General features: G+C 45.8%; 5 protein-coding genes across 9 annotated transcripts; 2 read left to right on the plus strand and 3 right to left on the minus strand.

Moving 5' to 3' along the window:
- Positions 1-10612: 10612 nt before the first annotated feature.
- LOC123084778 (50S ribosomal protein L18) lies at positions 10613-11964 on the plus strand. The gene is made up of 4 exons (XM_044506291.1): positions 10613-11038; positions 11150-11256; positions 11353-11505; positions 11625-11964. Exons 1-4 carry the CDS (start codon positions 10921-10923, stop codon positions 11778-11780), a joined length of 534 nt encoding a protein of 177 aa, XP_044362226.1. The 5' UTR covers positions 10613-10920; the 3' UTR covers positions 11781-11964.
- LOC123084777 (pentatricopeptide repeat-containing protein At5g15300) lies at positions 11950-15458 on the minus strand. 5 transcript variants are annotated; one of them, XM_044506290.1, is made up of 3 exons: positions 13547-15458; positions 12433-12547; positions 11950-12343 (listed from the first exon to the last, which is right to left on the minus strand). In XM_044506290.1, the coding sequence occupies exon 1, from the start codon at positions 15261-15263 to the stop codon at positions 13716-13718; it is 1548 nt and encodes a 515-aa protein (XP_044362225.1). In that variant the 5' UTR covers positions 15264-15458; the 3' UTR covers positions 11950-12343; positions 12433-12547; positions 13547-13715. The 5 variants fall into 5 exon arrangements, with proteins under 5 accessions (XP_044362225.1, XP_044362224.1, XP_044362223.1 ...); XM_044506289.1 differs by having other exon boundaries at positions 12428-12547; XM_044506288.1 differs by having other exon boundaries at positions 12433-12565; positions 13547-15456.
- A 31754-nt stretch (positions 15459-47212) lies between these two features.
- Positions 47213-50728, plus strand: LOC123084780 (rhamnogalacturonan I rhamnosyltransferase 1). Its single transcript, XM_044506292.1, has 8 exons — positions 47213-47605; positions 48089-48156; positions 48239-48327; positions 48411-48573; positions 48656-48945; positions 49402-49606; positions 49825-49982; positions 50153-50728. Exons 1-8 carry the CDS (start codon positions 47428-47430, stop codon positions 50415-50417), a joined length of 1416 nt encoding a protein of 471 aa, XP_044362227.1. The 5' UTR covers positions 47213-47427; the 3' UTR covers positions 50418-50728.
- Positions 50729-50767: 39 nt separating this feature from the next.
- LOC123084781 (patatin-like protein 1) lies at positions 50768-52596 on the minus strand. Its single transcript, XM_044506293.1, has 4 exons — positions 52065-52596; positions 51796-51976; positions 51549-51710; positions 50768-51457 (listed from the first exon to the last, which is right to left on the minus strand). Exons 1-4 carry the CDS (start codon positions 52424-52426, stop codon positions 50891-50893), a joined length of 1272 nt encoding a protein of 423 aa, XP_044362228.1. The 5' UTR covers positions 52427-52596; the 3' UTR covers positions 50768-50890.
- A 2805-nt stretch (positions 52597-55401) lies between these two features.
- Positions 55402-56096, minus strand: LOC123083691 (putative ripening-related protein 5). Its single transcript, XM_044505651.1, has one exon. The coding sequence runs from the start codon at positions 56094-56096 to the stop codon at positions 55539-55541; it is 558 nt and encodes a 185-aa protein (XP_044361586.1). The 3' UTR covers positions 55402-55538.
- Between the last annotated feature and the right edge of the window lie 15291 nt (positions 56097-71387).

Genomic DNA, 71387 nt, shown 5'->3' on the forward strand with positions numbered 1-71387 from the left:
TGATTGACATGACCCATTCCATTAGCTTAGCACCCGATCGTTTAGTATGTTGCTATTGCTTTCTTCATGACTTATACATGTTCCTATGACTATGAGATTATGCAACTCCCGTTTGCCGGAGGAACACTTTGTGTGCTACCAAACGTCACAACGTAACTGGGTGATTATAAAGGAGCTCTACAGGTGTCTCCAAAGGTACATGTTGGGTTGGCGTATTTCGAGATTAGGATTTGTCACTCCGATTGTCGGAGAGGTATCTCTGAGCCCTCTCAGTAATGCACATCACTTAAGCCTTGCAAGCATTGCAACTAATGAGTTAGTTGCGGGATGATGTATTACAGAACGAGTAAAGAGACTTGCCGGTAACGAGATTGAACTAGGTATTGGATACCGACGATCGAATCTCGGGCAAGTAACATACCGATGACAAAGGGAACAACGTATGTTGTTATGCGGTCTGACCGATAAAGATCTTCGTAGAATATGTAGGAGCCAATATGAGCATCCAGGTTCCGCTATTGGTTATTGACCGGAGACATGTCTCGGTCATGTCTACATTGTTCTCGAACCCGTAGGGTCCGCACGCTTAAGGTTACGATGACAGTTATATTATGAGTTTATGCATTTTGATGTACCGAAGTTTGTTCGGAGTCCCGGATATGATCACGGACATGACGAGGAGTCTCGAAATGGTCGAGACATAAAGATTGATATATTGGAAGCCTATGTTTGGATATCGGAAGTGTTCCGGGTGAAATCGGGATTTTACCGGAGTACCGGGAGGTTACCGGAACCCCCCGGGAGCTATATGGGCCATAGTGGGCCTTAGTGGAAAAGAGAAGAGGCGGCCCAACATGGGCCGCGCGCCCCTCCCCTCCCTTGGTCCGAATAGGACAAGGAGAGGGGGCTGGCCCCTCTCTCTCCTTTCCCCCCTCCGCGAATCCTATTCCAACTAGGATTGGGGGGGGGGGGGGAATCCTACTCCCAGAGGGAGTAGGACTCTCCTGGCATGCCTCTCCATGGCCGGCCACACCCCCTCCCTTAGTCCTTTATATACGGAGGCAGGGGCACCCTAGAAACACACAAGTTGATCCACGTGATCATATTCTTAGCCGTGTGCGGTGCCCCCTTCCACCATAGTCCTCGATAATATTGTAGCGGTGCTTAGGCGAAGCCCTGCGACGGTAGTACATCAAGATCGTCACCACGCTGTCGTGCTGACGGAACTCTTCCCCGACACTTTGCTGGATCGGAGTCCGGGGATCGTCATCGAGCTGAACGTGTGCTAGAACTCGGAGGTGCCGTAGTTTCGGTGCTTGATCGGTCAGGCCGTGGAGACGTACGACTACATCAACCAAACGCTTCCGTTGTCGATCTACAAGGTACGTAGATCACACTCTCCCCTCGTTGCTATGCATCACCATGATCTTGCGTGTGCGTAGGAAAATTTTGAAATTATTACGTTCCCCAACAGTGGCATCCGAGCCTAGGTTTTATATGTTGATGTTATATGCACGAGTAGAACACAAGTTAGTTGTGGGCGATATAAGTCATACTGCTTACCAGCATGTCATACTTTGGTTCGGCGGTATTGTTGGACGAAGCGGCCCGGACCGACATTACGCGTACGCTTACGCGAGACCGGTTCTCCCGACGTGCTTTGCACATAGGCGGCTTGCGGGTGACAGTTTCTCCAACTTTAGTTGAATCGAGTGTGGCTACGCCCGGTCCTTGCGAAGGTTAAAACAGCACCAACTTGACAAACTATCGTTGTGGTTTTGATGCGTAGGTAAGATTGGTTCTTGCTTAAGCCCGTAGCAGCCACGTAAAACTTGCAACAACAAAGTAGAGGACGTCTAACTTGTTTTTGCAGGGCATGTTGTGATGTGATATGGTCAAGACATGATGCTAAATTTTATTGTATGAGATGATCATGTTTTGTAACCGAGTTATCGGCAACTGGCAGGAGCCATATGGTTGTCGCTTTATTGTATGCAATGCAATCGCGCTGTAATGCTTTACTTTATCACTAAGCGGTAGCGATAGTCATGGAAGCATACGATTGGCGAGACGACAACGATGCTACGATGGAGATCAAGGTGTCACGCCGGTGACGATGGTGATCACGACGGTGCTTCGGAGATGGAGATCACAAGCACAAGATGATGATGGCCATATCATATCACTTATATTGATTGCATGTGATGTTTATCTTTTATGCATCTTATCTTGCTTTGATTGACGGTAGCATTATAAGATGATCTCTCACTAATTATCAAGAAGTGTTCTCCCTGAGTATGCACCGTTGCGAAAGTTCTTCGTGCTGAGACACCACGTGATGATCGGGTGTGATAGGCTCTACGTTCAAATACAACGGGTGCAAAATAGTTGCACACGCAGAATACTCAGGTTATACTTGACGAGCCAAGCATATACAGATATGGCCTCGGAACACGGAGACCGAAAGGTCGAGCGTGAATCATATAGCAGATATGATCAACATAGTGATGTTCACCAATGAAACTACTCCATCTCACGTGATGATCGGACATGGTTTAGTTGATTTGGATCACGTAATCACTTAGAGGATTAGAGGGATGTCTATCTAAGTGGGAGTTCTTAAGTAATATGATTAATTGAACTTAAATTTATCATGAACTTAGTCCTGGTAGTATTTTGCAAATTATGTTGTAGATCAATAGCTCGCGTTGTTGCTTCCCTGTGTTTATTTTGATATGTTCCTAGAGAAAATTGTGTTGAAAGATGTTAGTAGCAATGATGCGGATTGGATCCGTGATCTGAGGTTTATCCTCATTGCTGCACAGAAGAATTATGTCCTTGATGCACCGCTAGGTGACGGACCTATTGCAGGAGCAGATGCAGACGTTATGAACGTTTGGCTAGCTCAATATGATGACTACTTGATAGTTTAGTGCACCATGCTTAATGGCTTAGAATCGGGACTTCAAAGACGTTTTGAACGTCATGGAGCATATGAGATGTTCCAGGAGTTGAAGTTAATATTTCAAGCAAATACCCGAGTTGAGAGATATGAAGTCTCCAACAAGTTCTATAGCTAAAAGATGGAGGAGAATCGCTCAACTAGTGAGCATGTGCTCAGATTGTCTGAGTACTACAATCGCTTGAATCAAGTGGGAGTTAATCTTCCAGATAAGATAGTGATTGACAGAATTCTCTAGTCACCATCACCAAGTTAGTAGAACTTCGTGATGAACTATGATATGCAAGGGATAACGGAAACGATTCCCAAGCTCTTCGTAATGCGGAAATTGACGAAGGTAGAAATCGAGAAAAACATCAAGTGTTGATGGTAGACAAGACCACTAGTTTCAAGAAAAGGGCAGAGGGAAGAAGGGGAACTTCAAGAAGAACAGCAAGCAAGTTGCTGCTCAAGTGAAGAAGCCCAAGTCTGGTCCTAAGCCTGAGACTAAGTGTTTCTACTGCAAAGGGACTGGTCACTGGAAGCGGAACTACCCCAAGTGATTGGCAGATAAGAAGGATGGCAAAGTGAACATAAGTATATTTGATATACATGTTATTGATGTGTACTTTACTAGTGTTTATAGCAACCCCTCAGTATTTGATACTAGTTCAGTTGCTAAGATTAGTAACTCGAAACGGGAGTTGCAGAATAAACAGAGACTAGTTAAGGGTGAAGTGACGATGTGTGTTGGAAGTGGTTCCAAGATTGATATGATCATCATCGCACACTCCCTATACTTTCGGGATTAGTGTTGAACCTGAATAAGTGTTATTTGGTGTTTGCGTTGAGCATGAATATGATTTGATCATGTTTATTGTAATACGGTTATTCATTTAAGTAAGAGAATAAATTGTTGTTCTGTTTACATGAATAAAACCTTATATGGTTACACACCCAATGAAAATAGTTCGTTGGATCTCGATCGTAGTGATACACATAATCATAATATTGAAACCAAAAGATGCAAAGTTAATAATGATAGTGCAACTTATTTGTGGCACTGCCGTTTAGGTCATATTGGTGTAAAGCGCATGAAGAAACTCCATGCTAATGGGTTTTTGGAATCACTTGATTATGAATCAGTTGATGCTTGTGAACCATGCCTCATGGGCAAGATGACTAAAACGCCGTTCTCCGGAACTATGGAGCGAGCAACTGACTTATTGGAAATAATACATACTGATGTATGAGATCCGATGAGTGTTAAGGCTCGCGGCGGGTATCATTATTTTCTGACCTTCACAGATGATTTGAACAAGATATGGGTATATCTACTTAATGAAACACAAGTCTGAAATATTTGAAAAGTTCAAAAAAATTCAGAGTGAAGTGGAGAATCATCGTAACAAGAAAATAAAAGTTTCTACGATATGATCGCAGAGGTAAAATATTTGAGTTACGAGTTTGGCCTTCAGTTAAAACAATGTGAAATAGTTTTACTACTCACGCCACCTGGAACACCACAGCATAATGGTGTGTCTGAACATTATAACCGTACTTTATTAGATATGGTGCGATCTATGATGTCTCTTTTCGATCTACCACTATCATTTTGGGGTTATGCATTAAAGACAGCTGCATTCACGTTTAAAAAGGCACCATCTAAGTCCGTTGAGACGACACAATCTGAACTGTGGTTTGGCAAGAAACCAAAGTTGTCGTTTCTTAAAGTTTGGGATTGTGATGCTTATATGAAAAAGTTTCATCCTGATAAGCTCAAACCCAAATCGGAGAAATATGTCTTCATAGGATACCCAAAGGAGACTGTTGGGTACACCTTCTATCACAAATCCGAAGGCAAGACTTTTGTTGCTAAATTCGGAGTTTTTCTAGAGAAGGAGTTTCTCTCGAAAGAAGTGAGTGGGAGGAAAGTAGAACTTGATGAGGTAACTGTACCTGCTCCCTTATTGGAAAGTAGTTCATCACAGAAATCTGTTCCTATGACTACTACACCAATTAGTGAGGAAGCTAATGATGATGATCATGTAACTTCAGATCAAGTTACTACCGAATCTCGTAGGTAAACCAGAGTGAGATCCGCACCAGAGTGGTACAGTAATCCTGTTCTGGAAGTCATGTTACTAGACCATGACGAACTTGCGAACTATGAGGAAGCGATGATGAGCCCAGATTCCGCGAAATGGTTTGAGGCCATAAAATCTGAGATATGATCCATGTATGAGAACAAAGTATGGACTTTGATGGATTTGCCCGATGATCGGCAAGCCATAGAAAATAAATGGATCTTCAAGAGGAAGACGGACGCTGATAGTAGTGTTACTATCTACAAAGCTAGAATTGTCGCAAAAGGTTTTCGACAAGTTCAAGGTGTTGACTACGATGAGATTTCTCACTCGTATATATGCTTAAGTCTGTCCGAATCATGTTAGCAATTGCCGCATTTTATGAAATCTGGCAAATGGATAAACAAAACTGCATTCCTTAATGGATTTCTTAAAGAAGAGTTGTATATGATGCAACCAGAAGGTTTTGTCAATCCTAAAGGTGTTAACAAAAATGCAAGCTCCAACGATCCATCTATGGACTGGTGCAAGCATCTCGGAGTTGGAATATACGCTTTGATAAGTTGATCAAAGCATATAGTTTTATACAGACTTACGGTGAAGCCTGTATTTACAAGAAAGTGAGTGGGAGCACTACAACATTTCTGATAAGTATATGTGAACAACATATTGTTGATCGGAAATAATGTATAATTTTCTGGAAAGCATAAAGGAATATTTGAAAGGAGTTTTTCAAAGAAAGACCTCGGTAAAACTGCTTACATATTGAGGATCAAGATCTATAGTGATAGATCAAGACGCTTGATAAGTTTTTCAATGAGTACATACCTTGACAAGATTTTGAAGTAGTTCAAAATGGAACAGTCAAAGAAAGAGTTCTTGCCTGTGTTGCAAGGTGTGAAATTGAGTAAGACTCAAAGCCCGACCACGGCAGAAGATAGAAATAGAATGAAAGTCATTCCCTATGCCTCAGCCATAGGTTCTATAAAGTATGCCATGCTGTGTACCAGATCTATTGTATACCCTACACTGTGTTAAGCAAGGGAGTACAATAGTGATCTAAGAGTAGATCACTGGACAGCGGTCAAAATTATCCTTAGTGGAATAAGGAAATATTTCTCAATTATGGAGGTGACAAAAAGGTTCGTCGTAAAAAGGTTACGTCGATGCAAGTTTTGACACAGATCTGGATGACTCTAAGTCTCGATCTAGATACATATTGAAAGTGGGAGCAATAAGCTAGAGTAGCTCCGTGCAGAGCATTGTTGACATAGAAATTCGCAAAATACTTACGGATCTGAATGTGACAGACCCGTTGACTAAAATTATCTCACAAGCAAAACATGATCACACCTTAGTACTCTTTGGGTGTTAATCACATAGCGATGTGAACTAGATTACTGACTCTAGTAAACCCTTTGGGTGTTGATCACATATCGATGTGAACTATGGGTGTTAATCACATGGTGATGTGAACTATTGCTGTTAAATCACATGGCGATGTGAACTAGATTATTGACTCTAGTGCAAGTGGGAGACTGAAGGAAATATGCCCTAGAGGCAATAATAAAGTTATTATTTATTTCCTTATATCATGATAAATGTTTATTATTCATGCTAGAATTGTATTAACCGGAAACATAATACTTGTGTGAATACATAGACAAACAAAGTGTCACTAGTATGCCTCTACTTGACTAGCTCGTTAATCGAAGATGGTTATGTTTCCTAACCATAAACAAAAGAGTTGTTATTTGATTAACGGGATCACATCATTAGGAGAATGATGTGATTGACATGACCCATTCCATTAGCTTAGCACCCGATCGTTTAGTATGTTGCTATTGCTTTCTTCATGACTTATACATGTTCCTATGACTATGAGATTATGCAACTCCCGTTTGCCGGAGGAACACTTTGTGTGCTACCAAACGTCACAACGTAACTGGGTGATTATAAAGGAGCTCTACAGGTGTCTCCAAAGGTACATGTTGGGTTGGCGTATTTCGAGATTAGGATTTGTCACTCCGATTGTCGGAGAGGTATCTCTGGGCCCTCTCGGTAATGCACATCACTTAAGCCTTGCAAGCATTGCAACTAATGAGTTAGTTGCGGGATGATGTATTACAGAACGAGTAAAGAGACTTGCCGGTAACGAGATTGAACTAGGTATTGGAATACCGACGATCGAATCTCGGGCAAGTAACATACCGATGACAAAGGGAACAACGTATATTGTTATGCGGTCTGACCGATAAAGATCTTCGTAGAATATGTAGGAGCCAATATGAGCATCCAGGTTCCGCTATTGGTTATTGACCGGAGACATGTCTCGGTCATGTCTACATTGTTCTCGAACCCGTAGGGTCCGCACGCTTAAGGTTACGATGACAGTTATATTATGAGTTTATGCATTTTGATGTACCGAAGTTTGTTCGGAGTCCCGGATGTGATCACGGACATGACGAGGAGTCTCGAAATGGTCGAGACATAAAGATTGATATATTGAAAGCCTACGTTTGGATATCGGAAGTGTTCCGGGTGAAATCGGGATTTTACCGGAGTACCGGGAGGTTACCGGACCGGAACCCCCCGGGAGCTATATGGGCCATAGTGGGCCTTAGTGGAAAAGAGAAGAGGCAGCCCAACATGGGCCGCGCGCCCCTCCCCTCCCTTGGTCCGAATAGGACAAGGAGAGGGGGCCGTCCCCTCTCTCTCCTTTCCCCCCTCCGCGAATCCTATTCCAACTAGGATTGGGGGGGGGGAATCCTACTCCCAGAGGGAGTAGGACTCTCCTGGCGCGCCTCTCTATGGCCGGCCACACCCCCCTCCCTTAGTCCTTTATATACGGAGGCAGGGGCACCCCAGAAACACACAAGTTGATCCACGTGATCATATTCTTAGCCGTGTGCGGTGCCCCCTTCCACCATAGTCCTCGATAATATTGTAGCGGTGCTTAGGCGAAGCCCTGCGACGGTAGTACATCAAGATCGTCACCACGCCGTCATGCTGACGGAACTCTTCCCCGACACTTTGCTGGATCGAAGTCCGGGGATCGTCATCGAGCTGAACGTGTGCTAGAACTCGGAGGTGCCGTAGTTTCGGTGCTTGATCGGTCGGGCCGTGGAGACGTACGACTACATCAACCAAACGCTTCCGTTGTCGATCTACAAGGTACGTAGATCACACTCTCTCCTCGTTGCTATACATCACCATGATCGTGCGTGTGCGTAGGAAAATTTTGAAATTACTACGTTCCCCAACAGACGTGTGGTAGGGTTGGGAACGGGTCAGTGGAGGCGAGCTATGTTGAATGGCGACGGTCCAGAGAGCGAAGGTGGCAGCAAATGACAATGGCTTGTCGATGTGGGCGATGAAGAAAGGGGGTGCACTAGCTGAAATGTCTCTGAACTCTAAAATTTTGGTGGGCGAAGGGAGCGCTATATTGCCTTTCCTAGACTCCAAATATGAGGGCAGGTGGGTTGGATTTGAAATGCCCTCCAAAAGCAAGGTGGCGGATACCAAATCTGGTAAACCAACTTTTTTACCCAAAAAACACACAGAGGATTATTGTAGCAATCATGTTGATATAGCAACTCTACTAGAGTTGCTTTTACACCGTTATGGTATCATCATGACATACATGGATACTAGTACTTTCAACCTCTTTGGAGATTCTATATAAACTTCCCACATCCTACATAGTGTGCAGGGAGCCACAAAGCTTTGTCCATTATGGTGAAGTGCGATCAGATAAGATAAGAGACAATTACTACTCCGTACCAAATAACACAATTAAGATGCTTATTTGACTATTACTTTTGTAACTATATCATTCATAGTACTATCTTCATGAGAACGGACGTTTGGTGACCCAGCTCACTGGAGCTCAATTTTTTTTGAAAAATTCAAAATTAAAAAAAAATCATTAAAAAAATTCTGAAAAAAATTGTGTAAATAAACAAGGATGTTATGTATACGTGTCTAAATTTTTATGATGAAATACCTTAAAATGACATCTGTAAAGAAAAGGAAAAATTCATGGCCTGGAAGAATGAATAGCATCGTATGTTTAGAAGCCTCAGATTTGTTTTTTTTTTTTTTTGCACAAAGCTTTGTCCGACACGGTGAAGTACGCTCAGATAAGATAAGAGAGAATTCACATGAAAACCTATGTGCTGAATATTCGTCCAAAATCTTGTCAAAGCCAGCAAGCAAGAGACACGGGTACATGTCACCGAGTTCTCTATTCTAGAAAGTTCTCTATCCCTCTCTGCCTTTATCATCTTCACTACTACTACACAATATTTGTGTGGTGAGGTGATGTTCTCTTGTTTACTTTACGCCCTCTTTCTCTAGTGAACCTTCTTTGTGGTTGAAAAGTTGCTGCCATATCTATATCTATCAAACAAATCTAAATACCGAATACCAGAGCGGGCCGGGCCCACGCACGTGTGGGGGCATGGGTGCTCATATCCTAGTGGCACTCGTCCAAAGCAAGCCATCTCTTTATTAAATGTTATCAGCCTGGTGTGTATCATGTTCCGAATTACTCCGTTCTGAATTACTCGTCACAGAGATGGATGTATCTAGATGTATTTTAGTTCTAGATACATCCATTTCTACGACGAGTAATTTGAAACGGAGGGAGTAGCTGCTAGTGTGGACTACATACATAATATATATATTTTCAAACGTTGACGTCGGTCCTTGGGTGCAAGATTTATCTTGTGAGAAGGAAAGGGTGCGTCGCAGGAGTGCTAGCACAAGCACAAAATATTGTCCTCACCGGCGTTTTTCCACCCGCGCGCAACCGCGGTTGACAGGTGGAAGAACGAGAGGACGTGAGAGCTTGCAAGCAACCGGGGCTCCGGGACGCCAGAGAAACTGCATGGCTGTACCGTGGCACGAGGTCACGTCGGATGACCACCCCGTTGGTCGGCCCTTTCTGCATCTTTTCTACGTATACTTTTCTCTCTCTCGTGGGAGGGAAGGGAAAAGAAAAGCGGGAGAGGGACGGGCGGAGAAAGGGACGAAAGGAGCACCGGGCTGCGATGCAAGCATCGTCTGTGGAGGTCAATCCGACCCGACGCAGGTGGGCCGAAAGTGATGCTGCGGACGGGAGGAAAGGACCAGGTGTCGATCGCTCATCGTGGCGGTGTGGGTGAAAATGTTTGTTTTTTTTGTTGATGGGTGAAAGGTTGTTAAATGAAAGTGGGAGCGCGGATGAATCCAAGGGTTCCGAGATAAGACCGGAGGAAACCGGCTAGATTTTTTTGGCTCCGACGAAAGCAAAAGGCTTTGGCGGTTTCCGCTGGTAGGTGGCGTGATTAGCGGCTTCTCTCTCTCGCTTGCTATTTTTTTCTTCTTTTTTTAGGGGTTTCTCTCGCTATTTTTGACGGTCGTTGGTTTTTTTTTTTTTGGAGACAAAGACGGTCGTTGGTTGGGTGCGAAGTGCAGCCGCGGCCTGATGGGCCTTTTCCTCCAAGGCCCTGCCTCCACCACGTGGCCCGCCTAAACTTGGGCCTCGTAAATGTCTGCTTGCTGTATACTCCCCTCAAAACAACGGGCCCCTAAAAAAACGGCATCACCTGACTTCGGCCGCTTTGTCTCAAAAAAAAAGTCACTTTGGCCACTGAACGTGGGATTGGGCGAGACGGGCGTGGCGTGGTGGCCGACGGCGAGACGGCACAAGCGGCAAGCGGGGCACAGGCCGTGCGTCGTCGTGTTCTTGCTGACGGTGACCTCGCAGCCACGGTCGTCGGCGGCAGCGCAGGGCAGTACTCGCGGCGAGGCGGCGACCGGCGGGCTGCAACGCCACCTCGCGCGGAACCTGTTCGACGTATTGCCCCGCCCAACCTACTCTCCTGGACTCTCTCTCTCTCTCGTGCCATGGCGACGGCATTGCTTCACGCCACCCTCGGCCGGCCACCATTGCCGTCTCCCTCCACCTCCAGCTCCCTGCCATTCAGGCGCCACCGCTTCGAGGTCCCTCTCCCACGGCACCCAGGTGAGCCACACCGTCATAACGCCTCCCGGCTTCTCTCCGTGCCTTTCTCCACCGGCTCAGGCCTAGCTGCCGATGTCATGCGCTGCTTCCTCTCTGTCTTTCTGCGCGCAGGCTTGGTGGCACACCGGCGCGGGGCGTGCCCGAGGATCGAGGCCATGGCGAGGCACGGCGCGCGGAAGGAGAACGCCAAGGTCAGGAACCGCCGGCTGCAGAAAAAGGTACGGTACTGGTCACCTCAGGGTTGGGTTGTGTGTTCCAAGTTCCAACCACCACCAGCAAGGCAGCAATCTGAAGGGAATTCTCTCTGGCTGCAGTACAATGGCACTACGACCAAGCCCAGGCTGTCCGTCTTCTGCTCCAACAGGCAGCTCTACGCCATGCTCGTCGACGACCACGGCAAGAAGATCCTCTTCTACGCCAGCACCCTGCAGGAGGAAATCCGCGGCGACCCTCCATGCAGCACCGTGGTAATCCAATCCACCCCCCTTCCTTCATCGTCAGTCCAACTCGCAATGCATTCGCATCTGAAACAAAAACCAGACGGTGCATCTCCTGAACTTGAGCTGTTCTTTTTGTTGGCAAACAGGAGGCCGCTCGGAGGGTCGGGGAGGAGCTCGTCAAGGCGTGTATAGAGCTGGACATCTCCGAGGTCTCGTGCTACGACCGCAACGGGTTCGCCCGAGGGGAGAAGATGATGGCGTTTGAGGACCCGGTCGCGCAGCACGGGTTCCTGCCCAGATAGCAAAGTTCTGAGATCCTTGGGAGGCTTGCACCAGCTGCTCAGCGTAGCAGGCTATTTAGTGAAGAGTAGGAGTGTAGCCTGTGGGAAGTTGTTTGCTCTATGAACTGCTTGATGTATGATCAGGAGTACTCGATATTTCACAGCATGTTATTAAGCCAGACAATCATCATTGACAGCCATAAAATGTTTCTCCATTGTCATTTCAAACAAATAACTCTAAAACAAAAAATCAAGAACACACAAAGGTTTTGCAAGCTATATTGACATACCAATTCTATTACAAGAGGGAAAACAACAAATTCTACATTCCATCAAGACTCCTTATGTTACAGAGGCTCAATTTTTCAGTGGCCTACATTCTTCAGAATAGTTCATCTGGTGGAGCAGATAGCAGTTAAGATAGCATACTATGCTGAAGCTGTTCCTTTTGTTCCCATCTTGTACATGAGCCATAGACTCCTGAATCCTGATGCACGAGCCAATAGAAGTTTGTTCAAGGAATAGTGCAACTTAGTCACTGGCCAATTCTTTGCACCAATTCATTCGATTCAGCATGCTGGATCCTGCACAAGCGCACCTCTCATGAATGACAATATTAAGTGTCAACATGACATATGCAATGTATTAAGCATCAAACGATGAATAACCTTACAGTCAAGGCTCTCGCAACTCAGAAAAATAGTGATGTTCATCGTCAGGTTTGTCCCAGACTCCCAGTTGTGCCACCTAGCAGGCTGTATGCGGTGATCAGTCCATCTTTCTCCTCTCTTCCTCCAAAAACAACCCTCCACAAGGTAGCTAACCACCGTTAATTTTCTGAACCTCAATATGAAAAATCTACATCACTGGTAGTCTAGTACAGAAGGATTTAGGTAACTGTATTATACAATAGGAGTAAACATCCATCAAACATGCAAAATGTTAAGCACACAGAGACCAGAGTGAAGAAATCCCCTTCCCAGAACATGACGAGCTTGTAAAACAAAGATGCGAACAAGGAATTGCCAGTCATACATAGAGAATGGTTAAATGTAATCAACATGATATCTGTGAGGGATACTCAGAACATGTTAAAATAAAAATCTTAGGGCAACTTAGTAGACTTTAACTGTTAATTTATGGGATTCTAGAAAACAGTCAATTTATGGTTCAACAACCACCAAATTAATTCAAAGAAAAGTTATCACTTGCTAATAGTTCAACAGAAAATGATTGTAGTGTACCACATTATTCCTCTAAACAAAGTTTACATTGTTGCTGGCGATCCCTCTAAAACCAGCAGGGCAAGAGTTCAAATTTAAGAACTTTTGGAAATACTATTCACTACTTACTTGCAGTTCGTGAAAGTAACTATTGCTGGACCCCACAAGGTATAATCACTTGAAGTTCATTCGGTGATTTCATCGCTTTCTAGCAGCCACATTTATTAGTGAGCCGCACAAGGTAAGATGATACTGGTCTCCGAAATATGCACTTGTTTCTCACCCATGCCAGAGGCAATCCTAATGACAGTGTGCACCTCGTAGTCAAGACTAAGATGTTGGGGTTGGTTTTAAAGAAGTTCAGGCCTGCAAGGCCCAGTACTGCAAATGCCCCTTTTTTGTGTAAGCATCAAGTATGGGCTGGTACATAAATACATAATAATGTAAGTGAGCTAGGCTATACTTAACATGCATGCATACATACTGAAAATGGCTTCGGTGTGGCCATTGTCTATGTACCATCACCTGACTCAACTCAACTAGTCTTTCAGGTATTTTGATTACCTGAGCCTTAGTTGCCAGCAGCCTTACACCATGGATATCAATCATCACACCTTGGCAAGAAGACCGAGACAAATGTGACCAATCCATAGGCTTGTCTGGTGTGAAGAGAATCTGGCTAGCATGACATGCTTGTGAATTGTGATCTTAAGGATAGCCAGATAATGGTAAACTACAGCTGAGGCAGAAAGGCAGTGCTCCGGCCTGTAGTCTTCTGGACCCCCTTCTCATTCATGGCACGTCTGATCTCTGTGGCCTCAGCTATCCGTCCAGCAGATGTGTACATATCGCTGAGCAAAATGTAGTAACCACCCTCATCTGGGTTTAGGTTCCTTAACTCCTGCACAGCCCTCTCTGCCATGTCAATATCCCCATGAGTCCGACAAGCACCAAGTAGTGCGCCCCAGATCACAGCATTGCTCGGAATTGGCATTCGCTTAATCATTTGGTATGCCTCCTCGAGTTTCCCTGCCCGACCAAGCATGTCCACCACACACCCATAGTGCTCGACTGTGAGTTCCACTTTGCCATAGTCGCCTCGTTGCATCGCATTGAACATGGCTCGCCCCTCCTCAACACGGCCTTTGTATCCGTACGCCATAAGCACCGCGAGAAGCGTCACACCGTCCGGCCTCACAGTGTTCCCTTCTGCCAGCATCTGATGGAACACAGCAATCGTGTTGTCCAGATCGCCATGTAATGCATATGCCGAGATCAGCGTGTTCCAAGATGCCAAGCTCCTCACCATCATCCTGTCAAACAAAGCTCGTGTTTCAGGGAGGCACCCGCACTTTGCGTACATGTCCATAAGTGCATTGCGAAGTGGCACCATCCATCCAAAACCAAGGGAATCAATGTGCCTCCGCACACGCTCCCCGGTTGCAAGATCCCCTAGTGTGGTGCACGCGGACACAATACTCACCATGGTCACCTCGTCTGGCTGCATCGGCATGGCATCAAACAATGCCAAGGCCTCCTGCGGCCGGCAAGCCTTGGCATATGCTGAAATCATCGCAGTCCAAGAAACGACATCCTGGTGAGGCATCTGGTCGAACACAAGGCGGGCGGCGTCCAAATCACTGGCTTTGAGATGCGCGGTGAGTAGCCCTGAGAAGGAGATCACGTCCCGAGCCGGAATTTCTTCAAACACCCTGCACGCGTCGTCGACGGACGCCCGGCACGCGTAGGCGTGAAGCAGCGCATTGTGCACGTGCGCGTGCGCGCCTAGCTCGCCGAGGCAGCCGTGCCTGATCGCCTGGGCATGGAGGTCGGAAGGCAACCGCCGGCCCGAGGGGCAGCGGGAGCAGGACTTGAGGAGGAAGGTGAAGGTGAAGGCGTCGGGCGCGGCGCCCGTGCGGCGCATCGCGGCGAAGAGCCCGATGGCGTCGCCGGGCGAGGCGGAGGCGGCGAGGCCGCGCATGAGGGTGTTGTAGAAGAAGGCGGGGTGGGTGGAGGCCGAGGTGATGAAGGGGAGGTGGGTGGAGAGCATCGCGGCGGCTTGGCGGAGGTCGCCGGCGGGGGAGACGGCGGCGAACCGGAGCAGCTTGGCGAGCGCCGCGACGGCGTCCGCGGCGGGGAGGAGGCGGCGGCGGCGCAGGAGGGCGCCGTGGAGGAGGCGGAGGTCGCGCTTCGTGGAGCACCGGGCGGAGAGCGCCACCAGGTCCCCCGGCGAGGTGGACGTCGGTGGCATCGCGGCGGGCCTCGTCTGGCTGCGCGTCATCCGTCCGTCCGCCGGGAGCCTGCGTGGGTGTGTTCAACTGTTCTGTTCGCTCCATGTGGAAGAATGTGGCTGTACCACAGCCGAAATTCCCCCACCCTCTGTAGCAAAGTTGAGTTAACAAGTGAAGTGCCCTGTACTGGTTGTTTTTCCCCCAAAAAAGAACACTCATGTAGTCATGTCTGTTAACCAAACATAGCAGTACAAACACCCTTAATAAAGAAAATTACTGCTTCCTCTGATCACTTTTGTAAGATATTGTAGATATTCCACACAGCGTCAAAACAGTTTAGAGCAATTTCAATGGGACGACTCATTTCGTCCGCCCACGTACGTTTGGGTCGGCGTGGATAAAAATGGCGGCCCAACGCGCCGACTCAAACGGACGCGCGTCCGTTTTTCGTCCGCGGGCGACCCATTCCAGGCCCAATTTTAAGCTGGATTTGCGTCGGCGCGGACACGAGACGGACGCGCGCGCCTACTCCTCTTTTCGGGCACGCCGGTCGGTGGCAGGCACCATCATTTCCCTTCATTTTCTCCAAAAACGCTCCCGTCCCCGCGCGCCCCCGCCCCCCAACCAGCCATGGAGGACGACATCGACCTCGACCTCGACGCCGCCGCCGGCCTCGCCTCGTCCGGCGTCATCGCCCCCTCCGGGAAAGGCAAGCCTCGTGCCCCGCGCAAGACCGCCGCCGCGACCAAGCCGAAGAAGGCGCTGACGCCCGAACAACGGGCAAGGGAGTCGGCCAAGAGGAATGGCCGGAGGCACCCCGCGGACGCGAGGGATGAGGCCGCCGCGCATGTCGTCGCCGTCGCCGCCGCGCAGCAAGAGTTCACCAATGCCCGCGTCACCGCGGCAACGAGGGAGGCGCTCTACATGCTAGCCAGCACAGCGTCCTCTAAGCCGCCGTCGCCGCGGCCAGCACCGGCTCGTCGGCGTTTCCTAGGATGGTGATGCCCGACTCACCCCGCGCGTCGGCTTGCAACCCGGTCCCCGGCTTCCACGTCTACTCGCAGGCCTCCCGCCTCTCCGGGGAGTGCTCACCCGACGTGAGCGTGGTCGTGCCTTCCACGCCCGCGCCCATCGACCTCAACGCCATCTCGGTGGTCGGTGGCTCGTCGTCCGGTGACACGAGGAAGCGCGGACATGAAATGGGTCGGCGCGTTGGGCGCATTGCCGACCCAAATGCAAAACTGGGCGGACGCCGGGCGGGCGGCCGACCCAAACGGACAAAAAGCGGACAAATGCGTCGTCCGTTTGGGTCGCCCCATTGAAGTTGCTCTTAATGCCAGTTGTCTGAAACATTTTATAAAAAATATGAGACCAATCCAAGGACTAACCCTCGTTGGCATTTTTTTATAGGAGAAACTCCGCGAGCACCACGCGTCCGAGCCATGACTCAAACTCAGGTGGGCTAGCTGCAACCCTAACTGCCTAGCCAACGGGTCAACACCCCGTCCTCCTAAAACGTCTTATAAAAAAGAACGGAGAGAGTAGTACATCAAATTTCCTTGGGACCGACCTTCTTCATTCTCCCGAAACGTGTAACACCGGAGACATCGTCATTGTTGAGCAAACTGAAATTTGGAATGATTGCTGATGTGGAGATCTGCTGGAATTTAATCCATTTTGGGCAGCCCAATAACTATTTCAGAAATTCCTAATAAATCCTAGAGGCCCACTTAGCCCATTTGTGCAAGGCAAGGGATACTACTAAAGTTTAGTCCCACATTACTAGTTTAGTGGGAGTTGGAGCTCCTTATAAGGGAGGTTCTTTCCCCACTTGTACGAGCATGAGAACAAGAGGGATATCCACGCGCGCTCCTCCTTCGCCGCCCACCTCGCCACGCCACGACGCGCCGCGCCGCGGGTTGCAGGAATGAGCCGAGCCGATGTCTAGAGCTGGAAAGTTTTTGCTGTAGTGGATATTGAATACGAACGCTGCACCCTTCGGCTGTTGTCTGTTCATTTCATCTAAGCTCCTGGCGCAGCCTCTCGCCTCCTTCTCTTGCGCCTATAAAAGGGAGGTCGCTCCTCTCAGAGAGACGCACCAGAACTTCTCATTCCTCTCGCCACCGGTTCCAATCTCTGAGCTGCTGCTGTCTTCCTCATCCCGGCTTGCGGCGTGCACCGCAGGTCGGGACAGTAAGCCTCCGAAACCGCACCTCTTTGAGTCCTGCACGGGAGAAGGGTGATAAGGTTTTTGGGGAGCACTCTGCGCGACTACTGACTGACTCCTTCGTCACGGACGCCCCGGACTCCGACGGCTACTTACCCGACGACGACTTCTTCCCCGACGTCGACAACCTCCTCGACGACATGGCTGGCGAGGACACCGACCCCAAGTCCAGTGCTACTGTTGCTGCTGTCCCGTATGTGTTCTTCTTTCTGTTAGATATCCTGCCACAGTTTCTCGTACTAGTACTTGCCCTAAATATGTTAGGTTCTACCTCATATATGCAACTAGTTCTACTGTCTGCTATAGATATGATAAGCTACGGTTCATATATGCAGAAGCTATTTTCCTTCTCTCTGTCAGAACGCATGACTTATTTTATCTCTACTATATTAGTCATGCTTTATCTAGTATTTCTATTAATAAAATCATTCGGTAAATTGCTCATATTTCCAACAATCCAAAAACCTTATTATAGGCAATTTACCCCGAGTGGTTTTGCTGCTTCCATGAGACCTCCTATGTTTGAGGGTATCCACTATAAGAGGTGGCGCGTGAGAGCAGTCTTATGGTTTCAAACCATGAGTTGCTATGACGCCACTCTCGACAAACCTGAAGGAGAGCTTGATGCTCAACAGGCACAAGCTTTTCAGAAAATGGATACTCTGTTTAAGACTGCTCTCTTGAGTGTTCTTGGTGAGAATATAGTTGATGCTTATGCGTCAATTGATAATGGAAAAGATATGTGGGATGCACTCAAGGCCAAGTTTGGGGTCTCGGATGCTGGCACTGAGTTGTACATCATGGAGCAATTCTATGATTACAGGATGACTGAAGAGCGCTCCGTGGTTGAGCAAGCTCATGAGATACAGTCATTTGCTAGAGAACTTGAGCACTTCAGTTGTATGCTACCGGACAAGTTTGTTGCCGGAGGTATCATCACTAAGCTTCCTCCTTCATGGAGGAACTTTGCTACCTTGCTGAAGCATAAGAGGCAGGAGTTTTCCGTCCCGGATCTCATTGGCACTCTTGATGTGGAAGAAAAGGCGAGAGCAAAGGACACACGTGCTCGAGGTATTGAGGGAGGATCTAGTGCCAATGTGGTACAGAAGCAGAACTTCCAGCCCCACAAGTTCAAGAACAAGGGCAAGTTTGATGGAAAAGCAAAGTTTGATGGGAAGAACAAGGCTGTGCAACACACGAACTTCAAGAAGAAGAATGGCAAGAAGAAAGGTGCTTGTCATGTGTGTGGGGATCCTGATCATTGGGCTCCTAGTTGCCCTAATCGCTATGACAAGCGTCATCCTGGGAAAGGCGGCAAGACCGCTAATGTTGTCATTGGAGACACTGACATGAAGGATGCTGGGTATGGTATATTTCCCACTATTCTTTCAGTATGTCATTCTCCTGACTGGTTGATTGACACGGGTGCTAATGTGCATGTATGCGGTGATATTTCCATGTTTTCGTCTTATCAGACCGCAGGGACTTCAACCGTGCTGATGGGCAACGGTTCAAGTGCTTCTGTTCGTGGTGTTGGCACGGTCGATCTGAAGTTTACTTCGGGGAAGATCGTGCGGCTGAAGAACGTGCATTATGTCCCCTCCGTCAATAAAAATCTTGTTAGCGGATCTCTTCTGTGTAGAGATGGCTACAAGCTTGTCTTTGAGTCGAATAAATTTGTAATATCCAAGTATGGAACCTTTGTTGGTAAAGGCTATGAGTCAGGAGGCTTGTTTCGTTTATCCTTATCAGACGTTTGCAATAAAGTTGTTAATCATATTTGCAACAATAGTGAATCCAATGTGTGGCATTCACGTCTTTGTCATGTTAACTTTGGTTGCATGTCGCGACTAGCGAAGTTGAACTTAATCCCTAGTTTCACCACCGTCAAGGGATCTAAGTGTCAAGTGTGTGTGCAAGCTAAGCAACCTCGTAAGTCTCACACGACTGCGGAAATAAGAAATCTTGCACCACTAGAGCTCATACATTCAGATCTATGTGAAATGAATGGTGTGTTGACAAAAGGTGGAAAGAAATATTTCATGACGTTAATTGATGACTCCACTAGATACTGCCGTGTGTATCTTCTGAAATCTAAGGATGAGGCTTTGAACTTTTTCAAGATCTATAAAGCTGAAGTGGAAAACCAACTTGATCGAAAAATCAAGAGGCTTAGGTCCGACCATGGTGGAGAGTATTTTTCCAATGAGTTTGATGCTTTTTATGCGGAACATGGTATAATCCATGAGAGGACTCCTCCCTACTCACCTCAGTCAAATGGGGTGGTCGAAAGAAAGAACCTACTCTAACTGATTTGGTTAACGCCATGTTAGATACATCGGGTCTCTCCAAGGCATGGTGGGGGGAGGCGATATTGACAACATGTCATGTCCTGAACCGAGTCCCCACAAAGAACAAAGAGATAACTCCATTCGAGGAATGGGAGAAGAAAAGGTTAAAACTCTCTTATCTGCGAACATGGGTTGTCTGGCGAAAGTCAATGCTCCAATTTCAAAGAAGCGGAAGCTTGGACCAAAGACTGTGGATTGTGTTTTCCTGGGATATGCTTTTCATAGCATTGGCTATAGATTCTTGGTTGTAAAATCTGAGGTACCTGACATGCATGTCGGTACGATCATGGAGTCGAATGATGCGACTTTCTTTGAAGATATCTTTCCCATGAAGGATATGGCTACCTCATCTAATCAGGAGATGCCTAGTTCATCGAATTAGGAACCAGTTACAATTACCAAACCTGCCATTTCGATAGAACACTGAAAGTCCTGTGAAGGAAAACAATGAAGTTCCTACTAGGAGCAAGAGACAAAGGATTGCAAAGTCCTTTGGTGATGATTTTCTTGTGTATCTCATAGATGACACTCCCAGTTCTATTTCAGAGGCCTATGCATCTGAAGATGCTGACTACTGGAAGGAAGCGGTTCGTAGCGAGATGGATTCCATCTTGGCGAATGAAACCTGGGAGATAACTGATCGTCCTTATGGGTGCAAACCTATAGGATGCAAATGGGTATTCAAGAAGAAGCTTAGGCCTGATGGTACTATTGAAAAGTACAAGGCTCGGCTCGTGGCTAAGGGTTATACCCAAAAGGAAGGTGAAGACTTCTTTGATACTTACTCACCTGTGGCTCGACTGACCACTATTCGAGTTCTACTTTCACTAGCTGCCTCGCATGGTCTTCTCGTTCATCAAATGGATGTTAAGACTGCTTTCCTAAATGGAGAGTTGGACGAGGAAATTTATATGGAACAACCAGATGGGTTTGTACTAGATGGTCAGGAAGGGAAAGTGTGCAAGTTGCTGAAGTCTTTGTACGGACTTAAGCAAGCACCCAAACAGTGGCATGAGAAGTTTGAAAGAACTTTAATAGCTGCATGCTTTGTTGTGAACGAAGCTGACAAATGTGTGTACTATCGCCATGGTGGGGGCGAGGGAGTTATCATGTGCTTGTATGTTGATGACATACTGATTTTCGGAACAAATCTGAATGTTATTAAGGAGGTCAAGGATTTCCTATCTCGTTGTTTTGAGATGAAGGATTTAGGAGTGGCTGATGTCATTCTGAACATCAAGTTGTTGAGAGACGATGATGGTGGGATTACATTGCTTCAATATCACTATGTGGAAAAGATCTTGAGTCGCTTTGGCTATAGTGACTGCAAGCCCTCTCCAACACCATATGATGCGAGTGTGTTACTTCGAAAGAATCGAAGAATTGCTAGAGATCAATTGAAATATTCTCAGATTATTGGCTCGCTTATGTACTTAGCAAGTGCTACAAGACCTGACATCTCTTTTGCTGTTAGCAAACTGAGTCGGTTTGTCTCAAAACCAGGAGATGTGCATTGGAAAGCTCTAGAGAGAGTTTTGCGTTATTTGAAAGGCACTGCAAATTATGGAATTCACTACACCGGGCACCCAAAGGTGCTTGAAGGGTATAGTGACTCAAACTGGATCTCAGATGCTGATGAGATAAAGGCCACGAGCGGTTATGTATTCACTCATGGAGGTGGCGCTGTTTCTTGGAAGTCTTGCAAGCAGACCATCTTAACGAGGTCAACAATGGAAGCAGAACTCACAGCACTAGATACAGCTACGGTCGAAGCAGATTGGCTTCGCCGGCTCTTGAATGACTTGCCGGTTGTTGAGAAACCTGTACCGGGTATTCTTATGAACTGCGACAATCAAACTGTGATCACGAAAGTGAGCAGCTCAAAGGATAACATGAAGTCATCAAGACACGTTCAGAGAAGGTTAAAGTCTGTCAGAAAATGAGAAACTCCGGAGTTATTGCATTGGATTATATCCAAACGTCTAAAAATCTGGCAGATCCTTTTACTAAGGGTCTATCACGTAATGTGATAGATAATGCATCGAGGGAGATGGGTATGAGACCCACAATATGAGTTGTTCACAGTGGTAACCTATTCTTTGTGATCGGAGATCCCGTGAATTAGATGTGGAAGACAAGCTGTTGGTCAACTGGGAGGAGAGTACCCTTACTGTTAAAATACCACTCCATAAAGATGCAATACTCTCCTAATCTGCATGGCAGGTTGATGTATATCTTAATGTGTTCTAAGTGGCTCTTTGAAGCAGAGATGTTGTCCTGCAGAACATCTTTTGAAGAACGCACCTATATGAGTCTAATTGTTAAACCTCGCAATCTATGAGAGTAGGGTTCTCTCTAGTAAACTCATGAAAGGTCTCGGAGTATGACGCATAAGCTCCACCCGCGGGGAAGACCCATGGTAGCCACGTATCGGCCAAGGCTTTATGTGAAGCTAGATTCGCAGAAAACTTGCAGTTCAAGGCCCAGTCCACTGTTCAAGTTGCTTACTAGTGTAGAATAGAGTTCTAGGTGGAAGTTCAACTTAACAGTCTCCACTGCAGTACCAGTATATAAAACAGTGTTTTGGAACCAAAGGCAAATTTCTGTGTGCCTCTGGGATCTGGTGGGGGATTGCTGGAATTTAGTCCATTTTGGGCAGCCCAATAACTATTTCAGAAATTCCTAATAAATCCTAGAGGTCCACTTAGCCCATTTGTGCAAGGCAAGGGATACTACTAAAGTTTAGTCCCACATTGCTAGTTTAGTGGGAGTTGGAGCTCCTTATAAGGAAGGTTCTTTCCCCACTTGTACGAGCATGAGAACAAGAGGGATATCCACGCGCGCTCCTCCTCCGCCGCCCGCCACGTCTCGTCACGACGCACCACACCGCGGGTTGCGGGAATGAGCCGAGCCGATGTCTAAATTTTTGCCACGCACCACGGGTATACGAAAGGTCACTCGGGAGCTGGAAAGTTTTTGCTGTAGTGGATATTGAATACGAACGCTGCACCCTTCGGCTGCTGTCTGTTCGTTTCATCTCCCACATTCCCTTCAACTCCCGGCGCAACCTCTCACCTCCTTCTCTTGCGCCTATAAAAGGGAGGTCGCTCCTCTCAGAGAGACGCACCAGAACTTCTCCTTCCTCTCGCCACCGGTTCCAATCTCTGAGCTGCTGCTGTCTTCCTCATCCCAGCTTGCGGCGTGCACCGCAGGTCGAGACAGTAGGCCTCCGAAACCGCACCTCTTTGAGTCATGTACGGGAGAAGGGTGATAAGGTTTTTGGGGAGCGCTCTGCGCGACTACTGACTAACTCCTTCGTCACGGACGCCCCGGACTCTGACGGCTACTTTCCCGACGACGACTTCTTCCCCGACGTTGACAACCTCCTCGACGACATGGCTGGCGAGGACACCGACCCCAAGTCCATTGCTACTGCTGCTGCTGTCCCGTATGTGTTCTTCTTTCTGTTAGATATCCTGCCACAGTTTCTCATACTAGTACTTGCCCTAAATATGTTAGGTTCTACCTCATATATGCAACTTGTTCTACTGTCTACTATAGATATGATAAGCTACGGTTCATATATGCAGAAGCTATTTTCCTTCTCTCTGTCAGAACGCATGACTTATTTTATCTCTACTATATTAGTCATGCTTTATCTAGTATTTCTGTTAATAAAATCATTTGATAAATTGCTCATATTTCCAACAAGATCAACCCTTTATGACAATCTTCCATGAGCTCTATGGAATATGTAACGAAATAGAGAAAATTGTTAGATGGGAGCCAAACGAGCTGTTAGTCAAATGGTTGATACTAGATGTGCTACGACCTTTAGAAGATAGCTAAACAATTGGCATATGAGGCAGTTGAATGATTTGAGAAGTTTTCTTAGTACAATCAAGCTGAGCCGGGATGAGGATATCCCTAGACGGAAATGGAACAAAACTGGTTTTCTTCTTTTTTGTGAAAACTATTTATAATAATTTATCTGATGCTGGTCCTGACAGGTCCTTTAAACATTCATGCAAAGGTAAAATAGCATTACAAATTAAGATATGGTTGTGGCTTATTTGGCGCAATGACATTGCAACAAAAGATAACATGGTTAAAATGAAGTGGAGTGGCGGCTCTCTGTGTCACTTTTGCTAGGAAGATGAATGAATTTTGCATCTATTCTTTAGGTGTTCTACGGCGAAATGTGTTTGGAGTATTGTCACTAAATGTTTGGGGGCGAAAACTAGACTCAGTTCCTTTACGCAATATGTCTGGTGGATTCCTATTTTCATTCCTGGAAGTAATAATCTACATATTATATGTTCAACTATGATATATTGGGAAATATGGAAGCTCGGGAACAGCGCATGTTTTGAGTTCAAGGTGATTAGGTCATCCACTGAATATATCTTCTATGCTTGCTCCTTTTATGAATTATTGTGCAGGTCCTTGAACCGAAGATGAACGGGAGAACTATACTTGGGAGCAACTGCTCTTCAATGAGAGGCGCTGGCGCAACATGATGATGGCAATGGAGAGGTTGGGGTTCATCTTACGCTAACAAATGACGGGGCACATATAAAATGATGAATTGAAGGCAACGAAGGATGCTGACATGACAGAAAAAACCAAAAGCATGTCCTGGTTGATAACGATTTTTGAAGGTGAGAAGGCAAAAAGGATTTATGTGTTTTGTTGTGGAATGCTCTAGTTTATCCGTCTCAGGCGGTTGCTGGGTGGGGTCTTCCCTATGTAAGATGTATTGTTTGTTTCTCTCATTTTCGTTTATAGTTTATGCGCGTGTTAGCCTTTTAGTGGCGGCTTAGTATACACTAGTAGAAAAAGGGTTAAATGTGAGACACATTAGTTCCGGTTTGTAATAGAACCGGCACTAATGTGTCCATTAGTGCCGGTTCCAACGGCTAGGCGGGAGGAGCTCTTTAGTACCGGTTCGTGGCGAACCTTTAGCACCTGTTCGTGCCACGAACCGGTACTAATGAGAGTGGTGGCAGGATGTTGTCAGAGTGGGGCCCCTCCAGCACCTTTAGTACCGGTTTGTGCCACGAACCGGTACTAAAGGTCGTCCTATATAAACCCTTCGTCCACCAGCACTCTGTTCTCCCCCTTTCCCCTCTCTCTCTCCTCTGTTCTTCCCTTCTTCCTCTCGAGTTCATCACAAAATTTGCCCCAAATTTGTCAAGATTTGCAGGCCCCCATCCATTCAAATGATCACAAAGGTTAGCAACTTTGTCCTTTCATCTCTCATTTCTAGATTGGCTCTTGCATTGGTTCATATAGTGATTAATTGTGGGTTTTAGTAATTTGGGAGGAATTATATGTGGTAGTATTTGATTTATATGCAAATTGAGCTCAAAATAACACTTAGTTTGCATATGTAGGTGTGTTTTACTTAGTGCCTTCTAAATCTCCGTCGTAACCACCGTCGATCGCCCGCACCGTCCCGTTGCCGGCACCACCTTGTGGTGAGCCTCTTGTTCATGAATTTTTATAAAAAAATTGATGTTTGTGTGATTTGGATATATAGTTACTCGTATAATTATCTTACCTGTACGTTGTTTGTTATACATAGTGCCATGGTTTTGATATCCGTCCCCGTCGGCCCTCGCGCCTTGTTATGATTCGGATGTGGTATATTCTCTTTTAAAACTATTTGTTGCATTTCGTGTTTATGAAAAATTATGCCCATCAAGCTGACATAGATATTTGTATGTAGGAGGTAGTTGAACCGGAAATTCCAACCGACCCTATTGTCGAGAGGTTAAATTTAGTTGAAAGAGAAAACGAGGATTTGAAAGAAAATTGAAAAGAATTGAGGGGGAGAAGCTGGAATTGGAGTTGCATGTTGCCGATGTCGTCGATGATCACAAGATTAAGATGGAGAAAATGCGCTTGAAGATTAGAAAGATTAGAAAATATGCCATTCATAGTGAGGCTTGGTATCATTATGCTGTTGGATCAATTGTTACCTTAGTTGCGATCTTGATCGCATTTGTTGTTGCATTTAAATTTTTTAGCTAGAGAGTTATTTATTTGTTGCATTTAAGTGTTGTATGAACTTTATGTATTGTATTAATTTGGTGTTTTCGGTGTTGTGTATTGAAGATGAGCCGGCAATGGATGTACGATGACCGATGCTCTCACGAGTTCATTAATGGCGTGCATACTTTTCTGCTCGCGGCTGAGGCAAACAAGCGGGCGGATGGTTTTATGCCTTGTCCAGTGCTGGCTGTAAGAATGGTCACAATTACTCTACATCAAGAACCATTCACGTCCACCTATTTGAGTCCGGTTTCATGCCCCATTATAATGTTTGGACCAAGCACGGAGAAAGAGGGGTTATGATGGAAGACAATGAAGAAGAAGAGGACGACGACAGCTATCCTGGCCATGGGTTCCCTGAATACGATGATACAACAATGAGGGAAGAAGCTGAGCCGGTAATGCGGGAAGAAGCTGAGCCGGCAATGCAGGAAGAAGCTGAAGAAGAGGCATCGGATGAGCCCGTTAATGATCTAGGTCGGGCCATTGCCGATGCAAAGAGAAACAGCGCAAGTGATTTGGAGAAGAAGAAGTTGCAGAGCATGTTAGAGGATCACAAAAAAATGTTGTACCCGAATTGCGTAGGTGATAAGAAAAAGCTGGGCACCACACTGGAATTGCTACAATGGAAGGCAGAGAATGGTGTATCTGACAAGGGATTTGGAAAGTTGCTGGTAATGATAAAGAATATGCTTCCAAAGGACAACAAATTGCCCGAGAGTACGTACGAAGCAAAGAAGGCTGTCTGCCCTCTAGGGTTAGAGGTGCAGCAGATACATGCATGCCCTAATGATTGCATCCTCTACCACAATGAGTACGAGGATTTGAACGCTTGCCCGGTATGCGGTGCATTACGCTATAAGATTAGCCGCGATGACCCTGGTGATGTCGAGGGCGAGCGCCCCAGGAAGAAGATTCCTGCCAAGTGATGTGGTATGCTCCTATAATACCACGGTTGAAACGTTTGTTCCAAAACAAAGAGCATGCCAAGGTGATGCGATGGCACAGAGAAGACCGTAAGAAAGACGGAAAGTTGAGAGTACCCGCTGACGGGTCGCAGTGGAGAAAAATCGAAAGAAAGTACGGGAAGGAGTTTGCAGATGGCGCAAGGAACGTATGGTTTGGTCTAAGCGCAGATGCATTAATCCTTTTAGGGAGCAGAGCAGCAACCATAGCACCTGGCCTGTGACTCTATGTTTGTATAACCTTCCTCCTTGGTTGTGCATGACGCGGAAGTTCATTATGATGCCAGTGCTCATCCAAGGCCCTAAGCAACCCGGCAACGACATTGATGTGTACCTAAGGCCATTAGTTGAAGAACTCTTACAACTGTGGAATGGAACAGGTGTACGTGCGTGGGATGAGCACATGGGGGAAGAATTTGACCTAAAGGCGTTGCTGTTCGTGACCATCAATAATTGACCTACTCTCAGTAACCTTTCAGGACAGACAAACAAGGGATACCGCGCATGCACGCACTGTTTAGACGATACCGACAGTATATATTTGGCTAATTGTAAGAAGAATGTGTACCTGGGACATCGTCGATTTCTTCTGGGCAGACATCCCGTAAGAAAGAAAGGCAAGCATTTCAAAGGTGAGGAGGATCACCGGACGAAGCCTCGCCACCGTACTGGTGCTGATGTACATGATATGGTCAAGGATTTGAAGGTGGTCTTTGGAAAGGGTCCTGGTGGACAACTTGTTCCGAATGACGCTGACGGACGCGCACCCATGTGGAAGAAAAAATCTATATTTTGGGACCTGCCCTATTGGAAAGACCTAGAGGTCCGCTCCGCAATCGACGTGATGCACGTGACGAAGAATCTTTGTGTGACCCTGCTTGGCTTCTTGGGCGTGTATGGGAAGATAAAAGATACACCTGAGGCATGGGAGGACCAGCAACGTATGCACGGAAAATACGGCATACGTCAGGGTCATGCAAGCTACGCTCTTACCAAAGAAGAGAAGGAAACCTTCTTTGAATGCCTGCTCAGTATTAAGGTACCGTCTGGCTTCTTGTCGAATATAAAGGGAATAATAAACATGGCAGAGAAAAAGTTCCAGAACCTAAAGTCTCATGACTGCCACGTGATTATGACGCAACTGCTTCCGGTTGCATTGAGGGGGCTTCTACCGAAAAATGTTCGATTAGCCATTGTGAAGCTATTTGCATTCCTCAATGCAATCTCTCAGAAGGTAATCGATCTAGAAATCGTACCAAGGTTAGAGAATGATTTGGTGCAATGTCTTGTCAGTTTCGAGTTGGTGTTCCCACCATCCTTCTTCAACATCATGACACACGTCCTAGTTCACTTATGCGAAGAGATTAACGTTTTGGGTCCTGTATTTCTACACAATATGTTCCCCTTTGAGAGGTTCATGGGAGTCTTAAAGAAATATGTTCATAACCGTGCTAGGCCAGAAGGAAGCATCTCTAAGGGCCATGAAAATGAGGAGGTCATTGAGTTTTGTATTAACTTTATTCCTGACCTTAAGCCGATTGGTGTTCCTGAATCGCGGCATAAGGGCGGACTGTATGGAAAAGGCACACTAGGAGGGGAACAAATAATATGTATGGACGGACATTCTCTCACTGAAGCACACTACACAGTTCTACAGAATTCCGCCTTGGTGGCTCCGTATATGGATGAACACAAGAATTTGCTACGCTCCAAACACCCAAAGCGGTCTGATGACTGGATTACACGTGAACAAACCAGGAGTTTCACCAACTGGTTGCAGACATGTACCATGCATGACGCCTCTATTGAAGATGACCTGTACTTGCTGTCCCAGTTACCATCTTCGAATATAATGACTTTCAAAGGGTACGAGATAAATGGTAATACATTTTACACGATCGCCCAAGATAAGAAGAGCATCAACCAAAACAGTGGTGTCCGCTTTGATGCGGAAACCAAGATGGGAAAGGAAATATATTATGGTTATATACAGGACATATGGGAACTTGACTATCGACGTGGTTTGAAGGTCCCTTTGTTTCGATGCAAATGGGTCAATATGACACGAGGCGGGGTAACGGAAGACCCGCAGTACGGAATGACAACAGTGGATCTCAACAATCTTGCGTATGCAGACGAACCATTCGTCCTAGCCAATGATGTGGCACATGTTTTCTATGTGAAGGAGATGTCTACCAAGCCGAGAAAAAGAAAAGATAAGGAAGTGAATACATCGTACGATGAGCAAAAGCGCACATAGTTCTTTCTGGGAAGAGAAACATCATGGGAGTGGATGACAAGACAGGCATGTCAGGAGATTATGAAAAGTTTGATGAAATTGCTCCATTTACAGTGAATATTGACCCGAGCATTCAGTTAAATGATGAAGATTTTCCATGGCTATGGCGCAAAGGGACACACGCGAAGAAAAAGTTTCACATCCAAAGATCTGGGATGTGATCGGCTTCACTATCATCACTTTCTTCTGTGTTTCACACCCAGGAGGGAATCTCTGTAATAGTTAGGGTAGCTAGTTATGTGTTTTGGCATTTGAAACGCGAAGAAATTTTATGTGTAAACAAACTGGATGCACTTCGTTTACAAAATGGACAATCTCTTTCGAAGTATCAGGGTTTCAAACGAAAACTCATCTGTCACAAAGGCATTTCATTTTTTAAATAAGCTAAGCATTACCAATTTGAATATAATGATAAAACACACTAATATTAAATATAAGAAAAAAGAATCATTGAAAAATCTATTTTCAAAGTTAAGTTATTCACAAACTAGTGATTCACATAAATTTTAAATAATTCAAAACTTAAACTATTCAAATTTGAAAACTACGGGCACTAACAGAAAGTTTGTAACTTTTTGTACCTAAAGCAAAAATATTCACAAAGAAACTGTAAATACAGCAAAAAACAACTCAAAAATAAATAAAACAAAAATAAATAAAGCAAAAAAACAAGAAAATAAAAAAGCCCGCCTACTGAGCCAAAGCGGCCTGCATATGACTAGAAACCCAACGTGTTGTTGGGACAGGATGTAGGCCCGCAAAGGCCCTGTAGGCCCACAGGGCAGCACAGAACAGGTAGGCCCAGTAGGCTTGCTTTGAAGAGGAGCTCGAGAGAGCTACCGCACTGGGGCTTATAAACCAGTGCGGACGCCCCTCGGCTAGCGAGGTGGGACTAAACTTGCCGCACTGCACCTGCGCCAGCACACCTCCTTTAGTATCGGGTCGTGGCTCCAACCGATACTAAAGGGGGGGGGGGTCTTTAGTACCGGTTGGTGCCACCACCCGGTACTAAAGGGGTGCGCTTCCCACCGCTTCGCCTGGCCAAAAGGGACCTTTAGTACCGGTTGGTGGCTCCAACCGGTACTAAAGGTGTTTTCTATATAAGAAAACACTTCGAAAAATTTCATCAGTTTCCTTCTCCACTTCCCTCTGCTTCATCGCCGCCGCCTAGTCCCGCGCCGTCGCCACCCATGTCGCGCCGTCCCCGTCGACTCCGCGCCGCCCCTGTCCTCGTCGCGCTGCCCCCGTCACACCGTCCGCGTCGCCGGCCCGTCCCCGTCCCCGCACCGGCCCGCGTCCCCGTCCCCGCACCGGTTCGCGTCGCCATCGCCGTCGCCGTCGCCTGGAACTTGCCGTCGCCTCGACCTCTCGCCCGCTCTGTGAGCCCCTGTCCCTCTCTCCTCCCTCCAATCGAAGCCGCCGCGCCGCCGACGCCATCGCCTTGGCTCGCCGTCGCCCTCGCCTCTGCACACACATGCATACACAAACACACACACACACACACAAACACACACACACACACACAATGTTTTTAGTTTTTAGTTTTTCTGTTTTTAGTTTTTAGTTTTTCTGTTTTTAGTTTTTAGTTTTTTCTGTTTTCTCTGTATTAATGTTATAGAAATTTTAGTTATATATAGAAATGTGTTAGAAATGTTAGTTATATAGAAATGTTAGTTTTTTCTGTATTAATGTTATAGAAATGTTAGTTATATAGGAATGCTAGTTTTTTCTGTATTAATGTTATAGAAATGTTAGTTATATAGAAATGTTAGAAATGTTAAAGAAAAATTAGTTATACAATTTTAGTTATAAAAATGTTAGAAATCACAATCCAATCATTTAAAAATATTACTTTTGCGGAATATAGTATTTGTTGTCGACGATGCCCGACCCGGATCCTCGCCGTCGACCCGTTCGCGACGACGTCCTGCTTCAGAGGACCCATGTCTGGGACTAGGCTCCGCCGGGCTGGCACTGGGAGGTCTACCTTCAGGGGCGCGACACTTGGTGAGGAACCCGGCCCCGGGTCCCGTCATCGACCCTGATCTCCTTTGGTGGCGTTCGCGTGGGCCACTTTCGGTGCGGAGGGAGCCATGAAGGAAATATGCCCTAGAGGCAATAATAAAGTTATTATTTATTTCCTTATTTCATGATAAATGTTTATTATTCATGCTAGAATTGTATTAACCGGAAACATAATACATGTGTAAATACATAGACAAACAGAGTGTCACTAGTATGCCTCCACTTGACTAGCTCGTTAATCAAAGATGGTTATGTTTCCTAACCATAGACAAAGAGTTGTTATTTGATTAACGAGATCACATCATTAGGAGAATGATGTGATTGACTTGACCCATTCCGTTAGCTTAGCACTCGATCGTTTAGTATGTTGCTATTGCTTTCTTCATGACTTATACATGTCCTTATGACTATGAGATTATGCAACTCCCGTTTGCCGAAGGAACACTTTGTGTGCTACCAAATGTCACAACGTAACTGGGTGATTATAAAGGAGCTCTACAGGTGCCTCAAAAGGTACATGTTGGGTTGGCATATTTCGAGATTAGGATTTGTCACTCCGATTGTCGGAGAGGTATCTCTGGGCCCTCTCGGTAATGCACATCACATAAGCCTTGCAAGCATTGCAACTAATGAGTTAGTTGCGAGATGATGTATTACGGAATGAGTAAAGAGACTTGCCGGTAATAAGATTGAACTAGGTATTGAGATACCGACGATCGAATCTCGGGCAAGTAACATACCGATGATAAAGAGAACAACGTATGTTGTTATGCGGTCTGACCGATAAAGATCTTCGTAGAATATGTAGGAGCCAATATGAGCATCCAGGTTCCGCTATTGGTTATTGACCGGAGACGTGTCTCGGTCATGTCTACATTGTTCTCGAACCCGTAGGGTCCGCACGCTTAAGGTTTCGATGACAATTATATTATGAGTTTATGAGTTTTGATGTACCGAAGGAGTTCGGAGTCCCGGATGAGATCGGGGACATGATGAGGAGTCTCGAAATGGTCGAGACGTAAAGATCGATATATTGGACGACTATATTCGGACATCGGAAAGGTTCCGAGTGGTTCGGGTATTTTTCGGAGTACCGGGGAGTTACGGGAATACAGTGGAAGAAGTATATGGGCCTTACTGGGCTTTAGGGGAGAGGGAGAGGCAGGCCGAGCGCCCCCCATTGACTAATCCGAATTGGACTAGGGGGAGGGGCGGCGCCCCCTGCTTCCTTCTCTTCCCTCTTCCCCTTCCTTGTCTCCTACTCCTACTACATGGAAGGACTCCTAGTTGGACTAGGAAAAGGGGAATCCTACTCCCGGTGGGAGTAGGACTCCCCTAGGGCGCGCCATAGAGAGGGCCGGCCCTCCCCTCCTCCACTCCTTTATATATGGGGGCATGGGGCACCCCATAGACACATAAGTTGATCTTCGTGATCATTCTCTTAGCCGTGTGCGGTGCCCCCCTCCACCATAATCCTCGATAATATTGTAGCGGTGCTTAGGCGAAGCCCTGCGACGGTAGAACATCAAGATCGTCACCACGTCCTCGTGCTGACGGAACTCTTCCCTGACACTTTGCTGGATTGGAGTCCGGGGATCGTCATCGAGCTGAACGTGTGCTAGAACTCGGAGGTGCCGTAGTTACGGTGCTTGATCGGTCGGGCAGTGAAGACGTACGACTACATCAACCGCGTTGTGCTAACGCTTCCGCTTCCGGTCTATGAGGGTACATAGACAACACTCTCCCCTCTCGTTTCTATGCATCACCATGATCTTGAGTGTGCGTAGGAAATTTTTGAAATTACTACGTTCCCCAACAGTGGCATCCGAGCCTAGGTTTTATGTGTTGATGTTATATGCACGAGTAGAACACAAGTGAGTTGTGGGCGATATAAGTCATACTGCTCACCAGCATGTCATATTTTGGTTCAGCGGTATTGTTGGATGAAGCGGCCCGGACCGACATTATGCGTACGCTTACGCGAGACTGGTTCTACCGACGTGCTTTGCACACAGGTGGCTGGCGGGTGTCAGTTTCTCCAACTTTAGTTGAACCAAGTGTGGCTACGCCCGGTCCTTGCGAAGGTTAAAACAACACCAACTTGACAAACTATCGTTGTGGTTTTTGATGCGTAGGTAAGAACGGTTCTTGCTAAGCCCGTAGCAGCCACATAAAACTTGCAACAACAAAGTAGAGGACGTCTAACTTGTTTTTGCAGGGCATGTTGTGATGTGATATGGTCAAGACGTGATGAGATATAAGTGGTTGTATGAGATGATCATGTTTTGTTGAAGTTATCGGCAACTGGCAAAAGACTTATGGTTGTCTCTTTATTGCATAAGATGCAAGCGCCAAATAATTGCTTTACTTTATCGCTATGCGATAGCAATAGTTGCAAGAGCAATAGTTGGCGAGACGACCGTGTGACGACACATTGATATAGATCAAGATGATGGAGATCATGGTGTCATGCCGGTGATGATAGAGATCATGACAATACTTTGAAGATGGAGATCAAAGGCGTAAGATGATGATGGCCATATCATGTCACATATTTTGATTGCATATGATGTTTATCTTTTATACATCTTATTTTGCTTAGTTTGACGGTAGCATTTTAAGATGATCTCTCACTAATTATCAAGAAGTGTTCTCCCTGAGTATGCACCGTTGCGAAAGTTCTTCGTGCTGAGACACCACGTGATGATCGGGTGTGATAGGCTCTATGTTCAAATACAACGGGTGCAAAACAGTTGCACACGCGGAATACTCAGGTTATACTTGACGAGCCAAGCATATACAAATATGGGCTCGGAACACGGAGACCGAAAGGTCGAGCGTGAATCATATAGTATATATGATCAACATAGTGATGTTCACCGTTGAAACTACTCCATCTCACGTGATGATCGGACATGGTTTAGTTGATATGCATCACATGATCACTTAGAGGATTAGAGGGATGTCTGTCTAAGTGGGAGTTCTTAAGTAATATGATTAAATTGAACTTAAATTTATCATGAACTTAGTCCTGATAGTATTTTGCAAACTATGTTGTAGATCAATAGCTCGCATTGTTGCTTCCCTGTGTTTATTTTGATATGTTCCTAGAGAAAACTAAGTTGAAAGATGTTAGTAGCAATGATGCGGATTGGATCCGTGATCTGAGGTTTATCCTCATTGCTGCACAGAAGAATTATGTCCTTGATGCACCGCTAGGTGACAGACCTATTGCAGGAGCAGATGCAGACGTTATGAACGTTTGGCTAGCTCAATATGATGACTACTTGATAGTTTAGTGCACCATGCTTAACGGCTTAGAATTGAGATTTCAAAGACGTTTTGAACATCATGGACCATATGAGATATTCCAAGAAGTTGAAGTTAATATTTCAAGCAAATACCCGAGTTGAGAGATATGAAGTCTCCAACAAGTTCTATAGCTAAAAGATGGAGGAGAATCGCTCAAGCAGTGAGCATGTGCTTAGATTGTCTGGGTACTACAATCGCTTGAATCAAGTGGGAGTTAATCTTCCAGATAAAATAGTGATTGACAGAATTCTCTAGTCACCATCACCATAGTCACCATCACCAAGTTAGTAGAACTTCGTGATGAACTATAATATGCAAGGGATGACGAAAGTAATTCCCAAGCTCTTCGTGATGCTGAAATCGATGAAGGTAGAAATCAAGAAAAACATCAAGTGTTGATGGTTAACAAGACCACTAGTTTCAAGAAAAGGGCAAAGGGAAGAAGGGGAACTTCAAGAAGAACGGCAAGCAAGTTGCTGCTCAAGTGAAGAAGCCCAAGTCTGGTCCTAAGCCTGAGACTAAGTGCTGCTACTGCAAAGGGACTGGTCACTGGAAGCGGAACTGCCCCAAGTATTTGGCGGATAAGAAGGATGGCAAAGTGAACAAAGGTATATTTAATATACAGATTATTGATGTGTATTTTACTAGTGTTCGTAGCAACCCCTCGGTATTTGATACTGGTTCAGTTGCTAAGAGTAGTAACTCAAAACGGGAGTTGCAGAATGAACATAGACTAGTTAAGGGTGAAGTGACGATGTGTGTTGGAAGTGGTTCCAAGATTGATATGATCATCATCGCACACTTCCTATACTTTTGGGATTAGTGTTGAACCTAAATAAGTGTTATTTGGTGTTTGCGTTGAGCATGAATATGATTTGATCATGTTTATTGCAATACGGTTATTCATTTAAGTAAGAGAATAAATTGTTGTTCTGTTTACATGAATAAAACCTTATATGGTTACACACGCAATGAAAATGGTTCGTTGGATCTCGATCGTAGTGATACACATGTTCATAATATTGAAACCAAAAGATGCAAAGTTAATAATGATAGCGCAACTTATTTGTGGCACTGCCGTTTAGGTCATATTGGTGTAAAGCGCATGAGAAACTCCATGCTGATGGACTTTTGGAATCACTTGATTATAAATCACTTGATGCTTGCGAACCATGCCTCATGGGCAAGATGACTAAGACTCTGTTCTCCGGAACAATGGAGCGAGCAACTGACTTATTAGAAATAATACATACTGATGTATGTGGTCCAATGAATATTGAGGCTCGCGGCAGGTATCAGTATTTTCTGATCTTCACAAATGATTTGAGCAGATATGAGTATATCTACTTGATGAAACACAAGTCTGAAACATTTGAAAAGTTCAAAGAATTTCAGAGTGAAGTGGAGAATCATCGTAACAAAATAAAAGTTTCTATGATATGATCGCAGAAGTAAAATATTTGAGTTACAAGTTTGGCCTTTAGTTAATACAATGTGAAATAGTTTCACTACTCACGCCACCTGGAACACCACAGTGTAATGGTGTGTCCGAACGTCGTAATCGTGCTTTATTAGATATGGTGCGATCTATGACGTCTCTTACTGATTTACCGCTATCATTTTGGGGTTATGCATTTGAGACAGCTACATTCACGTTAAATAGGGCGCCATCTAAATCCGTTGAGACGACACCGTATGAACTATGGTTTGGCAAGAAACCTAAGCCGTCGTTTCTTAAAGTTTGAGGTTGCAATGCTTATGTGAAAAAGTTTCAACCTGATAAGCTCAAACCCAAATCGGAGAAGTGCGTCTTCATAGGATACCCAAAAGAAAATGTTGGGTACACCTTCTATCACAGATCCGAAGGCAAGTTATTCATTTTTGAGAATGGATCCTTTCTAGAGAAGGAGTTTCTCTCGAAAGAAGTGAGTGGGAGGAAAGTAGAACTTGATGAGGTAACTGTACCTACTCCCTTATTGGAAAGTAGTTCATCACAGAAATATGTTCCTGTGACTACTACACCAATTAGTGAGGAAGCTAATGATGATGATCATGTAACTTCAGATCAAGTTACTACCGAACCTCGTAGGTAAACCAGAGTGAGATCCGCACCAGAGTGGTACGATAATCCTGTTCTGGGGGTCATGTTACTTGACCATGATGAGCCTACGAACTATGAGGAAGCAATGATGAGCACAGATTCCGTGAAATGGCTTGAGGCCATGAAATCTGAGATGAGATCCATGTATGAGAACAAAGTATGGACTTTGATTGACTTGCCCATTGATCGGCAAGCCATTGATATTAAATGGATCTTCAAGAGGAAGACGGACGCTGATAGTAGTGTCACTATATACAAAAGCTAGAATTGTCGCAAAAAGGTTTTCAACAAGTTCAAGGTGTTGACTACGATGAGAGTTTCTCACTCGTATCTATGCTTAAGTCTGTCCGAATCATGTTAGCAATTGCCGCATTTTATGAAATCTGGCAAGTGGATAAACAAAACTACATTCCTTAATGGATTTATTAAAGAAGAGTTGTATATGATGCAACAAGAAAGTTTTGTCAATCCTAAAGGTGCTAACAAAATATGCAAGCTCCAGCGATCCATCTATAGACTGGTGCAAGCATCTCGGAGTTGGAGTATACGCTTTGATAAGTTGATCAAAGCATATAGTTTTATACAGACTTGCAGTGAAGCCTGTATTTACAAGAAAGTGAGTGGGAGCACTACAGCATTTCTGATAAGTATATGTGAATGGAATATTGTTGATCGGAGATAATGTAGAATTATTCTGGAAAGCATAAAGGAGTATTTGAAAGGAGTTTTTCAAAGAAAGACCTCGGTGAAGCTGCTTACATATTGAGCATCAAGATCTATAGAGATAGATCAAGACGCTTGATAAGTTTTTCAATGAGTACATACCTTGACAAGATTTTGAAGTAGTTCAAAATGGAACAGTCAAAGAAAGAGTTTTTTCCTGTGTTACAAGGTTAGACTCAAAACCTGACCACGGCAGAAGATAGAGAGAGAATGAAAGTCATTCCCTATGCCTTGGCCATAGGTTCTATAAAATATGCCATGCTGTGTACCAGATCTATTGTATACCCTACACTGTTTTTGGCAAGGGAGTACAATAGTGATCTAGGAGTATATCACTGGACATCGATCAAATTATCCTTAGTGGAATAAGGATATGTTTCTCGATTATGGAGGTGACAAAAGGTTCGTCGTAAAGGGTTACGTCGATGCAAACTTTGACACTGATCCAGATGATTCTAAATCTCAACCTAGATGCATATTGAAAGTGGGAGCAATTAGTTAGAGTAGCTCCGTGCAGAGCATTGTTGACATAGAAATTTGCAAAATACATACGGATCTAAATATGGCAGACCCTTGACTAAACTTTTCTCACAGGCAAAACATGATCACACCTTAGTACTCTTTGGGTGTTAATCACATAGCAATGATAACTAGATTATTGACTCTAGTAAACCCTTTGAGTGTTGGTCACATAATGATGTGAACTATTGGTGTTAAATCACATGGAAATGTGAACTAGATTATTGACTCTAGTGCAAGTGGGAGACTGAACCATAGAGGCAATAATAAAGTTATTATTTATTTCCTTATTTCATGATAAATGTTTATTATTCATGCTAGAATTGTATTAACCGGAAACATAATACATGTGTGAATACATAGACAAACAGAGTGTCACTAGTATGCCTCTACTTGACTAGCTCGTTAATCAAAGATGGTTATGTTTCCTAACCATAGACAAAGAGTTGTTATTTGATTAACGGGATCACATCATTAGGAGAATGATGTGATTGACTTGACCCATTCCGTTAGCTTAGCACTCGATCGTTTAGTATGTTGCTATTGCTTTCTTCATGACTTATACATGTTCCTATGACTATGAGATTATGCAACTCCCGTTTACCGGAGGAACACTTTGTGTGCTACCAAATGTCACAACGTAACTGGGTGATTATAAAGGAGCTCTACAGGTGTCTCAAAAGGTACATGTTGGGTTGGCATATTTCGAGATTAGGATTTGTCACTCCGATTGTCGGAGAGGTATCTCTGGGCCCTCTCGGTAATGCACATCACATAAGCCTTGCAAGCATTGCAACTAATGAGTTAGTTGCGAGATGATGTATTACGGAACGAGTAAAGAGACTTGCTGGTAATGAGATTGAACTAGGTATTGAGATACCGACGATCGAATCTCGGGCAAGTAACATACCAATGACAAAGGGAACAACATATGTTGTTATGCGGTCTGACCGATAAAGATCTTCGTAGAATATGTAGGAGCCAATATGAGCATCCAGGTTCCGCTATTGGTTATTGACCGGAGACGTGTCTCGGTCATGTCTACATTGTTCTCAAACCCGTAGGGTCCGCACGCTTAAGGTTTCGATGACAATTATATTATGAGTTTATGAGTTTTGATGTACCGAAGGAGTTCGGAGTCCCGGATGAGATCGGGGACATGATGAGGAGTCTCGAAATGGTCGAGACGTAAAGATCGATATATTGGACGACTATATTCGGACATCGAAAAGGTTCCAAGTGGTTCGGGTATTTTTCGGAGTACCGGGGAGTTACGTGAATACGGGGGAAGAAGTATATGGGCCTTACTGGGCTTTCGGGGAGAGGGAGAGGCAGGCCGCGCGCCCCCCCATTAACTAGTCCGAATTGGACTAGGGGGAGGGGCGGCGCCCCCTCCTTCCTTCTCTTCCCTCTTCCCCTTCCTTGTCTCCTACTCCTACTACATGGAAGGACTCCTAGTTGGACTAGGAAAAGGGGAATCCTACTCCCGGTGGGAGTAGGACTCCCCTAGGGCGCGCCATAGAGAGGGCCGGCCCTCCCCTCCTCCACTCCTTTATATATGGGGGCAGGGGGCACCTCATAGACACACAAGTTGATCTTTGTGATCGTTCTCTTAGCCGTGTGCGGTGCCCCACTCCACCATAATCCTCGATAATATTGTAGCAGTGCTTAGGCGAAGCCCTGCGACGGTAGAACATCAAGATCATCACCACGCCCTCGTGCTGACGGAACTCTTCCCCGACACTTTGCTGGATCGGAGTCCGAGGATCGTCATCGAGCTGAACGTGTGCTAGAATTCGGAGGTGCCGTAGTTTCGGTGCTTGATCGGTCGGGTCGTGAAGACGTACGACTACATCAACCGCGTTGTGCTAACGCTTCCGCTTCCGGTCTACGAGGGTACATAGACAACACTCTCCCCTCTCGTTTCTATGCATCACCATGATCTTGAGTGTGCGTAGGAAATTTTTGAAATTACTACGTTCCCCAACAAGCCAGCCCCGCCGGAGGTGGTACGTCGTCGTGTCAGGGAGAAGGACGAGCACGCCCATCGCTACATGGCTGCTATGGACATCAGGTTCTCCAATACCTGGCAGGTTCTTTTGGGAGATCACCCGAGCTATGATCCAGTGATGGTTCCTTCTCTTTGCGTGTCCACCGCCCGCACCTCAGGAACCGCGAGTGGCCTAGATTACTCTGTAGTATTCGATCTTTATTAGCTTGCTAGCTAGGTATAGCTAGTGATGTATTCGGTATTATATCTATTATTCGGGATGATGTATTCGAGATTATATCTATTATTCGAGATGACGTATTCGATATTATATTTGATGATGCTTATTATGTACTATGATTGATTCAGTTTTTCCTTATTAATTGATTGCATCCATGCATTGTAATTTGAATATATTTCTTTTGGATTAGTTAAATAAAACCTATGGCGGACAATACCGGCAGAGAGGGAGAAGAGGCCATGTTCAATATCATACGCAATCCTCACGGGCCAGATGATGATCAGAATGAAGAAGATTATGACGGCTCCGAATATCTAAACAACACCGGGGGAGGGTGATATGATATTCGACCGCGACGACTGAATTGATGAAGTCATGAACTATGAACATGACAAAGAAAATGTTGATCTTGAAACAACAAAGACCGGCGAGGTATATATATTTATATAAGCAGGCATCTGGTGATCATCACATGTTTTAAATGACTTGAAGATATATTAACGAATCGATCTTTCTTCTTTCAGCCATCCGGATCGAGCAAATCTTCAGGCAACAGGAAACGAGGCCCGAACAAAAAGTTGAAGGAGGGCGTAAAGTATAATTTCGAGTCCATCAAACCTAATGGTGAACCATTAGCACCTAAGAAGATTGCGGACAAGTTCATTCGTCAGTACAGAGTTCTTGTGAAGGACCAACTCCCGATCTCCCTTCAAGAATGGAGAGAGCCAGCAAAGCCATGTCCAGGAGTTACTTTTGTCGACGACAGACAAAAACTTCTGCTTTGGGAAACGCTCATGGAACATTTCACCCTACCAGATCATTTCACAGATGCAGATGTGGAGAAAGTCAAGGACGTTGCTCTTAGGAAGATGGCGGTTGCATTCAACAACCACAAGAATCGTGTATGGGACAAGTACGTCAAGGGAGGAAGGAAGACTCCAGTATTCGAGGGAACACTAGAGAAGCAAAGTGCTCATTGGGACGATTTCGTGAAATTCAAGGATTCAGAATTATCTAAGGAACGGTCGAGAATAAACAAGGCCAATGCCGCAAAAAAGGATAAGTTCCATAAGCTGGGGCCAGGTGGCTATGCGGTGGGAATGCCTAAGTGGGATAAGTCTGAGAAAGAGATGGAGGATGTAGGTGTCACTCCAGAAACATTGAGCTGGCCCCCCAGATGCAGGACTTGGTTCTATGTGCATGGGGGGGAGTTGGACCCGAAGACAGGCAAAGTTTCGAAGAAGGCATGTCTGGACGGAGCCGAAGATAAGCTACTTGTTGCAATAGAAGAGGCTCGATCGGAGGTGTTCGAGCCCAACAGAGAGAACGATGAGCTTACGCGTGCCCTGAGAAATCCTGAACACCCGGGAAGAACACGAGGCAAGGGCGCTATTCCGTGGTATGAGGGGTTTTCGGACTAGAACACCGACTATAGAACCCGTGCGAGAAAGAAGATTACGGAGGAGAAGAAGAGGAAGCTGAACTATGAATGCCTTCAAGGCCTAGAATCAGCGCACACGGACTTAGCAGTCAAATTCCAGTGGCAGCAGGAGCAGATCGACTCACTTAGCCAGCAAAGGGGCTCTCAGCAGCTGCAGCAACTAGCGGATGATCCATCATTGGATAGCACCATCCCATCCATGCCGAGAAGCAGCGTGGGTTCCGCCCCGGGCGACGCATTACTGGATAGCTACCCAGTGGATGACATCATGGAGAACACTAACTGCGAGCTACACTTCAAAATGAAGAACATATCCATGAAGGTGGCGGACGCCGTTGCTTTTACAAATCCCCCCGAGGCAACCTTCCATTGCAACCCGATTCCAGCGGGCTATCCTCGTGTCTTGGTTGATGAGGTGGTGGACCAGTATTCGGGGCTAGAGCTTGACATTCCTGGAGGTGACAAGGAGCACACACTGGGAGAGGCCAACCATCGTATCATCCTATGGAGAAAGGATTGCATCATCTTTCGAAGGCCACCGACACCGCGTCATCCGACTCCTCGTCAAAGTCCGCCATCGAGTCAGCAGACTCCCGCTCCTCCAAGTCCACCAACGCGTCAGGCCACTCCTCCTCCAAGTCCGGCACAACTTTAGGCCACTCCTCCTCCTCCAAGTCCGGCAAAGCGTTAGGCCACTCCCCCTCCAAGTTCGGTACAGCTTCAGGCCACTCCTCCTCCAACTCAGCCACATCAGCCATCTTCGCCGCCTCAGCAATCACGGAAGAGAGCCGCCTCAGCTATGGTGCATAGCGGTACAAGTCGAGGTAGTACTGGAGGTACAGGCGGAGGCAAGCGATTTCAATATGGTCCAAGCAGCCTCGCGCCTCTTCCGCGGAGGCCTTACGATAATTCCGAGGAGAAAAATACAGCCATATCGAAGGCCGAGGTGGAAGCCCATTTTGCACCGAAACTGCCACCGCCATCAAGGGAGAAAGTGCCTGAGGAAAAGATTGACCACTTCATTCGTATGGCTAGACCACCAGCTACCAAGCCTGTTGACACAGACTATGAGCGCCACCTCAGGAAGTTAAATCGAGCACGTCTATAGAAAGAGGCGAGCTCGAGCTCGAGCAAATTAGCTGGCAAAAGGAGCGGTAAAACCGTTCCCCAGCTGGGAGAACAGGCGGCACAATCAATCCCCCCGCTTGTTGTGTCAACAACACATGAGAGTAGGCGCGTCCAATATTATTGTGGGCAAACCGTTTACGTTCCCGAGCTGGGCGATGTGGTAATAACCGAGGAGCATATAAAGCAGGCTGAAATGCTCAAGATCACTGTTGGACAACTCCTCGACATCAAGCCCATGCCTCCGCTTAGAGAGGAGGAAATAAAACGGAAATATGTCCGGGGCCAACCTTTGGTCGAGCCAGACAAGGTCAAGAAGCTCCCAACGAGAATGTATGAATTGCATCAATGGTACATGGATATTACCAAGATTTTCAATCGAGAGTCCCTGATGGTGAATGTCAAGAAGGATCATTACTACCATGGGAAAGCTATGTCCGTTGAGTATTCAGAACTATTTCAGTTATACAATCAAGACGCACTCGACAAATCTATTGTCAGTTGCTATTGTTTGTAAGTGATTTCTTTCTGTAATTTAAGTCTCAAGCTAGCTGTAGTGATCATTTTGATCAATCATTACCTGTAATTATTCTCACTATATTCTTTTCCATGGTATTATGCAGGATGAAGATTTATGAAATGAAAAAGGTGGACGCTATGGCATTGGGTTCGTTGACCCAAATACCATTAATGAATACACATGAAAATTAGATCCATATTACGAAAAAAATGTAGAGGAAAGCATGCTAGAGTTCTTCAAGCGCCTCAAATACAATGACGATATACTACTTCCTTACAACTTCGAGTGAGTCACATTGTTTTGTACTACAAATTCTGTTTTTGCCTACTAGCTAGCTACATGTTTTTGCTTACATATGCCCGCTTAATTAAGACGTGCAAACGTGTGTACATGCAGATTTCACTGGATCTTGTTAATCATTAAAGTTGATGAAGGAACAGTTGAAGTACTAGACTCACTACTTAAAAAACCAAGTGACTACACCATCGTGTCTGGGATAGTCAGCAGATAATTTCAATCATTATTAACTATATCTCAACCTATTTAGTTCGTCATTTCCTGATACGAACTATTTAATAACCCCTTTATTCATTTTCTTTGTCGGCGGGCAAGGCTTGGGCAAAGTTCATCAGCGTCACTCCAGGCCAATGGAAAAAAATATCTGAAATGGTATCGACCCAAGGTAAGTAATTAAGTAGTACTAGCTAGCTAGCTGCCATCTCTTTAATTATCATGCTTGATTAATTATTATCTGATCAAATTCCATTCTCGTAAAGGCCCTGAAGTAGGCGCCGGGGAATAATCTGTGTGCATACTACGTTTGCGAGAACATTCGCATGATGACGTCCGAAAGGAGCAGATCTCAAAGACAGGAGTGGGTACGTTTGTCAGAACACTATTCACAATTTTTACACCATTATCGATATCTTGTCACACAACTAATACACATGCATATTGATCTCCTTCTTAACAGTTCAAAGAGGTGCGGGAGCAGCTCCTACCAGAGGACCGCATAGAAGCAATTCAAGAGGAAATAGCGGAATTTTTGCTCGACCAGGTCATAGATTCCAATGGAGAATACTATTATCCGCTACCGCCCCCATGAACCACTTCCAATTGTCAACGTGCTCCGAAGGCACCAAATAGGCTAATGCCACTGGCTCCGAAGGCACCAATTATGAGAAATTGTATATAGCTACCTAATTTTATACATACATACATGTGTGTATATATGTGTGAATTAATGGTGGTTGTAAGACATTTGATGATATATATATATATATATATATATATATATATGATCGGTTCTACTAGAAATTCTATTTATATATATGCATAACGTGTACAATATGTAGCATCGTAAAATACCAGCAAACGAAAAAGAATTAAATGGAAAACACAAAATTAAATGAAAAAGAAATCATAAACCCAACCCCCAACCTTTTAATACCGGTTGGTGTTACCAACCGGTACTAAAGGGCTCCCTGCCCCCGGAGCTGACTCGTGCCACGTGGTTGCCCTTTAGCATCGGTTCGTGCTGAACCGGTACTAAGTGGGGGATCTTTAGTGCCCACACTTTAATGACGGTTACCGAAATGACACTAAAGGGCCTTACGAACCGGTGCTATTGCCCGGTTCTGCACTAGTGATAGTTTCTTTTTTCTTATTTAAACTTCGGACGACTACATATGTAAGCTGTTTTTGTGTTTTGTTGTTTTATCAGTTGATAAATGGAACTAGATCTTTTCAAAGGATTGAGGGGGAGGGGAGGGGGGTGAGTGTTCTTTCACTCAACGAGTTAGCGTGACGGAATAAAATGGTAAACTACGGACAAAGATGCCGTGACATGGCATAACATGGCCATTGGATAAAAATGGACAGCCCAGAACAACCACTGTTAAAAACACTTTACAGGTACTTGAACACGACTATGCTTATACACTATACCGCGAGTAATGTTTACCTTCATCCGCCCATTGATTCTCAATCGGACGGGCAAAAAGAGGGGGCATGTAACTATGTTTTTCATCGGTGCTCATGGGAAGTCACTGGATCTCAGTTCGTAAATTATCACTGGGCATGTTGACAACTACCGTACAAGTTGATATTATTTTTATTCTATACTACTACGGAAAAACTATGAGAATCGCAAGCCTAGAAAACCTAGCTTTAAAAAGCTCCCCAAATCTTGGACTCCCCCATCTCATTATGTTGTTATGTACTCTCTCCATTCCATAATATAAGTGTAGTGTCAAAAACATAACACTACACTAATGTCAAAAACGCTTTTAAAGCAACTTTAATGGAGCGACCATTTGGTCCGCCTGTGTCTATTTGGATCGGCGCGGACAAAAGTGACGGCCCAACGCGCCGACCCAAACTCAAATCGTGTTCGTCCGGCGTCCGCGCCGACCCATTTCCGGCCCAAAATTGCGCCTGGAATGCGTCGGCGCGGACGCGAAGCGGACGCGCCGCACGTCTCCTCACCGTCCGCCGCGTCCCCACCTGGCGGCTGTCCAACTACTACGGTCAACATAATTTATGACGACCGCCCACCTTGGTCCCACGCGTCAGCGATGGCGATCGTCCTTTTTTAAGCCGGGCGTGCGGCGGGGCCGTCCTCATCCACTACCACTCGCCCCTGTCCCCATCTGGCCATCCCTGCCCCCACGCCGGCAACAACCCTAGCCACCGCCAGCATGGGTTTCTTCTCCGGCGTCGGCAGTAGCCGCAAGGGCAAAGCCCCCGCCCGCCATTCCCCCTCCCTCCCCGCCCTCCCCGCGCCGGCGCGCGCTCCCCGACAGAGGCAGCGCATCAACGTGTCGGTGCACCAGGCCGAGTGGCACTGGCACCACCGCGTGCCTCTGCCGTACCCGGACGTGACGCTGCCGCACGACTGGCATTTGAATTCGGAGAGGATCCCAGTGCCGGTGGCGCCGCGGACGACCAGGGCCCATGCAGAGGAGGTGCGGCGCCAGCGGGCGTTGCTGAGCGAAGAGCAGTGCGCCGACCCGCGCTTCGCCGTCGACTCGCTCAACTGGGCTCGATGGTTCGCCATCGAGCACGAGGAGGCGAGGCGACGCGGCGTCCGCGGCGTCGACCACAGCCTGCCGCCGCCCGCGCTCGTCGTCCGCGACGAGGACCAGGAGGCCGAGGCCGCCTACCAAGCGGGCATCAATGAGAGCGAGGAGGAGGAGCGGTGGAGGGAGGCGGACGAGGCGGCTTTCGAGGCTGCCATGACGGAGGCCATGGCCCTCTCCGCGGCGGGCGACTGCGTCGTGCCGCCGGTGGCCCCACCGTCCCCGCCGAAAGCCGAGCCGGAGGAGCCGGCCTACATCAAGCGCTACTCCTGGACCGGAATAGTCCGCGAATGGGTCAGCGCTCCGCCGATCTGGCTCGGGGCGACGGAGAAGCAGGAGGCGGCCTACCTCGACCACTGGCGCCGCGTTCGGCTTGCCGAGGACCGTCGGGAGGGCCAGCGCCTGCAGATGCTCGAGCGCGAGGCCGAAGAGGAGGCGCGCCAGGCCCAGGCAGCGGCGGCAAAGCCCGACATCACCGCCGCCTGGAACACGACGTTCCCCTGGGCCGGCCCTGCGCCGACGTTGATCGACCTCACCGGTCCCGACGCAGACGCCGCCGCTGCGGAGGACGCCTAGGGCAGCGCGTCATCTAGTTTTTAGTATTTTAATTAATGTAATGTGGACTTTCGCGGGCCTTGGTGGCCGGCTTTTATGTTTAATTCAATGCATGTATTTATTTTCAAAATGCTTGCAATACTTTTTTTGGCGCGCCGATGAAATGGGTCGGGCCAGCGTTGGCCGCTCGCGCCGACCCAAACACAACGCCAGACATTTGTGTCCGTCGGACCGACCCAGACGAACAAAAAGCGGGCAAAAACGCCGTCCGTTTGGGTCAGTCTGTTGGAGTTGCTCTTATATTACAAGATTTGGGGAGTACTACTCCACCAGTGTAGTGCGGTGTGCTAAGCGTAGCCCACCTAGTGATCACACGCTTGGCTAAGGATAGTCCATGCCAAGCCAAGCCAAGCCGCCGGTCCTCCTCCTACCAGCCAGCTTACCAACAACACAAGCCACAAAAGCCAAACGCGTAGGCCGCAGGCCGCAGCAACACACACACACTCTCTCTCTCTCTGTGTGCGCCTGCGCCCCAGTGTCCCCACAGCTAGGCCAACAAGATCTTAGCTCCCAACGGGCCCCTCCCCGTCCCCGAGATCCTCCGGAGCCGCCGCCGCCGCCGCCGCCGCGACCTCCAGAAATGCCGGCGCCGATCGGGGGGCGGCGCCGGCTGTGAGGCTGCGATGGCGCGGTCCAGGCCTAGGTTCTGGCTCGTGGCGGGCTGCGTCGCCCTGCTGCTCTGGGCCTCCGTCGCGCAGCTCGTCGCCGTCGGCCGCCTCCTCTCCCTCTTCGGCCTCGCCGGCAGCGCGCCCGGCCCCTCGCCGCCGCCTTCCTCGCCCCCTCCCCCGCCGCCGCCCCCAAGTGCGTGCCTTTCCGCCTAATTTTTGTTACCACTGGCTAGTAAATTTTATCGATTAGTTCTTGCATCTACTGGCTAAATTTTATCGGTCAGTATTGTATCTACGAGCAAATAAGTGATGAAGTTATTCAATTTTGAAATGATACATGTAAGAGTGGGTGCATTTTTGTGATCACCCTTCCCCAAATTCATACCAATTTTCCTACCAAAGAAAGAAATATATAGTACCAAATTTGTGAAGTTAGAGGGGTTGCTGCTGAAAGCTTAGCTGCCTTTAGTGAGAAACAAAATGGTTCGCTCTGGAAGGCATGAAAAATGGGAAAATTAACTGATTGATATCTCGGTGGGCGGGGGGAATAGAAGCCGCAGTTACCTTGATGTTTTGTTGAGATACTTATTCAAGGGCTTGCAAAATTTTGTCAAGATGTTACTATTTCAGTCAATCGCCAGTTCGCCACCAACAGTAATTGCGACTTTTTCTCCAGGAATCTACAAAAGCAATGGCTATCTGAAGATATCCTGCAATGGGGGTCTTAATCAGATGCGTTCAGAGGTCAGTTGTCTGTGCTTACTTGCGCTTTTCAATCCTAGCTTTCCCATTCTAACCCTTCTCATTTTGAATCTCTCTTATTAAGATATGTGACATGGTGGCAGTGGCGCGTTTGCTAAACCTCACGATGGTTGTGCCAGAGCTTGACAAGAGATCATTCTGGGCTGATCAGAGGTTCATTCCATTTTCTTGAAGAGGTGCTCTATGTATTAACCAGGTTGATATCTTAAGCGGCTAGTGTTCTGTATGCTTTTCAGCAATTTTGGAGACATATTTGATGTGAGGCATTTCATTACCTCATTAAGAGATGAAGTGCGCATTGTCAAACGGCTGCCAAAGAGGTTTGGTCCAACAGATTCAGGCATCATGCTGGACATGTCACCTGTGAGCTGGTCAGATGAGAAATACTACTTGCACCAGGTTTGTCAGCTTATCTGGGATCCATCCTTGCTTTATGGTACATGTATTGCTATGTGCTCTTCATAGTCTCTCACTTGTGCAGATCTTACCACTCTTCAGCAAATATAAAGTCATCCACTTTAACAAGACAGATGCTCGGTTAGCAAACAATGGCATCAGTACTGAGCTTCAACTTGTTAGATGCCGTGTTAATTTTCGTGCTCTGAAGTTTACCCCTCAAATTGAGGCACTGGGGAATAAATTGGTACAGAAACTTCGAGACAAGGGATCATTTGTGGCATTGCATTTACGATATGAGATGGACATGCTCGCATTTTCTGGTTGCAATCATGGCCTTAATCCTGAAGAAGCCGAGGAACTCAAAAGAATGAGGTACAATTTTCGGTGTACAGTCTTTCACCTAACATCAATAAATACATAGCAGCCTTTTTGATACTGAATCAAGTAATTCCTCAGAGAAGAAGGATAATGATTACTTTATTGATTCTTGACTTATCTACAGATACGAGCAATGGTTACATAGATGTTGTATATATTAGTTTGTTCCTGTGGCCCTGCATACATTTCTCAAGTTTTTATTGCTAATGTTTAGAGCCGGATGCAGTGTAACATCAGTATCAGTCTCAACAAATGGCGCTTTTTCATACATAGTTTCCCATTTCATGATGGATTCATGTCAATGGAATAGAAATTCAATTGCTCATCTGTTGTTAGCATAGTCAAATTGTCTAAGTGCCATCTTATCTTGGTCTTGCTGTTTTTCTTGAGCTGAAAACTGATGCACAAACTTTGAATCACCAGAATCCTACTTTTTTTTCTATCAATCAGATATGCATATCCATGGTGGAGAGATAAAGAAATTGATTCGAAAACCAAGAGATCAGAAGGACTATGCCCACTTACGCCTGAGGAGACGTCACTGGTTTTGAAAGCACTGGGCTTTGAAAAGGATACTCTCATATACATTGCTGCTGGTGAAATTTACGGGGGAGAAAAGAGATTGAAACCATTACGAGCTGCTTTTCCAAAACTTGTAAGTGTGTCCAACACTTTGTCAACTACATTGGCTTGTTCATGTTTCGTGGCAATAACTATAGTGCAACTCCTGACTATTCAATTGCAAGTGAGATTTTGCTCGTTTCTGCCAGCATTGCTTACAGTTTCTGACCTTCCATGCCATGTGTCTAGAGTGTGATACTCCCCCTGTATGGACCAAACCTGCTAATATAAGCAATACCGATTATCTTTCAGGTAAGAAAAGAGATGCTGCTAGATTCAGAACCTCTGCGCCAGTTTCAAAACCATTCTTCTCAGATGGCTGCACTCGATTTCATTGTATCCACTGCTAGTGATGTGTTCCTTCCTACCTATGATGGTAACATGGCGAAACTTGTTGAAGGCCACAGAAGGTATCTATACAGCAAGATTTCATCTTATAAAAACAATCAAATAGCTTTTCAAGATATAGTGTGTAGATATAGCCATCTTCTGCAGCAAGATTTGTACTAGTTTACTCTTTATAAAAATAAATAAATAGTATCATCTGGTCATAATTATCTGGTTGAATTTCTATCTTCAGGTTCCTGGGTTTCCGAAAAAGCGTGTTGCCAGACCGACGGAAACTAGTTGAACTTATAGACTTGTACAACAACAAGACAATTTCTTGGGAGAATTTTACATCTTCTGTCCAAGAAGTTCATAGAGGCCGTGTGGTCCAACCGTCCTGTCGGCGAAAACTCGAAAACAAGCCGAAAGAGGAGGATTATTTCTACGCTAACCCCCACGAGTGCCTGGCCAATTCAAGCCTGTGCAGTGGAAGCAAGGATACAGTCACTGTAAGGTGAGCACATTTGCAGCCTTGCCTGTGCAAGTTACTGTTTGCGATGATCCGCGGACTGAAGCCGGCAAGCAGGCAGAGTCCCGATGATCGTCTAACCGATGTTCCCAGTGTTCTGTTGTATAGGTCAGGTTTTTCTTTTCTTTCTATGCTGCAATCCATTCATTTATTTTGAAGCTTGCCGAAATAGGTAGGAGGCTTTGTGTAAATTTTTGTTGGTCGTTTGCTCTCTTGTTCACTGTTGATTTATTCATGATGATGATGTCGAAAGGGATATACAATTGCCATGGTGACCAATTGAGAGGCATTTTGGTTTCATCAAGTCTTGTTATTTTTTCTTGACTACGCAAAAAAAAGTGTTGTTATTTTTCTTGAGCTCATCATTTCCTTTCATTATCCATGTGAAAAGCTTTCTCTATCTATCCCCGCCAAAAATTTATATAGAAAATAAATGAAACTAAGCCACGCTAAGCTACAAGGTCAGCGTCTGGATTTCAGACGGCCGGCGCCACCACGCCGGCGCTCGAGCCTTGTCCTCCTCTCGTCGGAGAGCTGCCTGGCGAACCCGGCGAGCGCGTCGGCGTTGCTCCCGGCCCCCTTTACCTCCTCGTACCTCCCGGTCTCGACGTTCACCCTGGACACCCTCTGCGCCAGCATCCGCTCGCCGATCCTGAGGAGCTCCGCCATGTTCTCGGGCGTGGCAGCGTCCACCGTGGCCGCCGGGCCGTGGAGCGAGTTGTCCTGGATGCGGAGGTAGTCGCCGTCGCTGTGCAGCGACTGGAAGAGCACGGCGGCGTGGATGTCGACGAGGTCGGAGCTGGCTGCCATGAAGATGTCGATGATGGGCGCCATGCCCTTGTTGCGGAGCCAGCTGATGATGCCCCACTGGGAGCACTGCTTCGCCGTGTACAGCCCCTGGTCGGACGTCGAGCCGGTGCCGACGGACATCACCAGGAACTTGCCGCAGTCCGACGGCTTCACCGGGTACAGCTCCTCCCTGTCCTTGCCCATCATCTTCTTGGTGATCTGCGTCATCGCCACCATCGTCTGCGTTTGTCACAGCTCAGTTCATCAGTGTGATCGGGTCGGGCAAGCGTGTCTGAACATCTGACAGACGGACAGACGCTTGATTGGTTACCGGATTGTTGGCGGCGACGCCGCCGTCGATGAGGTTGTACTCGCGCTCCTTGCCGTTGCCGTCGTGGGTGTGGAAGTGGTGCGCGGGGAGGTAGGTCGGGGCGGCGGAGGTGCCGATGCAGATGTCGGCGAGCCGCGCGTTCTTCAGGGGCATGCTCTTGGCCTGCACGCACGCACACATGATCCATCACGTTTTTAGCCCCATGTCTGTCTGATCCATGATCCAAGTATAAAATTAGCATATATACGTCGTATGTGGAGAAGATGATGGGCTGGAGAAGCTTGACGTCGAAGGTGGGGATGACGACGTCGGTGAGCGCGTCGCACAGCCTCGTCTCGCCGAGCATGCTCCTGATCTTGCCGTGCAGGTACTTGCCGCTGTACCTCGGCCGCCTCAGCGATGCGGTCACCGCGGCGAGCGCGCACCTCCTGGCACAGCTCAACACAATCCACACATCAACCACCAGTTCAGCTCGCATGATCCATGTCCATGAGATGAGATCGTTCGTGCTCTCGCCTTTGAGGGAAGATGTAGGGCCCGTTGTCGAGGTAGAAGCGGTTGACGTCCCTGGCGGCGAAGAGCGGGCGGCCGTCCTTGCCGGGCGCGGTGATCATGGCGGTGATGAGGCCGCCGGTGCTGGTGCCGGCGATGCAGTCGAAGTAGTCGGCCAGGCGCGCGCCCGGGCCGTCCAGCTCCTGCAGCTTGGCCTCGAGGAAGTCGAGGATGGTGCCCGGGATGATGCCGCGGATGCCGCCCCCGTCGATGGTCAGCACCGTCACCCGCTGCCCCGGCGCCACCGGCTGGCCGACCACGCTGCCCGCCATCGCCCGCGTGCTGCACGACTCGCAGGGCCGCCGGCACCAGTAGCTTGCCATCATCGACCCGGCGGCCACGCGTCCGATCGATCAGCCGACGTTGCAAACCGACGTACGACACCTCGGTCGAGAATCAGGAGGAAGAAGACGGGATCGATCGCCGCACGAGAGGGTAGGCAGACCGATGGCGGTAATTGGTGGGTTTGCTAGCGGCGAGCGAGTGGCTGCCATGGTTCATGCCGTAGCGCGCGCTGGTCTATTTTTGGAGTGAGAGAGGGCACAGTAAACAGTAAACAGTTTGCGGGTGTGGTTAACTGAAGACATGCAGACATGCAGTGGAAGAAGAAGGAACCGGTCGGTCTTATGTCGTGGCGCACACAGTGCGAGAGCGCGTTCACTCTGACCAAACTGAAGACGGCCCAAGCTGAGTTCACTGCAAACTATTCTATGTATCGCTCATGACGAAGCGTAAGTGAAGTCTCGGCTGGAGATCTTGACCGGGTTTTTTTTTGGTTCGTTCGCTAGCTAGCTCGCTGTAGAGTTTCGTTGGTTCTTTTTCTTGTTTTTTTGAGGGAATCTTTTTCTTGTTTCTGCCTGTTGCTTGGACTGGTCCGGTTTTCATCGGATTTCGTCTTTCTTCTCTTTTTTGTGTTTTTCTTTACGTTTTTTATCAGGTTTTGTGTTCTTTCTTTTATGTGTTTCTTTACAATTTCTATGGTTTTCTTTTCGTTTCCATAGATTTTCTATTATTTTATTTTTGTATATATTTTTCTTTATGGGTTTCAATGTTTTTTCTTTTTCTGTGTTTCTCTTTGCAGCTTTCATTGGTTTTCAATGTTTTTTTATTCTTTCCTTTTCTATGTGTTTTATTTAATTTTTCATGCCCCTCAACTTTTAAAATGTTTCCATCGATTTTTTCTTCGGTTTTTGTTTGTCTTTTAAATTTCTTTCTTTTTATGTGTTTTTTGTATGGTTTCCTTTTTCCCTTTTCCTTATTTAATACATGTCTACTTTTTTCAATACAAATTATAAAATTTTCATATATATCTACTTTTTTTTACATATTTGACATTTTTAAGTATATGTTTGGTTGTGTGCTTTTTTTCATATATGAAACATCTTTCTGTACACATTGAACAGTTTTAAAATACTACCCCCCTCCGGGTTTATTAGGACCCCTTTCATTTTGAGCCAAAGCTTAATCATGTATTTAACTAATAAAATATACACTATATGTCACGAAAACTATATCAAAGAATACCTCTTTCAAATGCAAATACAACAATATACTTTTTGTAGCATATACTTTATATATTTTGAGTTAAATATATGGTCAAACTTGAACCCAAAATACAAGGGGCTTAATAAACTCGGATGGAGGTAGTACATGATTAGCATGTTGTAAAATATATGTATATATATATATATATATATATATATATATATATATATATATATATATATATTACATATACACTGTATATTTTTTGTATACATAAAGTACATTTTCGCACATGTTTAACATTTTCTAAATACATGATTAACATTTTTTTTCAGTATATGCTTTTGATGACTATTTTTCATGCACCTTGTACATTTTTGTACCCATCTGGAACATTATTTTTTATACACAGTTAGCATTTAAAAAATACATAATTTTTTTTTCAAATATACGTTTTGTCGTGTACTTTTACCATACACATTTTACATTCTTTGTATACAGTAGGGATACATTTTTTTTACATTCAGCTGGTTTTACATTCAAATTAGGCATGGAGGTTGTGTATACAATGCCTTGGGTAGAGCTAAGTGGAGCACTGCAGAACATAATAAATATAAGATTTAATATTCATGCCTTATTTGTACCAGATCATACAAATATGTAATGTAAGTCAAGTACTTCAATATTTTTTATGTGTTTGGATGCTACCAGTGGCGGAGCTAGCATTTGAGAACAGGGTGGTCCGCCCTAAAGGAAAAAAAATGATAACAAATACTATGACAAATGATCTAACTAATTACCCGTATCACACAAAAATAGATCAATATGGTCTGACAAACACACTAAATTCTCAATTAAGTCTAAGTTTAACATAAATAAGCCTACATAGTATATACTACATGGACCATTGTAAGTACATACCTTAAGTTCAAAAAGATTATGTTTCTTCCCTTTCTTCACAACTTCTCTCTGAAAAAGAGAAACAATGTCTTTGGTCCTCTTCATTCTTCGAACAATTCTGCAATAAGAATTTTTCTATCAATAAAGCTATTTGGGGAAGAATTGATGCACAGAATTATGTTGTTGGTCGGTTCATCTATAGGATAGATATCACAGCAAAAAAACCTAAATCAAAAATAAAATTGGGTATTTGAGACCTTAAATCAGGCTCACCTGCTGAGGTGCTGCCGCCGGACTGGGGCAATGGGCAGCCGCTGCCGGCTTTGCACGGGCATCAGGCGGCCGCGCGGGGTAGGGGTGCAGCCACGCAGAGCAGGGGCACACTCAGCTCGCAAGGGGGAGGAGAGGAGGCAGGCGGAACCTCCTCAGCAGCTGGGCGCCGGCGACCGCCACTGGCGAGGCGGGAGGGGCTCTGCGACTGCAAGGGCATCGGGACTAGGGACGAGGCGGCTCTGCGGCTGGTTCTGCTAACGCAATCCATTGCCTCAATGTAGATGACGAAGTGGCCGTGGGCTGTGGCTGCATTCGTAACACGTAAGTGTTTTGGGCCATTATTTTTTATCTGGCCCAGCCAACGATCCATAGGTATATGGGCTGACCAAAAATCCCAGGGTGGGCCGCGGCCCACCCTGACCACCCTGTAGCTCCGTCACTGGATGCTACCTCCCAATTGAGAGGATTTTTATTGTATAGAAGGAAATTGCTGGCAATTGAGGTTGGCTGAACATTCTTTCGCCAAGGTATAGTAAATACTTTATTACGTACCACTCTGTCTCATAACGTAAGATGTTTTTTCAAGTTATCTTGAAAAAACGTTTTACATTATGAGAAGGAGGGAGTAACTTTTATTTATGCTTGATGCAACTCCTGATTGTTGTACCTTACTATACATCACTACATAGATATATGTTTTTTTAGTAATGATAAATTTTAGAATAAACAAAAGAATTTCTTTTTTGACGGGAACACGAATAAATATATGGTCAAAATTGTTTACTCATCAGACCAGGTAACATCCTGAATACCGATGTTCTGGTCCAGACCCAGGGCGCCCCACACCGCCGGTGAGGCGTCTACGACGTTGTTGACGCATGGCTCCTCGTAGTTGTGCTCGGCATCACAACCGTGGACGGAGTCGCACTCGTCCACCACCTTTGCGCTCACTGAGCTGCCACCCTTCGCGGTAATCATGACGGTGCGGCCGCAGCGGGACATGCCATTGAACCAGCCGGTGGAGAGGGCGACGACCATCTCCGAGTCGTCGTGGTACGCGTTGTCGCACTCGGACGGATGGCCTCCGTCCTTGCCCTTCTGGAAGCTATTGAGCGTCAGAACGGCCGGCGTGGTCGCGGACACCGGCGGCGAGCAGAGGAACTGCACGTACTGCCTGCCGTCGACGCAGCAGTCCGGGCTGTTGCTCATCTCGCAGTTGCCGGACCTGCCCGGGAGGTAGCCACTGGGCTGACACCCGGCAGCATCGAAGCCCGTGCGCCGAACCAGGCATGACGCGGTGTGGCAGGCCGAGACCGCGGCGAGGAGGAAGACGGCCATGGCGGGTCGAGCTCCCGCAGTCGCCATCTTGTTGTTGGCACCTAAAAGAACACTTTGATCGCAATGGAATTAGAGGTGCATAGGCATATATGAGCGGACGAAGCCACACGGAGCCTGGAAACCTCCGCGGGCATAAGCAGCAACTCGATCACAACGGAGGCAGAGTCGATCCCAAATTCACATTGATACTTACACCGCCCGTATTTTCTTTGCCAGTTTGCCCCTTGAAAATAGTAGAGTATATAAAGTAGGGTCTAGTACATTGTCCTTATACATGTATTTGTATACATATGTAATTGTAATTGTGATCATCTATATATTGAGACGTGAGGCTGGATGTCAACCACTCACGCAAAACCCTAAATCCTGTGTTTCAACCTGGTATCAGCCAGGGTTCGGCCGCCGCCCGATCCACTCGCCGCCGCCGCACGCTGCACACCTACCATGGTGTTATTTATGTGCAGAAGCAAATGTTCTCGGAATGACCTGAAACTTCACGGAGACACTTTTCAGAAAATAAGAAAAATACCTGCCAAAGATGAAGGTCAGGGGGCCCACCACCTTGCCACGAGGGTGGGGGGCGCGTCTGCCCCCTAGGGCGCGCCCCTACCTCGTGGGCCCCCTGTTGCCTCTCCAACTCCAACTCCACCTCCATATATTGAGTTTCGGGGAGAAAAAAATCAGAGAGAAGAAATCATCGCGTTTTACGATACGGAGCCGCCGCCAAGCCCTAAAACCTCTCGGAGGGCTGATCTGGAGTCCGTTCAGGGCTCCGAAAGGGGAATCCGTCGCCATCGTCATCATCAACCATCCTCCATCACCAATTTCATGATGCTCACCGCCGCGCGTGAGTAATTCCATCGTAGACTTGCTGGACGGTGATGGGTTGGATGTGATCTATCATGTAATCGAGTTAGTTTTGTTAGGGTTTGATCCCTAGTGTCCATTATGTTCTGAGATTGATGTTGTTATGACTTTGCTATGCTTAATGCTTGTCACTAGGGCCCGAGTGCCATGATTTCAGATCTGAACCTATTATGTTTTCATCAATATATGAGTGTTCTTGATCCTATCTTGCAAGTTTATAGTCACCTATTATGTGTTATGATCCGTTAACCCCGAAGTGACAATAATCGGGATACTTACCGGTGATGACCGTAGTTTGAGGAGTTCATGTATTCACTATGTGTTAATGCTTTATTCCGGTTCTCTATTAAAAGGATGCCTTAATATCCCTTAGTTTCCGTAAGGACCCCGCTGCCACGGAAAGGTAGGACAAAAGATGTCATGTAAGTTCTTTTCCATAAGCACGTATGACTATATTCGGAATACATGCCTACATTATATCAATGAACTGGAGCTAGTTTTGTGTCACCTTAGGTTATGACTGTTACGTGATGAACCGCATCCGGCATAATTCTCCATCACCGATCCATTGCCTACGAGCTTTCCATATATTGTTCTTCGCTTATTTACTTTTCCGTTGCTATTGCTATCATCACTACAAAATACCAAAAACATTGCTTTTACTACCTTTACCTTTTGTTACCGCTACCACTACTATCATATTACTTTGCTACTAAATACTTTGCTGCAGATATTAAGTTTCCAGGTGTGGTTGAATTGACAACTCAGCTGCTAATACTTGAGAATATTCTTTGGCTCCCCTTGTGTTGAATCAATAAATTTGGGTTGAATACTCTACCCTCGAAAACTGTTGCAATCCCCTATACTTGTGGGTTATCAAGACTATTTTCTGGCGCCGTTGCCGGGGAGCATAGCTCTATTCTTTGAGTCACTTGGGATATATATCTGCTTATCATTATGAAGAATTTGAGAGATCCAAAAACCAAGATCTATCCCTCAACTACGAGGGGAGGTAAGGAACTGCCATCTAGCTCTGCACTTTATTCACCTTCTGTTTTGAGTAAGCTTGCGACACCTACACCTGCTTCTGCTATTCATTCTGATATGTCGCATGTTATTGATGATGTCACTTCTACTATGCATGATACTTATGATGAAACTACCTCTATACCTGATACTACTATGCCACTTAGTGCTTTTCTTAATGAACAACTTGCTAGGGCTAGAGAAATTGAAAATATTGAATCTAAGGATACTGATGAAAGTGATGATGAAGAACCACTTGCTATTTCTATGGGTTATGTATTTGATCAAGATGCTTCTTTGGCCATTTTAGCTTGCAGAAATAGAACTGAACTTAAAAGATTATTAGCTAAATGGAGTAAGAATCTCTAAATGACAGAATGAAACCTGACCCTGCTTTGGCTACTTCACCTATCTTTGTTACTGATAAGGATTATGAATTCTCTATTGATCCTGGTATAATTACTTTGGTTGAATCTGATCCTTTTCATGGTTATGAATCTGAAACTGTTGTGGCACATCTTACTAAACTGAATGATATAGCTACCCTGTTCACTAAAGATGAGAAAACTCGCCACTTTTACATCCTTAAAATATTTCCGTTCTCATTAAAGGGTGATGCTAAGATATGGTTTAATTCTCTTGATCCTGGTTGTGTGCGTAGTCCCCAGGATATGATTTATTACTTCTCTGCTAAATATTTCCCTGCTCATAAGAAACAAGCTGCTTTAAGGGATATATACAATTTTGTGCAAATTGAAGAAGAGTGTCTCCCAAAAGCTTGGGGGAGGCTTCTCCAATTACTTAATGCTTTGCCTGATCATCCTCTTAAGAAAAATGAAATACTTGATATCTTTTATAATGGACTAACCGATGCCTCCAGAGATTACCTGGATAGTTGTGCTAGTTCTGTTTTCAGGGAAAGAACACCGGATGAAGCTGAAATTCTATTGATTAATATGTTGGCAAATGAAAATAATTGGACACCTTCGGAGCCAATTCCTGAGCCTATTCCTAAACCAACTCCGAAGAAGAGAGGTATTCTATTTCTCAGTCCTGAAGATATGCAAGAGGCAAAGAAATCTATGAAAGAAATGGGTATTAAAGCTGAAGATGTTAATAATTTACCTCCTATTGAAGAAATACATGGTCTTAATTTACCGCCTGTTGAAGAAACATATAATCTTAATCCTTTACCTATTGAAGAAACTCATGGTCTTGATAACCCGACACAGGTAGTAAAGGTAAATTCTCTCTATAGATATGATAAAGCACTAATCCCGTTTACTAAGTTTGCTAGCCCATGCTTAGATGAGTTTGATAAATTTATGGCTAAGCAAGAAGACTTTAATGCTTATTTTGGTAGACAATTAAAATACAATTCAAATATGCTTGGACACTTGGGTGATTATATGGCTAATGTTAAAGGTAAACTTAAACTTATTAGTAAACATGCTTCTATGGTTACCACTCAAGTAGAACAAGTACTTAAAGCTCAAAATGATTTGCTCAATGAATTGAATAATAAGAATAATGATAATGCTGTTAGAGTTATGACTAGAGGTGGTAGAATGACTCGGGAACCTTTGTATCCTGAAGGCCATCCTAAAAGAATTGAGCAAGATTCTCAGAGAAATAATATAGATGCACCTAGCTCTTCTAAAAAGAAGTAAAAGAAAAATGATAGGACTTTGCATACTTCTAGTGATCCTATTGTTGAAACACCTGAGAATCCAAATGATATTTCTATTTCTGATGCTGAAACACAATCTGGTAATGAACCTGAAACTAATGATAATGTTAATAATAATGTTCATGATGATGCTCAACCTAGTAATGACAATGACATAGAAACTGAACCTGCTGTTGATCTTGATAACCCACAATCAAAGAATCAACGATATGATAAGAAAGACTTTGTTGCTAGGAAACATGGTAAAGAAAGAGAGCCTTGGGTTCAGAAACCCATGCCTTTTCCTCCCAAACCATCCAAGAAAAAGGATGCTGAGAATTTTGAGCGCTTTGCTGAAATGATTAGACCTATCTTTTTGCGTATGCGATTAGCTGATATGCTCAAAACCAATCCTTATGCTAAGTATATGAAAGATATTATTACAAATAAAAGAAAGATACCGGAAGCTGAAATTTCCACCATGCTTGCTAATTATACTTTTAAGGGTGGAATACCAAAGAAACTTGGAGATCCAGGAGTACCCACTATACCATGCTCCATTAAAAGAAACTATATTAAAACTGCTTTATGTGATCTTGGAGCCGGTGTTAGTGTTATGCCTCTCTCTTTATATCGTAGACTTGATTTGAATAAGTTGACTCCTACTGAAATATCTTTGCAAATGGCTGATAAATCAACTGCTATACCTGTCGGTATTTGTGAGGATGTGCCTGTTGTAGTTGCAAACGTTACTATTTTAACGGACTTTGTTATTCTTGATATTCCCGAGGACAATAATATGGCTATTATTCTTGGAAGACCTTTTTTGAATACTGCAGGGGCTATTATTGATTGCACTAAAGGCAATGTCACTTTTCATGTTAATGGTAATGAGCATACGGTACACTTTCCGAAGAAACAACCTCAAGTTCATAGTATCAACTGTATTGGAAAAATTCCATCGATTATATTTGGAGGTTTTGAATTTCCTCTTCTACTGTCAAGAAGAAATATGATATTCTTATTATTGGGGATGTGCATATCCCCGTTGAGGTAACATAGTGTTATTCGAAATTTCTCCAGTTCCATGTTATTCGGAATGAGTTCGTTAACAAGACTTGATCAACCTTGTTAGTGGATTCGTTTTGATGATCATGAGATGGATGAAACTAGAAGGCACAACCTTTTGTACCCCACTTTTACTTTCTGTTATTTATATTAAATAAAATAAAATAAATATTTTTCTGTCTGTTATCTGATTATCTGTGCAATATAAAATACCTCGAAAATAAAAGTTCTCCAAATGCCCTGAAAATTAAATATGATTTTTTCTAGAATATTTGATGATTTATGGAACAAAGAACACACCAGGGAGGCCAACCACCTTGCCACGAGGGTGGAGGGCGTGCCCACTGCCTCGTGGGCCCATGGTGGCCCTCATCCACTTATTCCTGCATCCACACACTTCATCTTCCACCCACAAACACGAATAACCAGCTCAAGCACGAGTTCTAGCTCATCTTGCTGGCATTTTCGATCTCCTTGCTCAAAGCACCTCTCACAAAACTGCTTGGGGAGATTGTTCCTTGGCATGTGACTCCTCCATTGGTCCAATTAGTTTTTGTTCTAGTGCTTTATTCATTGCAAATTTTTGCTGTTTAGGTGATCCTGTTCTTGAGCTTGCATGTCAAATTTATATGGTCAAAAGTAGTTTTGATGCATGATATAGGCCCTAGGCACTTGTAGGAGTAGTTGCTATCAATATTATTGAGTTTGGTTTACTTTTATTTTGAAATTACTAAAAATTTCATAATTTTTCAGAAAATGATGAGGAGACTTTTGAGGGGCTCATCGAGCCAAAGCTCGAAGGAGAAGGCACCAAAGCCTAAGTATAATTTGCCTCGCACCACGGAGGTTCGGGCGTGTGAATGGCCTTCCGAGGATTTCTTGAGAGCGGCCGGGATTTATGAAGATTTTCATGAATTGGCTCAGACTGCAGGCCTTACCGCTTTCCTCCACGACCAATGCGATCAGTATCTCTTGCTCACAAATACCTTTGTGCAAAACTTTCATTTCCATTCTAGGAGCTCACCACCTACGGTGGAGTTTTATTTATATGATGAGCATAAGGAGATGTCACTTTGGGGGCAAGACAGAAGAACCACATCGTGAGGATGTGGAGGGATTTATTGACACTATCACTGTAGGGGAAACAAGGAAGGTCTCCGATGCACGAATCACTAATATACATTTTCTTGTTTTACGCTACTTTGCATTATTTGCTAGTCGTTGCTTAATGGTCGCGGAAACTGTGGAAACCTGAGTATCCCTGATATTATTATTTTGCACCACGGTTTATACGGTGATACCTCTTTTAGTATGGGCAGCATTATTGCCAAACAGTTAAGTCTGAACCGTACCAAGGGCCCCATCTTTGGAGGCATCTATACTACACGCCTAGCTGCATATTTTAACATACCTATTAGGCATGCCGAGAAGGAAGAAAAAGTGCTGCCCCATGTTTATCTAGATTATAAAAGTATGGTGGCACATGATTTTATTGTTAAGAATAGGGAAGGAGAGCTTAAATATCAATTGTTCTTTAATAAACATCATCCTGAGACTATTACCTTGCCTGCTCCTTCTTTGTTTGATTTGACTGTAGGCACGTACCTTGTTCCGTTGACGGCTATCCATGCCTACCGGAACCCTGCACCAGCCGAGGAGCCAGAGCCGGAACCACAATTTGATCCTTCACGACAGTCTAATTACCAGTGGGATCCGGAGATGATTGTAAGCCAGTGGCAATCTAAGCCTTCTTCTTCCTCATTACAGTACGACCCCAACAACTATAATTATGGATATCCGCTAGGCCAGCCGTGGCCGTAGACCAACTTAGGCCAAAAGCCTAAGCTTGGGGGAGTACGTTTTTCTCACCAACATTACATTTATGCTCATACACTCATTGCTAGATGTCGGTGCTCATACTTTTTCATTGTATCATCCATGCTAGTTTATTTCCCTTTTTATGCTTTCTTCTTGTGTGTTTAATAAACCTTAAGAAAAACCAAAAAAAATTAGTTGTAGCTTTTAATTAGTTTACTTTCCATGCTTGTAGTAGTAATTAAAAAGAAAACCCAAAAAGATTTCCTGTTCTTCTTTTGCTTATTGGGAGCTTTCCCGTGTAAATAGTTTTATTTCTTTTCTTTTCTTTGTGAGTCGATAGGAGAAGACCATAATTAAATTGTTGAGATGGCTCTTATATGCATTATTGTTGATCTGACAAAAGAGCCCATATTGCCTTGTCTTCTCCTTTTATTGAATGCTTGCAGATTCCAGCTTAGTCCAATGCACGTGCACTATTATTATTTGTTGGAAATATGCTCTAGAGGCAATAATAAAAGGATTATTATTATATTTCCTTGTTCATGATAATTGTATTTTATTCATGCTATAATTGTGTTATCCGGAAATCGTAATACATGTGTGAATACATAGACACCAACATGTCCCTAGTAAGCCTCTAGTTGACTAGCTCGTTGATCAACAGATAGTCATGGTTTCGTGACTATGGACATTGGATGTCATTGATAACGAGATCACATCATTAGGAGAATGATGTGATGGACAAGACCCAATCCTAAACATAGCACAAGATCGTATAGTTCGTTTGCTAGAGTATTTCCAATGTCAAGTATCTTTTCCTTAGACCATGAGATCGTGTAACTCCCGGATACCGTAGGAATGCTTTGGGTGTACCAAACGTCACAACGTAACTGGTGACTATAAAGGTATACTACGGGTATCTCCGTAAGTATCTGTTGGGTTGACACGGATCAAGACTGGGATTTTTCACTCCGTATGACGGAGAGGTATCTCTGGGCCCACTCGGTAATGCATCATCATAATGAGCTCAAAGTGACCAAGTGTCTGGTCACGGGATCATGCATTACGGTACGAGTAAAGTGACTTGCCGGTAACGAGATTGAACGAGGTATTGGGATACCGACGATCGAATCTCGGGCAAGTAAAATACCGATTGACAAAGGGAATTGTATACGGGGTTGCTTGAATCCTCGAAATCGTGGTTCATCCGATGAGATCATCGAGGAGCATGTGGGAGCCAACATGGGTATCCAGATCCCGCTGTTGGTTATTGATCGGAGAGTCGTCTCGGTCATGTCTACATGTCTCCCGAACCCGTAGGGTCTACACACTTAAGGTTCGGTGACGCTAGGGTTGTATGGATATGAGTATGCAGTAATCTGAAAGTTGTTCGGAGTCCCGGATGAGATCCCGGACGTCACGAAGAGTTCCGGAATGGTCCGGAGGTGAAGAATTATATATAGGAAGTGCAGTTTCGGCCATCGGGAGAGTTTCGGGGGTCAACGGTATTGTACCGGGACCACCGGAAGGGTCCCGGGTGTCCACCGGGTGGGGCCACCCATCCCGGAGGGCCCCATGGGCTGAAGTGGGGAGGGAACCAGCCCATAGTGGGCTGGTGCGCCCCCCCTTGGGCCCCCATGCGCCTAGGGTTGGGAACCCTAGGGGAGGGGGCGCCTCCACTTGCCTTGGGGGGCACTCCTCCCCCTTGGCTGCCGCCCCCCTAGGAGATCCCATCTCCTAGGGTCGGCGCACCCCTAGGGGGCCTATATAAAGGGGGGAAGGGAGGGCGGCCGCACCCTGAAGTCTTGGCGCCTCCCTCTCCCCTGCTACACCTCTCCCTCTCGCAGTAGAACGGCGAAGCCCTGCTGCGGTGACTGCTGCCTCCACCACCACGTCGTCGTGCTGCTGGATCTTCATCAACCTCTCCTTCCCCCTTGCTGGATCAAGAAGGAGGAGACGTCACGCTGACCGTACGTGTGTTGAAAGCGAAGGTGCCGTCCGTTCGGCGCTAGGATCTCCGGTGATTTGGATCACGTCGAGTACGACTCCCTCATCCCCGTTCTCTTGAACGCTTCCGCTCGCGATCTACAAAGGTATGTAGATGCATCCGATCACTCGTTGCTAGATGAACTCCATAGATAGATCTTGGTGAAATGTAGAGAATTTTTTTTGTTTTCTACAACGTTCCCCAACATTATTATTCACATCGTTTGGTCGTGCAAGTGAAGGGCAATTATGATGATATATGATGGACTGAATAAGATGAGAAAAGCTGGTATGAACTCGACCTCTTTTGTTTTTGTAAATATGATTAGTTCATCGTTCCTGATTCAGCCTATTATGAATAAACATGTTTGCAATGACAACTAGAGATCATAGTTTCTTGTGCCATGCTTGATTAGCTATGAGTTATAATGGTTTACCTTGCATGCCAACATGCTATTAAAATGGTTATGATGTGGTATGATAGGGTGGTATTCTCCTCTGAATGATTTAAGTGACTTGACTTGACGCATGTTCACGCATGTAGTTGAAACAAAATCAACATAGCCTTCACGATATTCATGTTCATGGTGGATTATATCCTACTCATGCTTGCATTCAGTGTTGATTAATTTTGATGCAAGTTCATGACTGTTGTCGCTCTCTAGCTGGTCGCCTCCTAGTCTTTTGCTAGTCTTCACCTGTACTAAGCAGGAATATTGCTTGTGCATCCAAACTCCTTAAACCTCAAAGTTATTCCACATGAGTCCACTATACCTACCTATATATGGTATATACCTGCCGTTCCAAGTAAATTTGTATGTGCCAAACTCTAAACCTTCAAATAATTATCCTGTTTTGTATGCTCGAATAGCTCATGTATCAACTAGGGCTGTCTGTATCTTCCATGTTAGGCGGGTTATTCTCAAGAGGAGTGGACTCCACTCTTCACTCACGAGATAAATGGCTGGTCACCGGGATGCCCAGTCCCATGCTTTATGCAAACTAAATCAAAATAATTGCAAAAAAAACTCCCCCTAGGACTCTTGTTAGTTGGAGGCACTCTTTGTTTCGAGCAAGCCATGGATTGATGCTTGTGGTGGAAGGGGGAGCATAAACTTTACCATTCTGTTTGGGAACCGCTTATAATGTGTGTAGCATGGAAGATATCGCCATCTCTTGGTTGTTATGTTGACAATGAAAGTATACCGCTCAAAATATTATTCACCTCTGTTTCAAAACCAAGCTCTGGCACCTCTACAAATCCCTGCTTCCCTCTGTGAAGGGCCTATCTATTTACTTTTATGCTGAGTCATCATCCTCTTATTAAAAATCACTAGTTGGAGAGCACTGCTGTCATTTGCATTCATTATTTCTAGTTTACATTAAGTACGACTTGACTGGATCTCTTTTACCATGAATTACAATGTCTAGTCAGTCCTTGGTCTTTAAAGGTGCTATGCATTTATGTTTTGCGGTCTCAGAAAGGGCTAGAGAGATACCACCTTGTTATATCATATTATGATTGTTTTGAGAAAGTGTTGCCATCCGAGTTTTATTATTATGGCTCGCTAGTTGATTATGCTATTGATATGAGTAAACTTGAGACCTATGCGTTATTGCGAATGTGGTTAGTTATAATCTTTGCTGAAAACTTGAATGCTCGCTTTACATATTTACAACAACAAGAGCAAACAGAGTTTGTAAAAGTTTTTCTTTATCACTTTCAGTTTGTCAACTGAATTGCTCGAGGACAAGCAAATGTTTAAGCTTGGGGGAGTTGATACGTCTCCAACGTATCTACTTTTCCAAACACTTTTACCCTTGTTTCGGACTCTAACTTGCATGCTTTGAATGGAACTAACCCGGACTGACGCTGTTTTCAGCAAAACTACCATGGTGTTATTTATGTGCAGGAGCAAACGTTCTCAGAATGACCTGAAACTTCACGGAGACACTTTTAGAAAATAAGAAAAATACCTGCCAAATATGAAGGCCAGGGGGCCCACCACCTTGCCACGAGGGTAGGGGGCGCGCCTGCCCCCCTAGGGCGCGCCCCCTACCTCGTGGGCCCCCTGTTGTTTCTCCGACTCCAACTCCACCTCCATGTATTGAGTTTCGGGGAGAAAAAAATCAGAGAGAAGAAATCATCGCGTTTTACGATACGGAGCCGCCGCCAAGCCCTAAAACCTCTCGGGAGGACTGATCTGGAGTCCGTTCGGGGCTCCGGAGAGGGGAATCCGTCGCCATCGTCATCATCAACCATCCTCCATCACCAATTTCATGATGCTCACCGCCGCGCGTGAGTAATTCCATCGTAGGCTTGCTGGACGGTGATGGGTTGGATGGGATCTATCATGTAATCGAGTTAATTTTGTTAGGGTTTGATCCCTAGTGCCCACTATGATCTGAGATTGATGTTGCTATGACTTTGCTATGCTTAATGCTTGTCACTAGGGCCCGAGTGCCATGATTTCAGATCTGAACCTATTATGTTTTCATCAATATATGAGTGTTCTTGATCCTATATTGCAAGTCTATAGTCACCTATTATGTGTTATGATCCGTTAACCCCAAAGTGACAATAATCGGGATACTTACCGGTGATGACCGTAGTTTGAGGAGTTCATGTATTCACTATGTGTTAATGCTTTGTTCCGGTTCTCTATTAAAAGGAGGCCTTAATATCCCTTAGTTTCCGTAAGGACCCCGCTGCCACGGGAGGGTAGGACAAAAGATGTCATGCAAGTTCTTTTCCATAAGCACGTATGACTATATTCGGAATACATGCCTACATTATATCAATGAACTGGAGCTAGTTCTGTGTCACCCTAGGTTATGACTGTTACATGATGAACCGCATCCGGCATAATTCTCCATCACCGATCCATTGCCTACGAGCTTTCCATATATTGTTCTTCGCTTATTTACTTTTCTGTTGCTATTGCTATCATCACTACAAAATACCAAAAACATTGCTTTTACTACCGTTACCTTTTGTTACCGTTACCACTACTATCATATTACTTTGCTACTAAATACTTTGCTGCAGATATTAAGTTTCCAGGTGTGGTTGAATTGACAACTCAGCTGCTAATACTTGAGAATATTCTTTGGCTCCCCTTGTGTCGAATCAATAAATTTGGGTTGAATACTCTACCCTCGAAAACTATTGCGATCCCCTATACTTGTGGGTTATCACCCTCGTCTCGTCACCCATCGCCACGGTCCCCGCCGCGCTCACCGTCCCGACGATCTCTGTCCGCCGCGGTCGCTACAACTTCGTGCTTTGGGGAGGCATCATCAGCACCGTTCTTGCCGGTGCCAACCTCCACAGACACCTCGATGGCACCAAGGCGGCACCGGCCAAAACACTCGTTGTTAGCACCGGTGATGCTGCTACCACCGTCGCCAACCCGGAGTACCACCAATGGTGGGTTCAAGATCAGCGCGTCAAGGGGCTCCTTATCACATCCATGGATGAGGATATTGCATGCCAACTCATTAGCTGCGAGTCGGCACATGCGGTGTGGACAGCCGTCGCCGCCATGTTCGGCGCTCAGAGCCGCGCCAATGTCTGTCACATCTGGCGGCAACTTCAGTCGCTGAGGAAGGACGATCTGTCTGCCGCGGAATACATGCACAGTATGAAGGCCCTTGCCGACACTATGGCCGCCGCCGGCTCCCCGATCCGTGATGATGAGCTTATCGATCACATCCTCACCGGCCTCGGCTCCGCCTGCAACTCCATCGCCGCCTCCTTGGGCGTGAGTAATGCACCCATGCCCTACTCCAGCTTTTACTCATTGGTTCTGTCCTTCGAGGCGTTGCAGGCACAACAGAGTACGGTGGAGGGGTGGTCTCCCTCGCAAATGCATGGACCCGTTCGAGTGCGTATGGCGCGAGCGGATGCGCACCCTACTCCGATCCCTATCCCTCCCAAGGGGGGGGGGGCGCACGGCTGATGGACATGGCCAGCCAGGGCAGAGCCACCAAGGCGGTAATGGCAACCGCAACACTGGGTATGTCGACAGTGGCCGGCAAGGAGGAGGGGGCAACAACGGCGGAGGCGGTGGGCGTCGCAACCACTGGCGTCCCTAGTGCCAAATTTGCAAGAACTGGGGCCATGAAGCCGACGACCGCCTCAAGCGCTTTGATCAGGATCACAACTCCCGCTCCGCCAACTCGGCCTCCACTAACACCGTCGACTTTCCTTGGGTGCTGGATACCGGGGCTACGGATCACTTGACTAATTATCTTGAGCGCCTCCAGGTTCACGAGAGCTATGACGACAAGGATCAGGTTCAGGTGCCCAATGGTGCAGGTTTGTCTATTCACACATTGGTCATTCGCGTTTACCCGGTTCATCTCTTAAACTGCGTAACATCCTTCATGTTCCACACATCAGCCATCATCTTCTCTCTGTTTATTGTCTTCTTTGTGAAAATGACGTGTATGTTGAATTTCACCGTCGTTTTTTCCTTGTTAAGGACAAAGCAACCAGGCGCGTCATCCTTCACGGTAGAAGTTACCCAGGGGGGGGGGTCTATCCGGTCCCTTCCGCTCGTGCGTCATCTTCATCATCTCGCCATGCCCACTCCGGCGTTCGAGTTTCGTCGTCGCAATGGCATCAACGTCTTGGTCATCCTACAAATAATGTGGCCACTTCCATTGTTCGGAGGCATGAACTTCCGTGCTCTAGTTCAAATAATTCATCGTTAGTTTGTGATGCCTGTCAGCGTGCTAAGAGTCATCAACTACCTTATTCTACTTCATTTCATATCACTACTGTACCTCTTGAATTAATACATTTAGATGTTTGGGGTCCCGCTCTTGCTTCGTCGGAAGGGTACATGTATTATGTTAGTTTTATTGATGACTACACGCGCTTCACTTGGATTTATTTGCTCAAACACGAGTCTGGTGTTGAGCAAGTTTTCTACAACTTTCAGGCTCATGTCAAACGCCTTCTGGATTATAAAATCAAGGTCGTTCAGTCCGACTGGGGTGGTGAATACCACAAATTCCATCGCTACTTTCAATATACGGGCATCTATCACCGACTGTCATGTCCACATACTTCTCAGCAGGACGGTATTGTCGAGCGCAAACACTAACATTTGGTCGAGACCAATCTTGGTTTGCTTGCGCACTCCTCTCTTCCACTTCAGTTTTGGGATGAGGCTTTTCTTACGGCATGTTACCTCATCAGCCGTATGCCCACTCCGGTTCTTAACAAGGACACACCTCTGTTCCGCCTGTTTCATGTTCAGCCCAACTAGTCCTCCCTTCGGATTTTGAGTGTGCTTGCTGGCCTAGTCTCCGCAAGTACAATGCTCACAAGATTGAGTTTCGTTCCAAGATGTGTGTTTTCCTTGGATATAGTCCTTTGCATAAGGGCTATAGGTGTCTTGACCGTACCTCCGGTCAGATATACATCTCTCGTGATGTTGTTTTCGATGAAGCTATGTTTCCTTGCTCCCAACCCGACGTCTTGGTTGATCCGGCTTCTCTTGAACATGCACTCACTTTTCCCTCCGATGAACCGGTTCTAAATGTCCATGTGCGTAAATATGACCTGTCCTATTTGTCACCTAACTTGTCCTTTGCAGGTGATATTGCTTTGAGTTCCCCCAGGTACATGTTGCTGCTACAACGCCTCCTGATGCACCCGAGGCATGCTCAGGACGTGCATGGGGGAGGGCCCAAGGCATGCTCAGGACGTGCATGTCCCGCCGCCTGAGGCAGGCGCGACTGCCTCGCCAGAAGGCACGCCCGCGGACGCTACTGGGTCGCCACCCTCGCCTGGCGCGGCTGGGTCGCCACCCTCGCCCGGTGCGTCGCTCGAGACGCCACCCTCGTTTGGGCCGGTCTAGCCCACCGTCGTCTCTCGGCCCGTGTCGCCTCTTGCTGAGGTTTCCTCAGCCGCGGCACCCTTGGACGAGGCCCCGTCGCCGCCTTCTTCTCCTACCGGTGATGCAGCTCCGGCGCATGCTATGGTTACACACCATCGTGATCATACGCGCAAGGAGAAGTCTTACACTGATGGCATGGTTCGGTATGAGTCTTGCCGCCGTGCCTTCTTCGCCGCGCCAGTTTTCCATCGTGATGCTCTAGGTGAACCTGCCTGGCGTGCCGCCATGTCCGAGGAGTTTGCTGCTCTCCGTCGCACTAACACCTGGGTGTTGGTGACTCGGCCACCTGGTGTTAATATTGTGAGTTGCAAGTGGATTATCAAAAACCAAGCATCGTCCGGATGGGTCTGTTGATAAGCACAAAGCTCGTCTTGTTGCTCGCGATTTCACTCAATAGCATGGGATTGACTATGGAGATACTTTTACCCCGGTGGTGAAGCCTGCCACGGTTCGCTTGGTTCTGTCTCTTGCTGTGTCTCGTGGTTGGAGCCTCCGATAGATTGATGTGAGCAATGCCTTTTTACATGGGTTCTTGGCTGAAGATGTGTATATGCAGCAATGAAAGGATCGAGATGAACCTAGAGGGGGGGGGGGTGAATAGGTACAATTACAAAATTTAATTATTACTTAGCAATTTTAGGCAATAATGCGGAATATGAAGATGGGCCTAATAATTGCAAGAGTAGTACAAGGAGCTAAGCTAGATAAACAAGTATCACAAGTATGTAAGTAAGCAAGCACAATATGATACAAGTAAGTGCTAAGAAACAAGTAACCACAAGTAGAGAGTTAGGGTTAGGAATAACCGCAACTCCGGGAGACGAGGATGTATGCCGATGTCCACTTCCTTGGAGGGAAGCTACGTCACTGTTAGAGAGGTGGATGTTACCACGAAGGAACACCAACGCCAAGAAGGCTCCCCCTATTCTCCCTTTGAGACAACAC

Source organism: Triticum aestivum, chromosome 4A (assembly GCF_018294505.1).
Source record: "Triticum aestivum cultivar Chinese Spring chromosome 4A, IWGSC CS RefSeq v2.1, whole genome shotgun sequence".
In the NCBI taxonomy this organism is placed as follows: domain Eukaryota; kingdom Viridiplantae; phylum Streptophyta; class Magnoliopsida; order Poales; family Poaceae; genus Triticum; species Triticum aestivum.

Bases quoted from the DNA above. Each gene is read 5' to 3' on its own strand.
- LOC123084777 (XM_044506290.1), bottom strand. From the start codon at position 15,263: ATGACGCGCAGCCAGACGAGGCCCGCCGCGATGCCACCGACGTCCACC.
- LOC123084780 (XM_044506292.1), top strand. From the start codon at position 47,428: ATGGCGCGGTCCAGGCCTAGGTTCTGGCTCGTGGCGGGCTGCGTCGCC. The intron at 48,328-48,410 runs GTTCATTCCATT...TATGCTTTTCAG, and splicing joins TCATTCTGGGCTGATCAGAG to CAATTTTGGAGACATATTTG. The intron at 49,983-50,152 runs GTATCTATACAG...TTCTATCTTCAG, and splicing joins CTTGTTGAAGGCCACAGAAG to GTTCCTGGGTTTCCGAAAAA.
- LOC123084781 (XM_044506293.1), bottom strand. From the start codon at position 52,426: ATGATGGCAAGCTACTGGTGCCGGCGGCCCTGCGAGTCGTGCAGCACG. The intron at 51,711-51,795 runs GTATATATGCTA...GCGTGCGTGCAG, and splicing joins TCATCTTCTCCACATACGAC to GCCAAGAGCATGCCCCTGAA. The intron at 51,458-51,548 runs GTAACCAATCAA...TGACAAACGCAG, and splicing joins GCGTCGCCGCCAACAATCCG to ACGATGGTGGCGATGACGCA.
- LOC123084778 (XM_044506291.1), top strand. From the start codon at position 10,921: ATGGCGACGGCATTGCTTCACGCCACCCTCGGCCGGCCACCATTGCCG. The intron at 11,257-11,352 runs GTACGGTACTGG...CTCTGGCTGCAG, and splicing joins ACCGCCGGCTGCAGAAAAAG to TACAATGGCACTACGACCAA. The intron at 11,506-11,624 runs GTAATCCAATCC...GTTGGCAAACAG, and splicing joins ACCCTCCATGCAGCACCGTG to GAGGCCGCTCGGAGGGTCGG.
- LOC123083691 (XM_044505651.1), bottom strand. From the start codon at position 56,096: ATGGCCGTCTTCCTCCTCGCCGCGGTCTCGGCCTGCCACACCGCGTCA.